Raw genomic sequence first — 72,089 nt, 5'->3', positions numbered from 1 at the left:
GAAACCGTTCCGATATGACAGAAACACAAGGAGGATGTTAAGAGACAAACGTGGGTGAATACAGAGCTTCTAGCATGCATTTACTTCAAACGCAGAAGGAAAGCACACAGGCAATGGAAGGATGGGTACATCAAAGAAAGATACCGGGACTTGCAGGGGGAAGGGAACAAACTGGGGGATGAGATAACAAAAGACAACAGGTTGGGGAGTGTGTCTGAATGAATTCAAGTCAGCAGGACCTGATAAACCTTACCCCGGGGTACTGAAGGAACTGGCAGAGATCTCAGAGCCCTCGGCAGTAACAGTTACAAAGTTGTGGGACCCGGCAAGGTACTAGAGGACTGGAAAAGGTCCAATGCCGTGTCGCTCCTACAATAAAGCAGAGGAGTAACCGGAGAGCTACAGACTGGTTAGCATCACAATACCCAGGAATTTAATGAAGCATATTATAAAAGGATGTTCATTTGCAAGCATCTGGATAAGGGAAAGCTGATCAAAAGCAGTTAACAGCGGATTTACCAAGAACAAATCATGCCAAACAATTTTGATCTTCTTTGATGAAGAAACTACTAGGGTGGATAAAGATAATGCTATGAACCTGGTGTATCTGGACTTTTGATGAAGTCCTTTTTCCAGTCTTTTAGTACCTTGCCTGTGTCCCACAACTTTGCCCTAAATAACCTTCTAACCTTCTCAAACAATCTGGAGAAAGGTGGGCTAGACAAACTACTGTAAGGTGGACAGACACGTGGCTCAATAGCCACAAGCAAAAAAGGTATGTATAATATGGATCCATGCCAGAATGGCAGAGGTTTCAAGTGGAGTCCTGCAGGGACCCGTCTTGGGCCCGGTGCTGTTCAACATGTTTCTTAAATTACTTGGATGCTGCAAGTTTGCAGATGACATGAAACTGGGAAGTACTGCAAACATGCTGGTGGACAGGAGTGCAGTTCAAAAGGATCTTAAAAAGACTGGAAAACTGGGCTGGAGCTAACAAGATGAAGTTCAGTGCTGACAAATGAAAGGCACTGCAACATGGGAAGAATAATTAAAAATACAAATACAAAAATATATAAAACTGGAACTACCTAGCTGGGTGGCAGCACTATGGAGAAGGATTTAAGAGTCTTTGTGGATCACAGACTCAGTAGAGGTCTGTAGCATGATGCAGTTGCACAAAAGGCCAATGCAGTTTTGGGCTGCAGCAATAGAAGCATTAGCTACCAGACACCGGAGGCGATAGCACTGAGCAGGGAAGCACTGGTTAGACCTCACCTAGATTATTCTGTGCAATTTTGCACTCTACATTTTAAAAATGACATAGAGAAGATAGAGAGTGTCCAGAGGTAGGCAACAAAAATGACAAAGGGGCTTGGAAGGCACGTCATACAAGAGATCAAAGGAAATTACATCTTTTCTGCAAGCTGAACAGGCGTAAGAGGGGATGTGACAGCAAGTCTTCAAATATCTGAAGGGCTGCCATAAAAGGTGGTTTCCCTCGTCTTTCTCTTCTAGTGCAGAACACAGACCTATGGCTTAAGGCTGCAGCAAAGTAGGTTTAGCTTGGCTGTCAAGGGTGGGGGGGACCCACAAAACCCCTCTCCACTGTTGTAAGAGGCAGCAGAATAGGCTGCCTAGGGAAGCATGGACTCTTCAACAGTGGAGGTGTTCAAGAAGGCTGTGCAAGCATCAGTCAGGGATGACCTGGCACAGCCTTGTTCATGTTCTCCCAGGAGCATTTCCCATGCTTCTGGGCTTCACTGCTGCCACATGGGGCTGGGAAGAAATTAGATCCCTGCCTCTCCCTCCCCCCAAATTGCTGCTACATGCTTAGGGGGGTTGTTCACCCCAACACCTACCTCAGAAGCACTGGATGGTGGCTGCAGGGGATTTTGACTGGGGCGTCCCAATGCTCCTGCTGGGACTGGCTCGAGGATCTTGCCCCTTTGCTCCAGGTCAGGCAAATTGCCATATTTGGCATCAGGAAGGCTTTTTATCCCAAAACTGGGAGGTTTTGCCAGGAGTGGGCATGGTCATCCGCTTTGGATCCCTCCAGTGTATTGTAACAACCCCTGCAGCAGCAGGGAATTGGCTACTGTTATTCCCCACCCCTGTTTTACTTGTGGCAGGTCTGGGTGTTATATGCCTTGTGGCCATGTCAGGGTTGCCTCTAGTTTTGCTAATAGGTTAGATTTGTATGGAAAGGTTTGGCTAGGGATGATCCTGCCTCTGGCGGGTGGGTTTATTTCCAGCTGTCCCTTCCAGCTCTACTTTTCTGTGATTCTGTGAACTTTGCATCTAACACTTTGCTATGCCTGATACTTTTCACTTCTCTCCAGACTCCCCAGACATCCCAAGCAATCTTCCCTGCCCCACTAAATTAAGTTTGAACTTTATTCTAACCAATTTTAAGCCAGGGAAGGGAGGAGAGGGAGAGAGAAATTCTTACGTAGGTTTTTTGTTGTTGTTGTTGCAGACTGATAAAGCCTGCCAACCAAAGGCCGTGTATGGGGGAAGATTTGTAAAGTACCCCAGGGAAAATCCTAACTTTCTTTCACTTAACAGTCATTCTGTACAGGTACTAACCTCCCCCTTTGGCTACTTCTGCGACTGTAGTGAGCTGACCAGGCCCCAAAGCAAAGGACAGCTCAATTTGTCTGTTTGCATAGACGTGGGCCCTCATTGCCAATGCGCAAAACTAACTGTAAGGAGTCAAGATATTCCAAAGCAGATGCCTAACAAAGCCACCCCCTCAGCTATAACCATGTAAATAAGATGCAGAGAAGCAGTCAGCTAATTGCATGTGCTCTCAACTGCCAAAAGGCAGGAAATTTAGAGTTAAAAGGTGGCTCTTCATCTTTAGGAGACACGTCGTTATATAAACAAGCTCAGGAGAATGGAAAAGGGAGGGAAGGAAAAGAAACTAAACTAAGAGGGACATTTTATCCTTGCGCTTCCTGTCTTCTTTTCTCGGCTGAAGTTTAATTTCCTTGTTTTAAAACGCTATTTTTGGAGCTCATAAAGAATTATTGACCTAAAAGATTAAGAGATTTGTCATCCGTCCACTCTTTCAGAGAGATAATTAGGTAGCTCTTTTCTCTCCTTTTTTTTAAAAAAAAGTGCAAATATGTAATTTAGACTTTTAAAGAGCAAGATACTATATGAATGAGTCACTTTATTGGGTCTATGTGTGTTTCGAAAAAGTCATATGAAGGCATCTTTCATAGATATTTGGGCTGGAAGGGACCTCGGGAGATCGTCAAGTCCAGCCCCCCGCCCCAGGGGCAGGACGTCAGCTGGGGTCAAAGGATCCCAGCAAGATATTCTAGGTGCGCTACGCTCGCATCTGTCCATTCATCTGCTTTAAAATTGACAGGAATCGATCCCCAACATGCGCTATCTGTAGCAAAGCATCTTAACATGCAATGATAAGACATGCACAGGGCAGCCGATGGGTTGGCTATCTGTTACTTACTCCCTCCCACTTCAAAAGCCAACCCCCCCCCCCACAAAAGTTGGCAGGCACTTAAGTTTCCAAATCCCTGTTTGCAGCAAAAAGGCTATTTGGAGTTGGGCTAGCTCGGTTTACCCCCTACCCCTCTCTCACCCGAAAGGATTCCCGAAACCGGCTCGGAGCGCGCTGTCCAGGCAAGGGGCGCTCTGGGCGCCGGGTCCAGCACGCAGAGCCCTTCCCTCGCTTGCCCACGCCGGGCACGCACCGGGCAACGCTATTCTTGCCACACCGCGCCTGCACACAGCCCCTGCCTGGGCGGGCGGGAGGGAAGCAGCGCCGCGGCACCGCTGCACGAGTCTCAGAAGTGATTCCTCCCACGGAGCCGCCGCCGCCGCCCGACACCTCGCCATCCCCGCCCCGGCCTCCCCGGGACGCGCGCGGGCAGCGGGCAGCGGCGCCCGCACACACCGAGGAGGCGAGAACAGCCCGGCGCCCCTCGCACCCGGCACCCGCCGGCTACTCACCGCCCGGCCCGGCCCGGCCCGGCCCCGCTCCCGCTCCCGCTCCCGGCCCCGCGCCGCGCTCCGCAGCGTCTGCCCGGGCAGCCCTGGCGGCCGCTCATAAAGAGCCGCGGAGCCACGTGGATGGAGCCGGGGGGAGGCAGGCAGGCAGGGAGGGAGGGAGGGAGGCGGCTCCTCCTCGGCCCCCGCCCGCCTGCCGCGCGGCGCCGCGCCGCTCCGCCAGCCCAGCCCAGCCCACCCGAACCGAGCCCAGCGTCCTGGGACCCGGCACCGCGCCCTGCCGCCAGCACCCCGCGGCCCCTTCCTGCCTCCAGCAGCACCCCATGTCCCCCTCACTGCCCTCCAGCAGCACCCCGCGGCCCCTTCCTGCCCCCAGCAGCACCCCATGTCCCCCTCACTGCCCTCCAGCAGCACCCCGCGGCCCCTTCCTGCCCCCAGCAGCACCCCATGTCCCCCTCACTGCCCTCCAGCAGCACCCCGCGGCCCCTTCCTGCCCCCAGCAGCACCCCACGTCCCCCCTCACTGCCCTCCAGCAGCACCCCGCGGCCCCTTCCTGCCCCCAGCAGCACCCCACGTCCCCCCTCACTGCCCTCCAGCAGCACCCCGTGGCCCCTTCCTGCCCCCAGCAGCACCCCGTGTCCCCCTCACTGCCCTCCAGCAGCACCCCGCGGCCCCTTCCTGCCCCCAGCAGCACCCCGTGTCCCCCTCACTACCCTCCAGCAGCACCCCGCGGCCCCTTCCTGCCCCCAGCAGCACCCCACGTCCCCCCTCACTGCCCTCCAGCAGCACCCCGTGGCCCCTTCCTGCCCCCAGCAGCACCCCGTGTCCCCCTCACTGCCCTCCAGCAGCACCCCGCGGCCCCTTCCTGCCCCCAGCAGCACCCCGTGTCCCCCTCACTACCCTCCAGCAGCACCCCGCGGCCCCTTCCTGCCCCCAGCAGCACCCCACGTCCCCCCTCACTGCCCTCCAGCAGCACCCCGCGGCCCCTTCCTGCCCCCAGCAGCACCCCGTGTCCCCCTCACTGCCCTCCAGCAGCACCCCGCGGCCCCTTCCTGCCCCCAGCAGCACCCCACGTCCCCCCTCACTGCCCTCCAGCAGCACCCCGTGGCCCCTTCCTGCCCCCAGCAGCACCCCGTGTCCCCCTCACTGCCCTCCAGCAGCACCCCGCGGCCCCTTCCTGCCCCCAGCAGCACCCCGTGTCCCCCTCACTACCCTCCAGCAGCACCCCGCGGCCCCTTCCTGCCCCCAGCAGCACCCCGTGTCCCCCTCACTACCCTCCAGCAGCACCCCGCGGCCCCTTCCTGCCCCCAGCAGCACCCCACGTCCCCCCTCACTGCCCTCCAGCAGCACCCCGCGGCCCCTTCCTGCCCCCAGCAGCACCCCGTGTCCCCCTCACTGCCCTCCAGCAGCACCCCGCGGCCCCTTCCTGCCCCCAGCAGCACCCCACGTCCCCCCTCACTGCCCTCCAGCAGCACCCCGCGGCCCCTTCCTGCCCCCAGCAGCACCCTATGTCCCCCTCACTACCCTCCAGCAGCACCCTGCGGCCCCTTCCTGCCCCCAGCAGCACCCCATGTCCCCCTCACTGCCCTCTAGCAGCACCCCACATCCCCCCTCACTGCTCCCAGCACCGCACAGCTCCACTCATCGCCCCCCAGTATCTTATATCCCCCTCTCTGCCCCCCAGCACCCCATGTTCCCTCTCCCTGCCCCCTAACACCCCACAGCTCCACTCGCTGCCCCTCAGCATCCTATATCTGCCCTCTACTCACCCTCTATAGCACCCCATAGCTGTACTCACTACCCCTCAGTATCCTATATCCCCCTCACTTCCCCCCCGGCAGCACCCCATGTCCCTCCCGACCCCCCATGTCCCCCCTCACTGCCCTCACATCCCCCGACACTGCCCCCCCCCCACTTATCTGTGGCTGTCTGTCCCCTGACAGCAGCCTGGAAAGGAGCAACCTGCCTCCCTGGCTAGAGCATTTCAATCAGTGCACTCCTTACTTATAGTAAATTCAGGGGAAAAAGACTAAATCTGGGCTTTTGTCTTTATTAAAAATCCACAAATGTATGAGTCTTCATTTACAGTGACTTGGGTTAGGTTTTTCCCAAGGGTTGAACCTCCAAGTCTGGGGAAATGCCAGATATCTGTGAGTCCCATTTGTCTAGTGATGTTTGGACGTGTGAAAAGAGAACGGACTGTTGATTTTTGGTCCAGCGTGATTTCTGCAGTATCAATTTGTTAACTGTACAACAAAAACGAGCGGTATCCAAATTGAAGCTATCAATCAGGAGGGAAAGACAGGAGTGCAGGCTATATATACACACATGCTGGAAGGGGTCAGTATATTTATATGTGACCCAATGAAAGCGGATGACAAACGCTAGATTCTTACAAACTGATTCTGAGATCAAGTGTCTCCTATACAAAGCTGTAGATAGGATGACCGGTAGATTATTGCCTGTGCAATGATCCACAAGGTTCAACCTGAAAAGAAAAGAAAAAACCATAACCTTTTAGAAAATCATTCAAATTTCACTTTGCTGACATAGAAATACAGTACATGTAAATCATACGCACTTTGATCCCTGGTGAAGATCATCAGACAGTTTTAAGATGGCTATAAAATACTGCCAGAATTAAATTAAAAAAATACTACACCATTAATGAAACTCCCAGACAAACGCATTCAACAGATGAAGCTGCTACTAAAATTATTTAACCACACAATGAATGCAGTGAGTGTGAAGTCTGAGACCCATCAATAGCCCCAGAATAGAAGTAAAGAAGTTATATCACTCCAGGCTGGCCTGGGGGCTAGCCAGTCTCCTATCCTGCCTCTGACTGTGGCCAGTACCATGTGTTTCACTGGAGGGAAAATGCTCCTATTCACAGACAATTTTGTTATACAATTACATGCCAACAGGATGTGTCTTCCTATTTCTGGACCATGAGTACATGACTTACATTGTGAAGCTGAGGGGTTTACAACCCTTACATGTTGTTAGACTGTTTCACTTAACTGCGAATATTTGTGTATTATTGCATTAAGGAGGACAGACTCTAAGGGAAACTGCATTCCCAGCTCTGCACATACTATGTATAAACAAGCGTATAAGCAAACTAGCAGTGGTTGCAAAGGAAAACATAGATGAGTGCCCCTGCTAATCGCTGTGCAAAGAAAATGAAGCAACTTCTGGTACCATCTCAAAAAAAAACCCCTAACACTAAGTTGCTCCAGCACCAAGCACTGTAGGTCTAGCTATCAGTATATGATAGACAATGGGTTAACCAGAAAGCAATACCTACAAAAGTTAAAGTATGACTTTAAATCAGAACTGTTCTTGCAGTATAACTCCTATTCTGCTAGAGTACCCTTTTTCTGCATAGCTGTTGTTCCACAAAAAGGAAGTGAATCCAGTCTTGGTCGGTGAATCCAGTCCTATTATTACAAATCTCATCCTTTGGTTAAAGCACAGAGATCTCCATAGCCAATGGCACACAAAGTGATGAACCTAACATCATGTCTAGCCACCTTTGACCCCACAGGCCACAGAATTGATTTAAACCATAGAAAAAAAAAATACTGTTATTCCAGGACAAGAGCCTCCACACAATATGCATAACTGTAAGGACTTTATTACACTAGTATAATCAGGTGTAGCAGGTTGCACTCTCCTTTCTAGGCAAACCCACTGGTGCCACTTCTTGCATGGCATCATTCTCTGATTTGCACTGCATCAACACCCAGTTCAGAGCACTAGGCACTGTGTGATTCACAGCCGGACCGTTCTCAAGACAGCATGCTCAAAAAAACACTATGCTCATTACTGCAGAAACCAGATCCAAACCCACAAATTTACAATACATATAAAAATATTAGTGCTGCTAATATTTTAAAGGGACTCCCACTAAAAATCTGTCCTCCCCTCTCCATGGCACAGGAAGGAGTTGCTGGCTGATACTAGAAATGATAAATCTATGAATCCATTTCCCCATTTTAAATAAAACTCTGCTTTCTCAGACCTGCAATCAAGGAAAGCCCCGATACCCAAAGACTTTACTCAGAGGTTTTGGTGGCTCTCTTTTTACTTTGTTCTCACACAGAACCTTTGTATATTGATAGCATAGCACAGCAGGTAACTTGTATATTATGAAGGATGAAAGCTCTTTGAGGATCTTTTGCAAGTGCCCTCTTGTGGGAAACATTTTTGAAAACATCTGGCAGCTGATACAACCTGGTATACTCCAAAAGTAGCAAGATGAAATTTAAATACATTCAGGTCCCCTAAAGAAAAATCACTGCCTATCAGGCAGTTTCCTTACAGTCCCTCTAGCTTTATGCAGTGAAAATATATTGCAAGATCTTTGGGGGAAGGGTCACCTTTGTGCTTTGTGTTTCTATTATGCCTGGCACAACAGAGGCCTAATGCATGACGAGGGCTTTTAGGCATTGTGGTGGTAACAACAACAACAATTAAGAATAGACTTAATAGTCTACAAAGAATGGAGGATGGGATCCACCTCCAAGGAGGAATATTCCGCATTGGTCCGGTCCTGCAGGGAGTGAACCAGGAAAGCCAAGGCTGTGACGGACATCCAGCTAGCGACAATAAAAAGTCCTTTTTCAAATATGTGGGGAGCCGGAGGAAAAGCAAGGGCAACATTGGACCCCTGCTAAACCAGATGGGACAACTGACAACCGACGCCCAAGAAAAAGCCAACCTATTAAATGGGTACTTTGTGTCGGTCTTTCACCAGTCCCACGGGACACCCATGCCCATTATGGGACAGGGAGGCCCAGGTGAGGGAGATCCCCTGCCCTCTGTCAATGCTGACCTCATGAAGGAACACCTTGAGAGGCTGGACACCTTCAAGTCAGCCTCCCTGACAATCTACACCCAGGGTACTCAAGGAGCTGGCAAACATCATAGCTCAGCCCCTGGCACGGATCTTCGAGAACTCCTGGCGCTCTGGTGAAGTGCCCGAAGACTGGAAGAAGGCCAATGTGGCATCTATCTTCAAGAAAGGGAGAAAAGTGGATCCGGCAAACTACAGGCCCATCAGCCTGACCTCTATCCTGGGCAAGGTCTTGGAAAAGATTATCAAGGAGGCCATCCTTAACAGACTAGCTGATGGCAATATCCTGAGGGATACCCAGCATGGGTTTTTTGCGGGTAGATCTTGCTTGACCAATCTCATTGCCTTCTACAACCGGGTGACCTGTCACCTGGACAAGGGAGAGGAGATTGATGTCATATATCTTGACTTCAAAAAAGCCTTCGATCTGGTACCCCATGATCACCTGTTGTCAAAACTGGCCAACTACAGTCTCGGGTCCACCATGATCCGCTGGCTGGGGAATTGGCTCCATAGTAGGGCCCAGAGGGTAGTGGTTGATGGAAGTCAATTGTTGTGGTGCCCTGTGACCAGTGGGGTCCGCCAAGGCTCTGTCCTTGGACCTGTATTGTTCAACATCTTCATTAATGATGTGGACATTGGAGTTGGAAGTGGACTGGCCAAGTTTGCCAATGATACCAAACTCTGGGATAAAGCATCCACACCTGAGGACAGGAGGGCGATCCAGGCTGACCTGGACAGGCTCAGGAAATGGGCGGACGAGAACCTGCTGGTGTTTAACACTGAAAAATGCAAGGTTCTCCACCTTGGGAGGAAAAACCCGCAGCATCCTTATAGGCTCGGCAGTGCTACACTGGCTAGCACTACAGAAGAAAGAGACTTGGGGGTCATGATTGACCACAAGATGAACATGAGCCTGCAATGTGATGCTGCGGCTAGTAAAGCGAGCATAATGCTGGCTTGCATCCATAGATGTTTCTCAAGTAAATCCCGGGATATCATTCTCCCATTGTACTCGGCCTTGGTGAGGCCACAGCTGGAGTACTGCGTCCAGTTCTGGGCTCCACAATTCAAAAAGGATGTGGAGAAGCTTGAGAGAGTGCAGAGAAGAGCCACGCGCATGATCAGAGGTCAGGGAAGCAGACCTTACGATGACAGGCTGAGAGCCCTGGGGCTCCTTAGCCTGGAAAAGCGCAGGCTCAGGGGCAATTTGGTGGCCACCTATAAATTAATCAGGGGTGTCCACCAGGATTGGGGGGAACAATTGCTCACCAGAGCCCCCCAAGGGATTACAGGGTTGAACAGTTATAAACTCCAGCAAGACCATTTCAGGCTGGACATAAGGAAGAATTTCTTTACTGTCTGAGCCCCCAAGGTCTGGAACAGCCTGCCATCGGAGATGGTTCAAGCACCTACATTGAATGCCTTCAAGAGAAATTTGGATGCCTATCCTGCTGGGATCCTATGACCCCAGCTGACTTCCTGCCCCTTGGGCAGGGGGCTGGACTCGATGATCTTCCGAGGTCCCTTCTAGCCTTAATGTCTATGAAATCTATGAAGTCAAAGCACACAAAAATCCTCCTAGCTTTCCTTTCGATTTGATATTGAAATAAGGGCCTTCTTCAAGACCCTTCACTGCAGTGATTTAATAGCAGTGTTTAATATATGCATTACAGTAGCAGGGGTCCAGTGACGAAAAGGTTAAGACATCTTGTTCTGGTTCCAGAAGTATGAAGTGTAGCCTGGGTCGAGACTTTTGCCAAAGGCCTCATCAGTTTAACTCAGCTGTAATTGGGGACCTGGCCATTTGGGCGGTGGAGTCAAAGGTGGCTGGACATGATGTTAGGCTCATCACTTTGCGTGCCACTGGCTACAGAGATTGCTGTGCTTTAACTATGACAGCCCAAGGGGCTGCTAGTTTTAGGAGGACCTTTGACATTTTAATTACAGTAGCAGGGCCTCCAACGGGGACCAGGTTCGCATTGCTGTTGACAGCGTCTGCACACATAAGAAAAAATGCTCCCTTCCCCCCAGAAGCCCACAATCTAAACAGATCATTTAGAGAGTGGGAAGCAGAAACAGCAGCACAGAAAGAAATGATGTGAGCTGTCCAAGAACATACAGCAGATCTGTGTTTGAGCTGGAAATAAAACCATTGGCATGGCTGTTTGAGCACTAGTGGTGCTCGGGTCAGGTCCCAGAGGACTGGAAAAGGGCCAACGTGGTCCTTATTTTCAAGATGGGGAGGAAGGAAGATCCAAATAATTATAGGCCAGTCAGTCTCACCTCCATCCTTGGAAAGGTCTTTGAAAAGATTATGAAGGATCATATTTCATAGTTTCATAGTTGGTAGGGTCGGGACCTGAGCAGATCATCAAGTCCGACCCCTGCCATGGCAGGAAAGAGTACTGGGGTCAAAGGATTCCTGGTAGTGCTTGGGGGAACAGGGACTCCCCCAATGCCTGCTGGGCCCCTCTGACCAGTTTGTAAACAGCCACTAGATCCCCCCCTCAGCCTTCTCTTGTGGAGGCTGAACAAGTTCAGGTCCCGTAGCCTCTCCTCGTAGGGCCTGCCCTGCTGCCCTCTGATCATGCAGGTGGCCTCCTCTGGACCCTCTCCATGCTGTCCACATCCCTCCTCAAGTGCGGCGCCCAGAACTGGACGCAGTACTCCAACTGCGGCCTGACCAGTGCCGCATAGAGGGGGAGGATCACCTCCTTGGACCGGCCTGAGATGCATTTGTGGATGCATGACAAGGTGTGGTTGGCCTTCCTGACCGCGTCCCCACACTGTTGGCCCATGTTCATCTTGGCATCAATAATGACCCCAAGATCCTTTTCTGCCTCTGCACTGACAAGAAGGGAGTTCCCCAGCCTGTAGGTCTGCTGCTGGTTCTTCCTCCCCAGGTGCAGCACCTTGCACTTGTCGGTGTTGAAACCCATCCTGTTCTCATTCGCCCACCCCTGTAACCTGTCTAGGTCCAATTGCAGCCTATTCCTCCCTTCTAGCGTGCCCACTTCCCCCCACATCTTAGTGTCATCTGCAGATTTGAACAGGGTGCTTTTTACCCCCTTGTCCAAGTCACTGATGAAGATGTTGAACAGTACAGGCCCGAGGACCGAGCCCTGGGGAAACCCACTGCCCACATCCCTCCAAGTCGAATAAGACCTGTCCATCACTACTCTCTGGGTGCAGCTCTCCAGCCAACTAGTGACCCATCTGACTGTGTAGGTGTCAACACCACAGTCTCATAGTTTTTTAAAGAGAATGGGGTGAGACACAGTGTTGAAGGCCTTCCTGAAGTCCAGATAGACTACGTCCACTGCTACCCCTGCATCTAAGGATTTTGTGACCCGGTCATAGAAGGCCACCAGGTTGTGGGAGTACAGGAGGAAAAATAATTCAGCAGGGACACCAGCATGGATTCGTAGCAGGTAGATCATGCCTGACCAGTCTGGTTTCGTTTTATGACAGGGTCACAATATGCTTAGATGCAGGAGTAGAGGTGGATGTCATTTTCTTGAGCTTTAGCAAGGTCTTTGATATGATATCGCATTCTATTCTCATAAATAAATTAAGAGACTGTGACAGATGTTTACCAAATCCGGTGGTTGGCAAAATGGCTTAGCTGTTGCACCCAGAGAGCGGTAGTAGACGGGTTGATATCAACCTGGGAGGATGTGGGTAGTGGGGTCCTGCAGGGCTCGGTCCTTGGACCTGTACACTTCAATATCTTCATCAGTGACTTGGATGTGGGTGTGAAGTGTACTCTGTCCAATTTTTGGGACAGATCTTTGACCCATTTGAATCATCAACGTAGTGTAGAAAGTTGGATTTTGGTAGGTTTTCCCTTAAGAGTACAGATTCCCTTCAGTGTCTCCAGGGGAAATAAACTGGACTGATTTAGCTGAGCTGGAAGGTGTAGTTGGTGCATGCACCGTGTTTGTTTAGCAATGCAAATGCTTTGTAATAAAGACTGGTCAAGGTACTGTTGTACATGTACTGTTGTACATGTACTGTTGTACATGAACGTCTTTCAAGCACATGTGACAGTCCCTTTCACCTCAATTGTTATTACTTCCTACAGATTAGCTCTTCCTGATGGGCCTGTTTCTTGGTGGGTTGTTTTTCTTACCTTGGCCGCATCTGGTGCTGGCCACTAAGGGAGGGGAGACTCACCCTCGCTCATAAGCCTTCTTCTTTCATGTGACAAAAACAGTGTCCATATCTCTACCTTTGTGCGCTTTGGCGTTTTTGTCAATTGGGGAGCTCTTGGCCATTAGAGATGTTGCCAGGGATCACTACGTGGAAGTGGCTCACATCAATCCCCGCTCATAGGCCTGCTCCATTCTGCTAATTCCTAGGTTCCTCTTACATTTTTCCATCTAAGCCACAAGAAAAAAAAAAGCATGATTTGTTTCTTGTATGTTTAATTTGTTCATCTCTTGATGGCTGTGGGTGAGTGAGTGGGTGTGTGCAATATGAGCGTGTGCATTTATGAAGGAATTATTGAGGGAAAGCTAATCAGAAGAAATGAGCTTTGCTTGTGCAGCTTTACATGCTATAATTGTGTTTCTTACAGCAGAGAAGCCCACAGCTTATGTCCGCAAGTGTAAAGGGGATCCATCTCCCACACTCACAAGTGTCTTGCTTCCTCCCCTGCTGCTGATCGTGGTGCATGGCTCCTGCAGTCACGGCAAGAGAGATATTTCTATTTGCTGAAGTATCCACGAAGGCTTGGAATATCAGGATTGAAACCTTGGACTCTTTCTTCAATTCAAAGACAAAAGGACTGGGAGGATGAGTGACCTGAGCCTACATCCTTAAATGCAGTAATTCCTGTCACAGGCCAGCTGGGCACTGTGAGTGTATCAATTTTATCACAGGCCAACTGGGCTGTTTGATTCAGTTTCAGATTGAGGAGGCAAAGTTGGGAGTGGAATAAAGGCAAATTTATTATAGCTTACACACACACACACACACACACACACACAACGGTTAACAGAAAGATAAATGCGATAAGCAGATAAGGCAGTATAAAAGAGCTAATAGTAAATAATAACAGATAATAACAACAGATAGATAGTTCAATCTGTCACAGGCCAACTGGGCACTGCAAGGGTATTGGCCACTGGGCTGTTCAAAACAACAAATAGACAGACATGGGTTGGCAACTTATCGATAGTCCCTCAATGCCAGGTACGCGCCAAGTGATTCCAGCGAATTCAGGCATCCCTGATGATCAATGCTCTCAGAGGGATTACCGGGGAAGGTCCCTTGCTCAGGATCCAGTCCTCACTCACACTGGGAGTCTGGGGTCCGGGTGTAGGACAGAAATGACCGTTCTGTTCCCTCCTTCCTGCTGGTTACCTGATGCATGTGTTTTTTATACCTAGTCTTATGCTAATCTGTTGGCCCTGGGCCACTCACAATGTTGCCCTATAGCTGTTACCCTATGGGATTGAAAGGTGTTAAAATTATCATAAAAGGTTACTACCTAGACTCGGGTTTATCCAATAAGCAAATTATGATGCAGTACCTTTAGGTGTAAAATTGACATCGCTCCACCTAAGTTCCAACCCCTTCTAGGCTTCATTTGAATATGCTTTCTTGGGATATGTTTTCCTGCAGTGTGTTGGGTGTGCCAAGCAGTTAGATCCAGTTTTTATCGCTAAGGCTGAACCCTGAGCAAAAAACTGTTAGGCCAGCTAATCTCACAGCTACAGCTTTGCCTCTGGGGCCCAGTCAGTTCCACGAACAGTTAATTTATCATTTTGGTTAAACTTATGACAGACAAGTTACATTTGCAGTTTACAAACTTACAAGCTTATATTAACTAATATTACCCGTGTAGGCAAAATACCAAATGCCTCCAAGAAGCACATATTATTGCTTATTAATCCCTCTGGTTCTGGCTGTCACAAATTCCCGACTATCACATATTTCTGTGCAACCCAAACGTTCTCACTAGCCCGCATTTTGTCATAAATCAGTGATTACATTTTGGAAGAGGAAAGGAGGAGACAAAAAGCCTTTTAAGAACCCAAAGAGCAGCAACTCTGTAGAAGAGGAGATACAACAGCAGGTGAAAGACCGCTCTTTATTTATTGCTTGTTGAGGAGTCAACATGGTCCCAGCTCCACACGCTTTAAAATCACACTAGGAAATGATTTCCCACTGAGAAGCAGAAGGGTGGTGATTTGCTGTCAAAAGGCCTGATTAGAAACCATTTCCACTTTGAAAACCTAACCGGTGCATTTTACTCCTATGTATGCTAGCGTAGCACAGGTTTTGTCACACGTGACTTTTGAGTTTCTTCCGATTCACACCACTGTGACAGAGAGGAAAAGCAGGCTTTATGTCCGCTGTGGGACCTGTTAATTTTGTAGCACTCATATTCTTTCTTGTAGTGATAAAGCTGATATGGAGAATGGGAGGGAGAGCAATACAGATGGAAAGTGACAGAAAAAGAATAGAAAGTGCCTGATTTCACTCATTTACACTGAATTTGTACTGGCGGAGAGAAGGGCTGTTCTGGGGCGACTGGCCAGTAGGTCAGACAAACTTCCGGAGTGACAAGACCGTTCAGCTGGTTTGTGGGGAATAACCAGGGTTTGTGGGGAAAAACCAGGGTTTGTCCCACAGGCAGCCGTTGGTAGTTTAAGACACCTGTGCAAGTTCTGATTGTTTCTTTTATGTGGAGGAGCTATGGTCTCTTCATAACTGCGGGCCAGATTTTTTGACAGAGCAAACATTTGACTTCAATAGCGCTATATCCATTTACACCAGCTGGGCTCTGGCCCCTTGCTTCCTATTTTAAATTCACAGGTGGTGTGTGAATGAAGCACTTGCTCTATATATATTTAAGTAGCCAGTATTTTATTTTATATCAATTCCCACTGTGGCAGGATTGTTTCTCAGTAGTCAATGTTTTAAAGGACCCTCAAGGCTGAAGGAATTAAAAATGAATAATTTAAAGCTTGTCTATGATGCAGAATCTTTAACGTGTGCCTAACAGGCCAGGGAAGAGTGCTGTTAGCTTTTTTTCTTTTGTTTTATTCTCAGATATTTTAGATGAATTTTGTAATAGGGATAAAGCTCTGATCATTTAGGACTGAGTCTTGAGCCTTCCATAAGGCCAATGGAGGGGAGCAGTGGGGTCCGAAGAGTGAATCCCCCTGGGTGAAGGGGGAGGTATGAACCTGACTGTGACTCCAGGCTTACTGGTTCCCACGCTGTCCCTTACACTGGCTGGATTGTCCAGCCCTTTCTTTCATAGATTTCATAGACGTTAGGGCTGGAAGGGACCTTGAAGACTATCCAGTCCAGCCCCCTGCCCCAGGGGCAGGAAGTCAGCTAGGGTCAAAGGATCCCAGCAAGATAAGCATCCAAATATTTCTTGAACGAGTCCAAAGTAGGTGCCTGGACCACTTCTGGAGGGAGTCTATTCCAGACCTTGGGGGCTCAGACAGTAAAGAAGACATTTTCCTTATGTCCAGCCTAAAGCAGCCATGGAGGAGTTCATGACAGTTGGTCCTTGTTATTCCTTGGGGCACTCTGGTGAACAGACGTTTCCCCAGATCCTCATGCGCACCCCTTACGAACTAATAGGCAGCCACTTTATATTTGCTGCTTCCAAGTTGCAGTTCAGAAGGGCCCATACTGGTTATTTGAAGAGTTTGCTAAGGCTGAAAGCAATTTGGTGAAGGATTGTCAGCAAGACTTCCGGTGGTGTGCCACATGGGGAGTATGAAACCATTAGGGTACCATACCATACTATGTCCTCCTTTTTGGCCCCCTGTACTGCATTTGGTTGGGTTTTTTAAATAAGAGCAAATATCTGGGTTTTTGCTCTTCCTCTGCTCTCCCAGGCTGGCTGCTTGGGGTGGGAGCAGTGGGCAAGGTGATTGGCTGTCAGGGGTCACGTGCTCCCTGCAGAGGCCCCAGCAAGCCAGGTAAAGAGACAGCGTGTGTGTGTGTGTGTGTGTGTGTGTGTGTGTGTGTGTGTGTGTGTGTGTGTGTGTGTGTGCGCGCGCGCGCGCGCTCATGTGCAATGTGGGCAGCATAGTTGAGGGGGTCAGGGATCTGTGAGTCGGGAGTGAGGGGCACCAGCAGGACTGGGGGGCAGGGGGGCTGGCAGGGCTGGGGGGTAGGAGCTTAGGAGTGAGGGGCAGAGGAAGGGCACAAGCATATCACTGCTCCCCCACAATCATATGCCCCTCCCCTCTCTCTTTCCTCTCTCCGGTGTCCTCTTTTTTGATGCTGGAAATATGGTAACTCTAGACTGTGCTTTCCTTTGTGCTCCTTGCATTTCCTTGGCAGGTCACCCATCATAACTGAAACACATCGGTTGCCATTAAACCTGAGCCGAAAGGGTGCAGCATGAAGAGGGTGCACTGTTACCCACAAGCCTCCTTCCCTTGCTTATGTAAATTGTATATCAGAGATAGCTGTCTAAATCCTACCAAAGAACAAACTGGATCACAGTGAAGTTTTTAGAACTTCCTGTTTCTTTGCAGACTGTCCATTTTCAGGGGATAAAAATCTTTGTATTTGATGAACTGATACTGAATAATGACAGCAATATTTGAAATTGGATGCAACTGCTTTCCACAGAGCTGCACAATCCTAATCTGAATTTCCTGCAGGTAAACCCCTGTCAAAGCCAACAGCCTTACTGATCCATTGTTACCGTTAAGTTATTCTTTAGACCCGTGGTTTTCAACCTTCTTTCATTTTCATAGATTGTTATGGGTTGGAAGGGACCTTGGAAGGGCATTGGATCCAGCCCCTGCTCCAGGTAGGAAGTGACAGGTGGGGTCAGGTGACCCCAGCAAGATAGGTATCCAGTCTCGTCTTGAAGATTTCCAGGGTAGGTGATTGCACCATCTCTGGAGGGAGCTTATTCCACAGTCTGGACACCCTGCCTGTGAAGAAGCTCTTCCTAATGTTGAGCCTGAATCGGTCTTCCAGGCGTTTGTGGCCATTACTCCTGGTTCTCCCCAAGGATGCCCTTGTGAACAGTTGTTCACTGACCCCTTGATGTACTCCTCTGATGTAGTGGTAAGCTGCTACCAAGTCCCCTTTCAGCCTTCTCTTTTTCAGGCTGAAGAGTCCCAGGTCCCTCAGCTTTTCCTCGTATGGCTTGCCACGCAAGCCTCTAATCATACAGGTGGCCCTTTGTAGACCCCTAAAAAATTTCAAATGGAGGTATAGACCCCTTTAGAAATTTGAATGATAAGGTCTGAGAAAGTACATGTTTAAATTGATCAGAAACTAGCTGAAGCCTGTAACAAAACAGAAGCTGAGTTTCAAAACAGCTGAAACTGGTTTACGATAAATCTGATGGAATGTACTACCAAACTTAACTGGTTTGGGTCAAATCAGTTTATGAAACTTCTGTCCCAGACCCCTTCCTGGTTCAAGTTAAATCACAGTTCCCCAGCATCCCAGCATGCTTTCCAGCCAAACCCCGGCTGGGGCCTGGGGCCAGGGAGGGAAGTTACACTTCCCCTCTCCCAAACATGAACACCATGTGCCCCTGGAGACTGGGGGGTGGCACAGTGAGCTCCTGCAGGCGGTGGCAGTGCTGGCAGCAGCAGGAGAGTGGCAGTGACAAGTGGAGAGCTCCTGCAGGCAGTCACATTGCTGGGACTGGCAAGTGCTGACCAGTGGTCAGCGACCACCCACAGGCACCTGCTGGCAGCGTCAGCAGTGGCCAACAGACTGCCCGTAGACACCGCCGGCAGTGCCGGGGCGGGTGGCAAGTGGCAACCGCCCACAGGCACCACCGGCAGTGTCAGCGGTGCCTTTTTACAGCTGGTACACCATCAAGCTCAGAGGGTGCATGTGCACCCTCATGCATATACATATCACCAATGCCCCCAAGTACAGAGCTACCCTGCCCTACTAAAAATTTACTGCTAGCTTTGACTGTGGATTACAAATCCCAGAGGCACCTGGAAGCAGGAAGAGGAAGTGATGAGCAACCTGCAGAGTCCTGCTGCTGTAATTGCAGCCTGCAAATCCCAGAGACCTCAGGGGCAGCAGGAAGAGAAAATGAACACAGCCAGAGAGCTGTGCTGTAGCTCCCCCCGACTTCTGGCCTGAGCCACTGCAGGCATGTGGCTGCATTTCCTGAGTCAAAGGTAAAGATCTGTTTCCTTCTGTTTCAATTTAATCTGTGCATTTTAGACTAACCCACAAAGACTGAATCGATTCAGCCTGGGGCTTTTTGACTGTCTGTACTTAGCCTTAGGGTTCAAGTGGCTGGAAGCTGGAAAAATGCTCTGGGTATTGACCTATGACCATCACCCCAAGCATCTGCTCCAGACTGCTTCTATGCTAGACTACATTGCATATAACTTTGAAATCCAAGTAGCTGTTCCTATAGGACAAACTACTGCACAGGCATAGGTTCTGACCTGTTACAGCTTGTATAGTGTATATAACATTAGCTTGCTCTGATGTAACTGAAGGTTGAGGTACAGCAAAACTAGTCCCTCAGTAAGTATCTGTGGCTGAAAGTCAGAAAAGCTCTTCAGTGCTGGGTCTCAAACCCTGTGTGATAAAGCCACATTGTCAGAGCACTCAAAAATATAGGTCTGACATCGTGCCCCCAGCACATCTACATAAAAGCAATCTGGGTTATAAAAAACGGCTTTGCTTTTACAGTCTTAGAAAAAGCAAGTTTTGCTTGGAGAACAAAATAAAATCTAAGAGGAATAATAAACACTAGAGAAGAATAAAACACTACAGGGATATTAAAATAGATAAAGGCAGGGTACCACTGTTGAGATACAGGAAGCAAAATTCATGTAAAACCATACATCTGCAATCAATAGCCACCCCCCCCCCCCAATAATCAGCATAAGCATTCACAGCATAAAAGGCATATAAAGATAAGTAAGTAGACAGCAAGGAGGAGCAGGAGTGCTATGAGTTTTTCACTGTTTCATGACGGGAATCATTTACTAAACATAAATACCCTCCCCCCCCAGGCCTTTTTTTTTTTTTTTTTTTTTTTTGGCAGTGCAGACATTACTCATAGAAGTCATAACAGAAATATTAGGTTCGCCTTTGTGTATTGTGATCTTGCAATGTTTGCAGTGCCACGGATTCCCATCCGTTTCAGCTGGAAGTGCCTGACTTTTCACAGGCCGAGGCTCAAAACCCATGTGCATTGATTTGGACTGTACGGCCCTGTCGGCGTCATTTAATTTTATTCTGCTTGTAGCTGTCCTCCAGGAGGGTCGGGAATAAACTGAAGGCAAGATCAGACTCAGCATCAGAAAAGAAATATTGTTGGCTAGGTCAAGTGTCCATTAGGCTTCCTTATGAGAAGCATAACTCCAGCCCACACAAAGTATGGCAAGCAAAGCCTGTTAAAGAAACATTTTGACAATTTTCTGTGGATCAAACAAAACCAATATAGCAACACAGAAGATTCCTTTCAAAATCAGCCCTATTTGCTCATCCGACCAGCTAAACGCTTCATTTTCTTGAATCTCAGCTAAGTACCAAAACTGTGCCACTGAGCAGGTTTTAGAGATATTTTTTTTCTTCTTTAAAGGATGCTGTGGAGTTCACAAAAGACTGTTTGTATTTAAAAAACCCAACATGTTAGCAAAACAAAACGCGCTGCTGCATACACAATTCTTCCCCTGGGGAGAGGCTGAGAAAGAGGGAGCCACACCTGACAGATGTTAATCACATTATTTAGTGAGCTAGCAGAAGGCGCTGGGAGGCTAAAAACAGACCTCACATTTGAGGCAGTTCTGCCTGATCCCAGTCAAAACCTGAGACAATAGGAGAGCCCAACACACACACACACACACACACACACACACACACACACACACACCCCCCCCCCAGCTTGTCCCTGGAATGAATGGCAATGAACTGGATTGAACCAGGATTGTCCTGGGGAAAAGTGTAATCTTATCCTGCATATTTCACAAGTGCTTAAAGTGGGACAATAGACTTGCAGGATCCCAAGACAAAAAGCTCCCCAGAGAATGTGATAGGAGTGCACACCAACTGCAGAGACTTCCTCTGCCCGATGAAGGGTTTTTAAACCCAAAAGCTTGCTGATTTTTTTTTTCCTCCAACAATTTAAGTTGGTCTAATAAAAGATATCAGATTCACCCAAAGAACCTTGTCTGCCTATGTCTATTTTTAGATGCATACTATAAGGCTGAACTGATGCAAGTGTAGCCCCAGTACACCCAGGGGGTTGTGCCCCGTTCTCCGATGACAATGGTGGTAGTCAGGCAGGGGGCTGAGGAAGGGGTCAGCTACTAGAGTGGCTTCCTCCCCAAAACCAAATACTTAGCTATGTACAGTGTATTACAAGAATAAATACAGACACTTAATATAAAACATAGAATATTTGCAAGGCTTAACATATACTACTATATATAAATATTCCACAATTCACATATAATACTAAATATGAACCAAATAACTTACAACCTATACAACACAATTGACACATAGGGATATTAACCTATATAACCCAAGTAAATTAACAATAATATTTCTTTAAAGCTTCACAAGTAACAATACCAATATACCCACTGAGACATTAAAACACATAAACCATATAACCCCCCTTAAAGAATATCCCTAGCCATATAGCCCTTAACATGACAACCTCAAAATAGGGGGTGCATTCAGCACCTCCCAGAGGTGTTTCCCTAAAGCCCCTGCCCTTTAGGGCCCTGCAATGGAGGGTGGAGGCAGCAGACCCTCCTCACCCATGTCAGCCTCCCCTGCGGGCCCACTTCCCCAGCAACTCACACTTCCTCTCTGGAGAAGTCAAGGCTCGTCCCCGGTGGCCGGTCCCACAAGACCCTCTCGCCATCGGCACCTTCTGCTCTCCTCGATGACCTGGCACCTTGCACTGGGCACCCAGGGCTCTCTCTCTCTCTTGCGGGAGCCAAACCCTTGCAGGCTCCGACTCCCCGGTCTCACACCAGGGGTTCTCCCCTTTCCTGGGCCCTGCTTTGGGCACCAGAGCTCTTTAAGTTAAAAGTGGAGCCGCACTGCGGGGCTCCGGTCACTCGGCCTAGGGCTGGGGCTAACGTGAGCACCCACGAGCTGCTTCCAAAGTGGTTCTCCATGCGCCAACCTGCACACCAGGTGAGGCCTGTCCAGCCATCAGCTGCTCCCAGGGCCAGCTCTCTGTGTGTGCCGATCCTGCTACTCAAGAACCTACATGTAACAGAAGCATACAGATTTTGCTTTGCTGTACAGACAAGGGAAAGTGTGATCAGACACTAAATTTGCAGTAGCAATTTCGCATGTGCAACCAGCTGTGCATAAAAAAAACCCCAGCCTGAAACTCACAGGTGGGGATTTACATGCAGAACTGAGCAAACACAAAGCGTTTGGGTCAAACCCATCAAAGGCTGGTAAAAGAGGCTTTAGTGTGGCAGTGCTGGGAGTCTGCCATAGCTAGTAGAATTAGTTAGTGAAGTCAACTGAAGACATGAGGGACTGGAACATGCAGAAAGCTTGGAATTTGTTTAAGTCAAAGGTGCAAACTTATCAGGAATTGGCATCTGAAGCATGGGAGAGGGCTCCAGGACTAATGGGATGGGTACCACCCAAGGGTGCTGTTGCAGGTTACCTTTAAAATATTTTAATTCTGTGAAATGTTATGCTGTCATAGTGTAATAACAGTTTCAGAGAAGTCACAGGGTAAGGCTTAATGCAGTCTCAGATCTGCCCAGCTGTGACTTGCCATTACAGAGGGCCTGGCAAGCAGGGGGGTGGACAGGAGTCAGAACCCTATCCCTTCTCCGGGATGAGAGAGGAGAGGGAAGGTGGCATGTAGCTTGGAGGTAGAGAAACCAGCAAGGGGGCTGTGGCTTTTCTCAGGAGCCAACAGGAACCAGGAGGCCATGGGTAGGAGGGGGAAAGGCTTGAAAAAAACCCCTGCTTGAAGTGAAGGGGCAGGGGAGAGAAGTAAAGAGAAAGGAGTGAAAAAGAATAAACAAAACAAGAGGGACCGAGATTTTGCATGCGTTTCACTGAATTAGGATTGGGTCAGTAGAGAGTTGGGCTACTACTTACACTAGGGCAGAGCTGAGACCCAGCAGGCTCGCTGCATGCCACATCAGGGCTTGCTGTAGTGAGGACTCCTGACAAAGCCATTTCAAATGAACAGCAGTTCAGCTCAAATGAATACCATGGGGGAGCGGAAGCTGAGCCATGGGGCAGTGGGCAGCAGAGGTGAGGACAGGCAGGGTGACTAAGGAGGGAGATGGTTGCCAGGCCCTAAAAGCCCATAATCATTAGCAGTTCCTTGGCTTTTTAACCTCTCTCCTTGATCAACAGCCAGCCAGCCACGTGCACATGGGTGCTAGAGCAAGCCACAAACTGGTGAGCTACACCTGGGTGCTCAGAGTGGTCAGGGTGTGCTGGGGTCACAACTCCTGGGGCGAGACGGGGTGCTGGTTTGGGGCCAGGACCACCGCCCTGGGAAGTAGAGTTCAAGGGGTTGAAGGTTTGTCCAGACAGCAAAGAAGGCAAAGAGCCAGGAGTGGTGCATCCTGGGATGCTGGAGGAATGAAAATAGAGCATTTTATCTTGTCTGAGCAGACTGACAATTACCCTGGAATGACCTGGGTAAAATGGATCGAGGATAGCCCTCACTTGAATTGGCATACCTTTAAAATGTTTAGAGGCTATTTAGCACAGACCTTGCCAAGGATGTTAAAACAGCAAAATGTTTTTCAGCCATCTAAGTAAAACAAAAAACACATAATGAAGAACTGGGGTCAGGATGCAATTAAGCTGGGACTCACATTGAAACTAATCTAGGTGTGGCCTAAACTAAATGAATATGAATGATTTTGTCTTTGTTTTCACTAAGGACAGTAATATTAACCAGTCATTGGAACAAGGGTGTTTGTGCCCGAAAGCTTGTAATTAAACAATTTTTTTGTAAACATCTAGTTGGTCTAATAAAAGAGATCACCTCTACCATGAGTCCCGATTCCTTTTGCCACTAGACCAATACAGCTGCAACCTGGATACCTGACAGAGTTGTTTAATGCACGTGAGTGGGTGATTTGGATAATCTTCCTTCCAGAATTTTGAAAGAACTGAGATAAAGTGGCAGGCCTGGTAACAAGGATTTTCAACAAATCTATGAATTTGGGATGGGTAACATGTAATTTGAGATCAGTAAATGTACTATCTACATCTTTAAGAAGAGGAAAAAAGTTAGTTTTTCCTCAATAGGATGCAAGGCTTTACAGCAAATTCCAAAGGAAAGAATAGATATATATTCAGAAATAAATGGTAAATGGGATAAAATGCAACATGGGTTTTCCAAAGGTAGATCATGCAATACTACCCTGATTTATTTGATGAGATAACTGATTTTCTAGACAAAAGGACTGCACTAGATCTAATTTATTTGGAGGCACTGTCAATACAAAGGAGATTGGGAATAACATACTAAAAGAACCAGATGACTTTGACAGCTGGACTAACAGAAATGGGATGAAATGCAATAAGAGGAAAGGCAGCAGAAGGGCTGGCAAGCCCTCCCAGCTTAATAGAGACATTGTAGTCCTCTTAAAAAAGAAAAAAAAGAGGTGTATGCGCAGTGGAAGCTAGGGATGGTTCTCAAGGAGGACTATACAACAGTGGCCAGCACTTGTAGGGAAATGATCAGGAAAGCCAAGGCAGTGACAGAGTTTAGGTTAGCTATGGGAGTCAAGGACAATAAGAAGTCCTTCTTTAGGTATGTAGGCAGTAGAAGGAAAACAAATGGAAGTGTGGGGCCCTGCTTAAACACCTTGGGACAGCTGGTAAAAAAAAAACAAAAAAAACTCCTGAATGCCCACTTTGCTTCAATATTTCACCAGACCAAGGGGAAGGTAAAGCAAGATAAGACTCATAGAGGACATGCCGGGACTGACAGCTTCCCCACTGTGGATGCTGAGTGGCTGCAATACCGATTAGAAAAGCTAGACATTTATAAGCCAGCAGGACCGGATGGACTTCACCTGAGAGTGCTGAAGGAGCTGGCTGAGGTCATTGCAGAGCCCCTGGCAAAGCGCTTTCAGAAATCGTGGTGCACAGGGGAGATCCCTGAGGGTTGGAAGAGGGCCAACATTGTGCCCATCTTCAAGAAGGGGAAGAGGGAGGACCTGGGCAACTATAGGTCAGTCATCCTAAACTTGATCCCAGGGAAAATCCTGGAAAAGCTCATTAAAGAATTTATGTGTGATACCCTTGTTGAGGGTAAGATTCGGAACGACAGCCAGCATGGCTTCATTGCAGGTGGGTCTTGTCTTACCAATCTCATATCTTTCTAGGACCAGGTCTCTTGCCACCTGGACACAGGAGATGTGGTAGACGTTATATACCTCGACTTCCAAAAGGCTTTTAGTATCCCATGATGATATCCTGGTGGGAAAACTGGCAGATTGTGGGCTCAGCTGCTCAACAGTTCAGTGGGTGGGAAACTGGCTGCATGGTAGAATCCAGAGAGCTCTCATGAATGGATGTGTGTCATCCTGGCGAGAAGTGGCCAGTGGTGTCCCTCAGGGGTCTGTGCTTGGACTAGTGCTTTTCAACATCTTTATCAATGATTTGGATGGGGGAGTGAAAGGTTCGCTGACCAAGTTCATGGACAGGACCAAGTTATGGGGCAGTGTGGTCACGTCAGAAGATACGTTGCAGATACAAGAGGACCTGGACAGGCTGGAGAGTTGGGCAGACCAGAACCAGATGAAGTTTAACACTTGTAAGTGTAAGGTGCTCCATCTGGGCACAAACAACCCTCAACATACATACAGGCTGGGTGGTGATAGCTTGACTTGCATCATGGCCAAAAGGGACTTAGGGGTAATGATCAACCATTGTATGAATGTGAGCCGTCAGTGCAAGGCAGTGGTCAGCAGGTCAAACAACATGCTGGCACGCATCAACTGATAGATCTCATGTAAATCTAAGGAAGTGATACTCCCGCTGTACTCAGCGCTGGTGAGACCGCAGTTGGAGTACTGCATCCAGTTCTGAGTGCCGCACTTCAGAAAGGACATAGAAAAAACTTGAGGGTCCAGAAAAGAGCTACCCATATGATCAAGGAATTGCAAGACAAGCTGTACAAGGAAAGGCTGAAGGACCTGGGCCTCTTTAGCCTAAAGAAGAGAAGGGTGAGAGGGGACTTGATAATGGCTTACCACTATATCAGAGGAGTGCATCAGGAGCTCAGTGAACAACTGTTCACTAGGGCACACCTGAGGAAGACCAGGACCAATGGATATAAACTCCTGGAAGGCCACTTCAGGCTTAATACCAGAAAAACCTCCTTCACAGTCAGGGTGTCCAGACTGTGGAATAAACTCCCTCCACAGGTGGTGCAGTCACCTACCCTGGAGGTTTTCAAGAGGACAGTCACCTTGCTGGGGTCACCTAACCCCAGTTGTCTTCCTGCGTAGAGTGGTGATGCTGGACCTGATGATCTCCAAGGTCCCTTCCAGCCCCTAACATCTATGAATCTAAGACAACGTAACAGGAGGGCAGTCAAGGTCGCCGTGCTCTCCCCTGCCACCTCCTTTACCGTGTCAAGCTGCCGATTAGCACCCTCCAATTCTCGCCTGCCACAACTTTGATTTTATATATTTTTATGGGGAGGCTGCCTTCCGTCTTCTTGGCCACGATTCTCCTGTCTCAGGTGTTCCGTACACCCCAGCCTTATGGGCTGTGCATGGCTCCTACCACCCCAATACCACACCCCAAGCCTTGCAGATGTCATGGATGTTGTTCTGTCTCTCTTTCTACGCCCTCTCTGACTCATGGGCTCTCCACAGTCCTGTCTCTCTCTCCACGCCCTCCTCTCCAGGGCCTTCTCAGTAATGCCGCCCTCCTCTCCAGGGGCTCACCACAATGCTGCCCCCTTCTCTGCGGCTCACCACGCCTGCACTGGGACTTCTCAGCAACACTCCTCCTCTGGGGCTTCTCAACTGCCCCTCTCTGAGGCTGGGGTCTGTGCACCCTGAATGCTGCACCCTCACACTAGTGTGAGTCCCCTATGAGGCCTCCTCCAACCCCTAATAGCCTCACCCAAACCACCGGTGTAACAAATAGCAACACAAACACAAGCCCCTGGGCTATAACACAAACTGCATCTGCCCGGCTATAACCACGCCCAAGCCTACCGGGGGATCTTCATCCCGCAGCAGTGCCAGACGTTGCTTCTGCATCAGGCTTGGCTTCTCTTCTCTTTCCTGGCAGGGAGCTCCTTCCTCCTTGGCTGCTGGTAGAGAACTGCTGGCTGGCCTCCTGCCTGTGGTTTATATAGGAGCCAGGCCCTCCCCTTCTTGTCAGCTGGCTAGGCAGGTGCAGATCATTAGCTCCCTCTAGTTGCCTCAGCAGCAGCACCTGAGGAGTCTTCCCGGCTCTCTCAGTAGCAGGCACCTTAGTGCCCTGCTACAGACAAAATACAGAATCTTTTTCTTGGGGATAAAAACAAGAACTTCTGTTATACACTGGGATTGCATCCCTATGTGCAAAGGCGTGCATTTCCAGGGGCACAAAGCGCAGCTGCACATATTTGTGTCTCAGGGCACATGGCTGCACGTGCATCCTGATGCATGCCAAATAGTCCCAGGAGAGGTAGGAAAGGCTGGGGCCAGCATATTTCTGGTTCCAAAAAAGAGGACACCTGTCAGGGGAACACCTCACTCCCAACCCATCCCTGGTGCTGCCCTTCACTCCTGAACTGCAGGCCCCTGGCCCTGCCGGTGCCCCTGTCTCCCCACCCACAGTTTCCCACTCCCCTGGGCCAAACTAGTGCCCCTCACTCCTGACCCTCAGCCCTCTGGCACTGCCAGTGCCCTGCACTCTCAGCCCACAGCTTCAGTGCCCCTCATTCCCCACCCATAGCCCCCCCACCCCTGCCAGTGCCCCTCACTCATGAACTGCATCCCCCCTACTCCCTCCAGCCCTGCCGTAGGGAGCCTCTCACTGCCCCTGTCCTGACCGGGCCAGAACGCAGTAGTTGCGGCTTGTGCAGGTGGCAACAGAGCAAGACCCCAGCACGGACTGAAGAGAGGAGGATGAGTACACAGTGCTAAAGTGATGCAGCCATGAAAAAGCATGTGCCATGTTAAAATATATTAAGATATTTCCAGTAGGAAAAGGTATTTCCAGTAGAAATAGGGAATTATTCATGCCACCATACAATGCCCTGGTGAGGCCTCACTGGAATACTGTGTCCAGTTCTGGCTGCCCATATCCGAGTAAGATGCATTCAACAAGAAAACATGTAGAGAAGGCCCCCTCTGATGATCAGGGGCATGCCAAGCCTGTCTCCCAAGAAGAGCCTAGACGTGCTTGTCTTATTAACTTACAATTACCATCTAAATAAATCAGGAAGTAAACACCAGGGAGGGAGCAGAGGTGTTTAATCTACAGAATAATGCTAACACAAGAAAAGTGGGTATAAATTGGACCTGAATACATTTAAAATGGAAACTGGAAAGAGGTTTCCAGCCATCAGAAGGCAGAGATCCTTGGGCAGCCGTGCTGTCAGAGCAATGGGGCCGAACTGGAACTACTTGTAAACCGGGGCTCCATGAATATCTGAACGGGACTACGTGAGATGGTTGCTTGTGAGAGTAGGATCTGGATTCATTGACCCAGGAGGCCCGCTCCAGTTCCGTGTTCTTGTGTTTCTGCATTATTGCATTCAGTAATTGATTTATACTTCTGATTCACATGTGCAAAAATAGGCTTGTTTTTCATAGGCACAAATTTAGAGGCCTGGTTTGAAATTTGGAACGCAGTATATCAGCATATATCATATGACAGGCTGTATGTCATAAAACCGGTTGTATATCATATGACACTGAAACCATTACGGACTGAAGATATTATGTGATACGATGTGACTACAGGCTGCAGGACAGGACTTTGATCTAGCAAATGGTTAAATCAAAATGTTTTCCTGCAGTACTGCCTTCTTTGATTGGTACGATGATGCAGAAGGGCTGATGTTATCATTGAACAGAGGCCATCTCTAGGGCATCAGGCGATATCTGGAATGAACAGTGCAATGTAAGAGCTAGAGTTTATTATTACAACATTCATGCAATCTGTCACGTTATGCAATAACATTTTCTTGAGATGAATGTTCCAAAAATGTAGGTTTTTAGGGAAGCTCCTTTTTTGTTTTTTGAGAAATTCCATTTTAAAAAGGAGGAATAGCTGTGTTTCCACAACAGAACATGAGCTGCAATCCAGTTTAATCTATTAACACTTAGTCAAATTAAACTTAACGTTATGGGGAACTAACCAGGGAGCAGTGTCTGCAGCCCAGCCTGCCATCTCGCCCTGGGGTGAAGGGGGCAGGTAGATAGCCTACTTATAAAACTATTTCCAGCAATTATTTACAGCAAAGCTTGCTCCTTCTGACCTCCCCAGATTGCTCCCCACCAGAACTGTGGACCAGAACTCTTCCTGCTTAGCCTTTTTTGTCGCATCATGTAAAGAATAATTGGAATAGCTTTGAGTTCCTTGCAATCTCCCTATCCCTAAAAGGGGGCCCAAATTGTGTGGTTAGAACAGCAAAGCTAGGTCTATCATTATAATTAGGCACCTGTGGCCAGATGCTTAACTGTATATATCTGCAGAGCTCCATTGACTGCATTAGAACCAAGCTGGTCTGCATTGGCATAGGATTGAGCCCCACTATATTTTATGTGTGACATTTTGTATGCCTCGAATTGGTATTTCCCCCTTTCCTTTCCCCCTTATATATCTAAAATAATGACTGTGCAGAGTCCTAATGAATTCTCTTGTTCTGACTACAGAAATTGGGGGCTTGGGGTGGAAGATCCTTTGGGTGGGGATGCTCCTGTGTATGATGCCAAAAATCAGGATGCTACCACAGTAGACTACACAAGTACTAGCCGTCACGTATAACACTATACATACAGATACAGCAAGCAATGGGAAAGCAATTAAAAAGCAAATGTTTCAGAGAAACAAATCCCCAAGTTGATACCGCCCTTTGCTTACATAGCACCTCTCTAGAGACCCCTCACTCGCACATCCTTGTATCTCATCCCCGTACCTCACTGCATTAGGCGCTCTGTACTCTGGACAGTATTATTATCATTTGTATTCATGGGCAGATCTAGGGTTTTGAAAAGGAGAGTGAAGATGGCATGGCACTTGTCACATATAACACAACATATTTTTTTCTCCAGAAACTTTATTAATATGGTAGCACTATATTACTCAGTTTAAGATCAAAGGAAAAAGAAATATAACTATTGGAATATGCACTAATTTGCTAGATTATATATAAAGTTGAAAAGAACACAACCAACTAGACAAAAAAGACTTAAAGGATATTCTATCATTAGTCCTGTAGTCATAGAATCATAGAGAAACAGGGCTGGAAGGGACTTCCAGAGGTCTACTCCAACCCTCAACCAACCATTATAGTTAAGATGTATATCTCTCATTCAGATTCATAAAATAAAATCTAGCCTTCTTGAGTGCCTTGACAGTGGCTCCATGACTTCATTGTCAGTCATTTCTACACCTGAGTTAATATTACCCCACCTGAGTCAAAGTTTCTAGCTAGAGCTAAAGCCAGTCTGCAGGGCTGTAAAATAGAACAAAGAGGTTACCAGGAATGGCTAACAGACAGCAACATTGCAGAAGAAAGGATAGAAGATAATGAAACATCAAGACTATTAAAAAGGATAGAGGGTCATTAACACCTGCGGGGTACAGATTAACAGGAATCAGGAGAAAAATAAGGAACTATGAATTCAACTGACTGTGTCAGCACTGCCTGAATAGAAATGCTACTTTCCTGCCCAGGCAACTGGTTTTCAAGTTTAGGTGGGGCAAAAATCAAAGGAGGGGTACAACTGGATCAGTGCACTCCCTTGGATCCACCCCTGCTTGTATTTGGGGGGGGGGGAAGGCTTTGATGCTTGGAGATATACAAACAGCAGAACAGAGACAGTTGCTGCCCACAAGAGCTTAGACTCTACCCATTCCTGCCCATCAGTCAGGTGTGCTAAATCCACAATATTCTTAGGGGACACTCTCAATTCACTAATGTGATTGTTACACTTTCCATGGAAAAAGAACAAACCTGCACTTTCAATCTAAAAGGCTTTTTATTTGACTTTACTTCAGAATAAGGAAAACAACAAAGCAAGAAAGAACAGAAGTACATTCTCTTTGAGAGAGCACAGCGTGTGCATCTCCTTCATAGACTCTACCACGCTGTGTGAACCCTGCCAGACAAAGGGCAAACTCTGCCAGACATCACCTACTGAAGTCAATGGGAATCTTTTCCGTGACTTAACAGAGCTCTGGATCAAGCCCGAACTGTAGATGGGCTGTTAGATAATCTAAAAAGCCATATACAGAACACAGGGTAATAGTTGGAGAGCTATGGGCATTGGTGCACCTACTGCCCCCTGACAGGTTCCAGGGATATTTTAATCTCACTGACTGTATCCCTGACAGTCTTCAGAAATTCATGGCAGTACATGTTGAAAGTAATGGGCGCTATACATGATCAGGTCATCGCTGTGATCAAAACTATTTTGATATTATTTAAGATTCATGCAAACAAAATCCTTGTGCTTGCTACCGCTACTGGAGCTCTATAAAACAGAATTCTGTTTATTGTGTACAAAGAGCATAAAATTCTCCTTTTCCTGGTGATTGGGGGTGGGGTGCAGGGGGTGGGGGGGGAGATTGATGAAACCTGGTCGAAGAGGTAATTTGCTTTTTTCAATAAACCTACATTCACATTCTATCAATCATTAAAATTGGTAGGGATGCCAAAAATGGTGCCCTGCTTTGATTTATTTTCTGTATGCAAGTCTTAGAATATATTAAGGGCAGTAAAAGGTCTCGACGCAACATCTACTCTCACCTCTAATATGACACAGACCACAGAATTTCACCTGCAACCTCTGTATACATGTTCCACATCTACTCTGGATGGAGAAGTTGAGAGATGGAGAACTCCCCCCCCTCCCCCCAGATTTCTTGGTAGCCCATTACAAGGGTTAATCACCCACCGTGATAAAATCCTGTGCTTTATATCTAATTGGAATTTATCTGGCTTCAGCCTCCAGCCATTGGTTTCTGTCTTTGTCTCTTAGATTAAAGTACCCTTTGGTACTGGGTATTTTCTTTTTGTGTAAGTACTTCTACACTGTAATCAAATTGTCTCTTGATCTACTTTCTGATAAACTGAAGAGAGCGAGCTGCTTCAGTCTCTCACTGTTCTTGGTTTTTTCCTCTCCTGAATATGATAATCTCCAAGGCTTTGAACTTGCAAAATCTCAAGCATATGCATAACTTTAAAGACTATATTAAAACATTGTCCTTTATGCACTGTGGGTGCATTTACATGAGATACTTTACTGTGCATTAGACTAATCTAATGCGCAGTAAAGCATCAGAGTTTACACATGCACGGGATTTAGCGCACAGTAAATTAGGCTAATATGCCATTTGCTAGTACAGATACAGGTACAGTACAACAGATACAGATATTAGATTAACAGCACATTAGCTACTACACAGTAGTGCACCTATAGATACTGAGCAGGGGCAAGTTGCTTCCAGTCAGGAGGCCACAAGGGGCACGGAGAGCTTTCCTGCCTCAGACACTGTCTGCCAGCCACGGAGGGATTGGGACCCTCCCGATCCCCATGTGGCTGGGAGAGCTGTCCCTGCTGGATGGGAATGCTGCCTGTCCGCCATGTGGGGATTGGGAAGATCCCAATCCCCACATGGCCAAGAGAGCCATCCCAGCAGGGATGGCTCTCTTGGCCATGTGGGGATTGGGACTGGTCCCTGTGTCCCCTGCCAACCCTGGGGCTGGCACCCAGGGGTGTCTGAAGCTTCCCTTGGCTGCTGCAGTGGATGAGGTGAAGTTTGCTCCCAACGAGGGTACACATGTAGACATGTTCCCTGGAGTACTTTAATGAGCCTTATTTTGTGCAAAAAATTCAGGCACATGAATTGCATGTGGAGACATGCCCAGAGAGTAGACAATGGGACTATATTAGATTAGCATGTGTGTAAGCATGATGGTCAACAGTGGAATTTGAATACGTGCGCTATAGTAAGTCCTTGCTATTTATATCACCTTCTTAATGAGAGACACATGGCATTAGCAGGAGAGCTTCTTACTATTCATGCTGCTGCTGGAGACTGACCAGATTATGCAACCATTAATCTTATACTTTTGTTTCCTGCCACAAATCCATAGTTAAGATCCCCTCCATATTTCTGTTCTCAACTCCCTTCCTTTTACTTGGTTTCCTATGGTTCACAAGTCAGCTGTTTCTAATCATATTGGGATGAAACACCAGCCCAGCCAGTGAACAGTCCAGATGTTTTATTTTTAAATAAATGCTTGCATCTGTTAGGTTATATAGCAAAGAACAATGGATACATTCTTGAGGATTTTGAGGTCCTTTACCCCTGGAGAAGACAGGTTAAACATTAAATGGTGTCAGTAACAGAGAGAAAGGCTTCATGACAGTTTTATTTTAAATAAACCTGTGTAACTCTCCTCTCCCTGACCCCCGTCTCACCTCCCCGCCAACATTATCTGATTGGAAGAAAACATTCACAATGAAAAGATCACATGCAACTCTCCCCTTGTCATAAAACAATCCAACCCTTTTAGACCCTGGCTATAGCCAAAGCTCTCCAGTACCTGAGTAGTTTCACCATCACTTGGTCATGTCATCCTGGATCGGCCATGTCAAGAGAATAGGAGGAAACCGTATCCCCAAGAATATTTTGTATAGTGAGATTTGAGATGGTTTGAGAAAGCAGGGTTGCTCTCTACCCTGGTACCACAATATGCGCAAAAATGATATGAAGTTGTTCAATATCAACACGGAAAGCCGGGTGCAGAATCCTGTCCGATCTGGAGGGAACATCGGGGACTGGGTGCAGCTCAACATGAAGCAGCTTTGATCTAGAGGATGGAGACAAATCAAGAAAGAAGAAAGCAGTGCACTATAAACTTGGACTCCTACTCAGACAACACATAGATCCATGAAACTTGTAACAAGCTGTGTTGCTCTCCAATTGGGCTTGTCAGCCACAAATGGAGTCAACTAGCATCTGAATAGACTACACCATGATCCAGAGGGTTGACAGTTGCCTACTCACCAGCGCTTATTCTTCTGGCCCCGAACAGAGGTTGATATCTGTTACGCAGAAGGATTTCCCTCTGATGCTGCTGGCTGGAAAAAGGGGAAGGAAGGAAGCTTCAGAGTTGCATTTTACCCTGGTTGCGTCTGCTGTTATCAGCTAGGGAGGGGGATAGGAACTGCTCAAGGGATAACCTTGCTCCACACTCCTACCCATTGTCTCGCTCTCACTTTTGCTCCTTCCTTTCCTGCCATCTTTTCATCTCTTCCTTTCCCCCTTGCTTCCAAGGTTAAGTCTTTGTGGTCGTGCCACCCTGACAGAAAATGAAAGGGAACATCTGGCCCAGCCTAGCTATTACTTCCACTTGCATGGCTGCAATAAAACCCCTGTCCTAAGTGTATTTGCAAGCCTTGCTTCAGCCATGCTATATACTGGGGTTGTAGTAAGGCATTTTCACATGGTTCCATATGCTGTTTTCTATCCAGGAAAGCAAGAGGTATTGAATGCTGTAATATGATAATGTGCACAAATACAGACTGGGGAATGATTGGTTGGGCTGCAGTACTGCAGAGAATGACTTGAGGATTACAGTAGACCATAAGCTGAATATAAGCCAACAGTGTGCTCTTGTTGCAAAAAAAGAGAGAAGCCAACAGCATCCTGTCCTGGGTTGGATGAACAGGAGTGCCATTTGCAAATCAAGGGAAGTAATTTTTCTATTCTATCCCAAACTGGTGAGACTTCACCTAGAGCACTATCTCCAGTTTTGGGCCTCACAGTTCAAGAAGGATGTGGACAGATTGGAAAGAGTCAAGTGCAGACAAACAAAACTATTAGTGGACAGGGAAGCATGATTTATGACAGGGGTGGGCAAAATGCAGCCTGGGGGCCAGATATGGCCCACCAGGCCATTCTATCTGGCCCATGGGACCCCTAAAAAATTTAGAAAATTAATATTTATCTGCCCCTGGCTGCCTATCACATGGCCCTTGATGGCTTGCCAAAACTCAGTAAGCGACCCTCCGCCCAAAATAATTGCCTGCCCCTGATTTATGAGAAAAGACTGAAAGAGCTAGGGTTATTTAGTTTGGAGAAGAGAAGACTGGGGGAGGGATTTGATAATAATCTTCAAATATCCGGGGGGCAATTATAGAGAGGATGCAGATGGGTTTCTCTCTGTGGCTGTAGGGAACAGGACTAAGAGCAATAGCCACAAGCTGCAGCAGAGGGAAGTTAAGTTGGCGATTAGGAGGAACTTTCTGTCTATGCGGGTGGTCAAACATTGAAACAGGCTACCCAGAGAAATTGTGGAATCTCCATCCTTGGAAATGTTTAAAAGCAGGTTCAACAGATATTTGGCCAGGATGGGCTGGACTAGATGACTTTGCCTCATCTCTTCCAGGCTTACTTTCCTGTGGATCCTCATTATTCTCCTCCAGAGAGCCTGCTCCTCCTGATCCACAGGCTTCACAAATACTGAAGCCCATGCAGGGGAAGGCTGGAGACTACGCAGACTTGGTGGAGTCGATACTTAAAAATACAAACTAGTAAAGCATAGCCACCGTTCCACCGACTATGCATTAGCTGGTTGGCTTCTTGCAGGCAGCATGAAAAGAAACTCAGTCTTTCTGTTTGAATCCGCTGTGTAATGTTGCTGCTGACAAACTGACTTGATTCAGTTAAGCTAGTAAAAACTCTTCTTGAATTGCTATAAAACAGACTTTTACCAATTTACCTTTCATCGGTAAGGGATCAGCCAAAGCTAAATCAATATCAAGCAAGTTTAAATTGATTTAAAAGGGTCCCAGGCAGGGGTTTTCACTGGTTAAAAGAAATCAATTTAAAAATACACCTTTGGTTAAAAGAATCACAACTCGGCAAATCCGCATTCTACAGACAGCCTGGCCTTTTCAATAGGGTACATAGCAACAGGAGTACGCACGGTACAAAGGAACTCCTGTGGGATAAATGTACAAGTGCTAGAAGCACCACGCAATTCAATAAGAATTCAAACATTTTCCAATATTTTGATATTCATCTTTTCTTAGCCAAGATAATCCTGCATTTCACAAAATATATAAAACTCCGAGTCTTCATTCCCCCACTTTTCCTGCTTATTATTTATACTAAAAAGATTATTATAATCATCTGTTTGCAACATCCTGCAAACATCCCCGTGACAATTGAAATAATGTTTCACAGAGGATTAGGGGAATTTGCAGAAAGAATAGTCATTTCATGTGGGAACAATCAAACATTCAATGCAGGCATCTTGCTTCTTTAATCTTAATTTATTTGTGCCTGTACCTTTGATTTGTTTTACAAATTTAGCAGAGAAGGCAGGAAAGCCACTAAAAATCTAAAATTACATTGTAGCCATATGGAAATATTAAGTTTAGAAAAGTCTGAGTTCTCAAACCAACTGTTCTGGGTATTTCTCCAGTAACGTGCTTACTTAAATCATATTAGTCTTTATGAGCATTATTTTTCAAAATTACAGATTTTTGGAACCATTTTTATTGCAAAATGTGGCACAGACTGAGAACCGGCACACATCTACGTGTCAGACTCCAAAGTTCAAATTTCAGCAATGACTCTGGCATGGACAACTGAGCTGTGGCCAAAGTGTTAGCATTTATCTAGTCAGTCTGTTGTTTCAGATATACAGCGCACTTACAACTCCAGCTAGAACAGTCTTGCCGTCTCTCTTGCGAGTCCCAGGAGATTGTGGGTGTTCTCTTAAAGCCCTGCTTTTTGTAGGCAAGTGAATATGTGAGAATCTGTAGAAGAAAAAGTAAATTTGCAGCATTTACAAGAGAGGAGAATCTCCTGAAAGCATGAATTGAACACACCCTAAAGACTCAAATACAACCTCCCCTCCCCCAACATTTATTATATCACTGGATTTTATCATTTTTAGATACTCCTTTGAGTTTTGAGGCTGTATTTAATAGTTTCATAGTTTGTAGGGTCGGAAGGGACCTTGACAGATCATCAAGTCCAACCCCTTGCCATGGGGCACTTGGGTTGGTGATATGGTTAAAACCAATGAGAGGTACATTGAGCATTGGCCAACTCAGTCTCAAGCTTAGGGGCTGGACGATTTATGCCACACAGAAGCAGGGATGAAAGGCTTGGCTTCTCTGGGCTTGTCTATACCTCTGCAGCAGTGGATCCCAGTGAAGATGGAGCCGAGCCTGCTCTGCCCATACCCACGGCCCGAGTCTGCAGACACAGAAGTTCCCCAGGCATGGCGTTCCAGGCTTGTTCACAGCGCCTGCTCTCGGGGCTCCCTGAAAACCAAATGCTCACGATCCATCCCAGGGAGACAAGCCTGGAGAGTCTCCCTCGTGGCCATTGAGGTCTGAAGTGTGCCTTTGGACTCGGGTGCGAGGCGCTGGGATGGAGTATGCTCTGCTCTGCCATTTTCAAGGGCAGCTGCTGCTGCCGTGTGGTCAAGCTCTCTGCAAGAACCAGGATAATTTAACCTGGAGGAGAGAAGACTGAGCGGGGATTTGATAACAGTCTTCAATATCTGAAGGGTGATTATAGAGAGGACGGAGATGGGCTTTTCTTTGAGTCTGTAGGGGACAGGACTAGGAGCAATGTCCTCAATCTCCAGCAGAGGAAATTTAGGTTGGCGATTAGGAGGAACTTTCTGACTATGAGTGTGGTGAAGCACTGGAACAGGAGCACCCAGTGAAGATGTGAAATATCCATCCCTGGAAATGTTCAAAAGCAGGTTGGACAGATACTTGACAGGGAGGGTTTAACAAAGGGCGATCCTACCTCAAGCTGGGGTCTGGACTAGATGACCTTATGAGGTACCTTCCAGCCCTACTTTCCTATGATAATGCAACACAACGCAACCAATGCAACATCCCTATAACACCTGCATGATGAAATACTTGTTAGCAGATATATGCTCCTGGAACCTGACCTTTTTTAGCCGCTACATCTGCACAATCCTCTTAGCACTGGCAGCAGTCTCTGGTTTCCTGGATCAGGGTTTAATGGTCTTGTTTGCTCAGGTGGGTGTGGTTCCTGCACTTCAATGGATGCCGTTAGATTTAAACTCAGATTATCTTGCCTGTGATGTGCTTCGAAGTTTCCAGTGAGGATGAATCTATCAAAACACTCAGCTGAATCTACTTCTGCCCTTACTGTGAGTGCACTTGGATAGGGGGTCAGTACAGGCTGAAGGAGGTAACCAACTGTGTGAGCAATGTGAGCTCTTCCTTTGGTATTTGCGCACAGCCAATGTAGATACTTACTGAGAGATTAAGCAGGCTCGGGAGGGATGTGAAGTGCTCATTGGGGGGGTTCACTTCATCTCCACTTCGCTTCCTCTCTAATCCTTAGGAGTTCTCCTTCGCACTGAGTGTCTGATGCAGTTAAAGCAGCCGATTCTGGCTGTTTATTAAAGCAGCCGATTCTGGCCTGTAGTGTTGGGACCGGACAGTTGTTTGTTGAACCCAGAGGTCACTTCATAGAACATTTTCCTTGGCAAAGATAAAGGTATTTCCTTTCAGCCCATGCAGCAAGACAAAAGTGACAGCTGTGCATCAGGAAGCAAGATGAGATGAGACGGCGTCCTGTCCTCTCCAGTTCCTATGGCAGTTTGCACTCTGTTCTGGGGACGTCCTGTCCAATTTATTGTTTAGAATAACCATCTCAGGCATGTTTGCTCCCGAGTCTTATCTCTATGGCATTTATTTACTTTGACTATCTCTGGGGATTTTTTTGGAGGGGGATAGCCATTTCTATACACCAGGAGAAGGGAGCAACTTTCTAAGCAGCATTCCTTTTTTTTAAACTTAGATTAAGGGAAAAATAGAACAAAGAAGGACCAAAATGAAAGATTTAATGGAGTGTATGTGTATATCAGTCCATTAACCTGCTGCACTTATTTTGCCCCCCATTAATGGACACCCTCACAGCAGAGACTCCCTCAGAATTTAAAGGTATCTGTAACCAGCCTTCCTCTCCAGGGGTGGTTGCGAAGCCCCCAGAGGCACCTCTTTTTTAAAAAAAACCTTTTTCTACCCTGCTTTTCTCTCTCTACCCTGCTCTTCTTTCTATCTCTCCTGCCATGCCTTGATGTAAATGGTTATTTATATAAAGGAGGCTGCCCGAGGGCTTCCCAAACCTGACTTCTGGCACATGACCACCATGTATCTGTGATGATCACTGCCTTAAGGGCCAATTGCGTGGCTCCATCCTCCCCTCCACCATGCCCCCTGCCTTGCAGGTGTTATCACTGGATGTCACTTGTTCTCAGTCTAACACACTTGGCCCTTCATCCAGGACTCTGGATCCCATGTCCCATTCTCAGCCCCTCTCTGGGCTTCTGGACCCTTCAGGTCCCACTTTCTGCCCTCTCTGGGCCTGCATCCTCTGGTCTCACCCACATTGTGCCCCTCTCCATGCTTCTGGACCCTGCTGGTCCCACTCTCTCTCAACTCCTCTTGTCCTCAGGCCTATTCTTCCCAAAGTCTGTTCATCTTCAGCTCTGGCCCTGCTCGTAGGCTTCTAACTGTGTTTTCCCTGTCCCAGGCTCTGGCCTTGCTCTCAGGTCTCAGGCCCTAATCCTGGGCTTTAATCTTGCTCCTAGGACTCTAACCATGTTTGCCCTGTCCTGGGATCTGGCCTGGCCCCCGCGCCTCCAGCTCAGTCTCACCCTTCCTGGGCTACCCTGGGCTCTCGCTGGTCCCACCATCAGCCTCTCTCTAGGCTCTTAGGCTCAGCCCCTCTCTCTGGGCTCCAGATACCTCACTAGGTCCTACACACTCAGCCTTTCTCCAGGTTTCCTGGACCCCTCACTAGGTCCCTCATCCTTGGCCTTTCTCCGTTGGCTCACTTGGACCACTTAACAGGTCCCTACACTCAGCCCCTCTCTCTGAGCTCACCTGGACCCCTCCCTATACTCAGCCTTGCTTTGTGGACTCCAAACCCCTCACTGGGTCCCCAGGAACATCCTCTACCCCTTACTTCCTTCCCAAATCTCCAGCCTGCTACAAGTGCTACTTTCTGTGCTAGCCTTCAGGAGCTGCAGCCATCCTGCGCCCCCAGGATCTTAATGCTGGCTTCACTCAGTGTCCCATCTAAACCTAGCCCTCTTCCTGGGTCAGCTGACTCCACAATTGGTCCTGGCCTCCCCTAATAGCTTTTCTACCACACTTGCAGCCTGCCCCTAATTGCTTTTCTACCACACTTGCAGCCTGCCCCAGCCACAGCCTGCCTGCCCTTAAAGTAGCAGGAGCCTGAAGCCTTCTGCTACAGTGTTGCAGGACCCTAAAGTGCCTGCTCCTTTAAGAGCAGAAACTGCCTAGGGAGATGGCTCTAGGCAGAAACCCCACAGGTGCAGGTTATTCTGGCAGCAGGTTAACCAGGGAATTAGCCTGCACCAGCTGACCAGAAGAAGGAAGGGCCCTGGGCACATATAAACCCCAAGGCTGAGGCCGGCAGGGGTTAGTTCTCTAGCAGCAGCCAGGGGAAGGAGCCTGCAGAGAAGAATTGCCTGGAGATGCTGTGGCTGCCTGATATGCTGCCTATAGGACTAATGGGGCTCCAGGAGCTCACCGGGTACCCTGGGCTACAAGGCACTTAATGCTGCAGGGGAAGTTTGACTCTTTTAAAACGGACAGAGCACACCCTGAACTGCTTGTATTATGTTATAGCCCAGGGGCTTATATTTTGGTTGTTTTTTTATAATCCGGTGGACCGGACCGAGGCTACTGGGGAGGAGGAGGTCTCATTGAGGCCACACTACAATGTGGAGACCCCACCGTCAGCAGGTACAGCACCAGTGTGGGTGCAGAGACAGGACTGCGGAGAGCCCAGTGATGAAGGAGAGGCTGAGCTATAGCAAGGCCTCAGAGGGACAATGTTGAAATACCATCTGCGAGGCTTGGGTTGTGGTAAAGGGGCAGTTTTGGAATTATGCATCTAGCCCATTAGGCTGAGGGTGTCCTGTGAGGCATCCATTTTCAACAAGACCCAAAGAGGGGTCCGAGAACCCACAGGGTTCAGTGGGGTCCATCAGGACTGTGTCCAAACATAATTACCAGCAAGACATGACAGGCAAGGAAAAGGGCGCCTGTTGGGGCAAGATTAGCATGTCACAGAGCCCTAGGGGCATCATGGCCATCCCTGGTGACCCCACGCCATGACATACAAATATAATGCAGAGAAAAGCAGCATGCATGCAAATATATTCCATAGCTTTCCCATACATTTGAGCTTTCCTATGCAGAGTTAAAAAAAAAAAATCAGTGAGATTGGTGGCTATTAAAGATGCATTAAAGATGCTGGCCTAATGGCATCACAGAATACAACTAGATACGTCATTTGTGGTACACAACCTGTCTCCCCAGACCAGGTATAGCCTGGCTTTCCTGGGAACCCATTTGGATAGTCTGTATGTCCCTTCCTCTGTGCTTGTGGTGGTCTTTTTGTCATATGCACAGGTTCTCCATTATGAGGCTTGAGCATATGACCAGGACACCTATCCCCAAGTCATTTCATAGGCACCACCAGACTGGTGGCAGACGGCAGTAACTGTGGCAGTACTATAGTACATTTGAAGAAGTATCTGAAGATAAAAGACTTTACAGATACTTTTCACAATAGCACTTAAGTGACTCAGCAGACTATGGGATGGATTTGTTTAAAGATGTGGAAAAGCATCTAGTGGGATTCTGAAAAGAGCCTGAACGGATTAGACACCAAACACCCACTGATTTCCCAAGTTTTTTTTTAAAACCCTGCAAGGGCTTTTCTGCATATTTAGGTATCTAAATAACCTTGCTGGTCTGGCCCCAAGTGCCATTTTCCAAATGATTCAATCCATTTCAGCGGCCCAGCCACTAGGCACCCAGTCAGATGTTGGTACGGTGCCTTTAAGAACCAAGTGCCAAAATGAGCAGTCAAGAGTAATAAGGTCCTATTAGTGGGAAGTCTACAGACAATCCCTAATCTCTGAACAGAGCAGACTTCTTCACTCCACTGTTACTGGCTTAAACAAAGGTTCCTTTGTCATATGATATAAAGTGAGTGAGCTCAGTCTTGCTTTTCATAGGCTGCTAAAGCCCAACTTTCCACATGGTGCAGCATGCCGTACAGGCAAGTAACAGTGACTGCAAGACGTTCACAGACGCTAGGTTTTATTGCCACAGAAGAAGTTTAGTTCCACAGAGATCACCACAGCAATAGACAGTTTCCAGCTGTGTCCGAGGTTATGAACAAGGTGGCTGGGGGATTAGAAATGGCCTCAACCCCGAGCTGAGCGAGGATTTGGCAGCGACGTGCTGGTCTGATGAATTTGACCCTCTTTTTTTCCTTTCTGACCGCAAACAAACCACAATCATTCTTGCATTTCCTCACTATTTGTGATAACTGCTGTGACTCTTCTGCAAATGACTGCGGATCCTCACGATGGGCAAAACCTGTCCTTTATATGTACGGGCCAATGCAAAGTATCTGTTAAATTCAAACTAAGCTGGAGAAGTTCAGGCAGCACTTGGGGTCCCTCAGGCTTTGTGCTGGCTCCGTTCACAGGATTGAGTTTCATCCATTCTGGGGAGCCAGAGTTTACAGGCAAGTAGACGGCTCCGGAGGGAATTCTGAGCTCATGCCTGGAAAAATGAAGGCAGGATACACTGCTCTGAATCAGCTGCTAGACTCGCATAATGCTCATTGATTTCTTTGTGAAGATGGCAAGTCGTTCATGGGCCCAGGCCCAGGTGAGGCTGGCACTGGAAACCGAAAACCCATCTTGCTGTGGGGATCCCCAACTGCTCTGCAGCAATGGAAGCGATGGCACTAGTACCATGCCTGCATGGCACAGCACCCTGCTGTGCAGAGATCAGCGGGCTAGCTTTCAGTCAGCTGTCTCAGGAATCGGGAGCAGTCCAGCCTCATTAACGCGCTGCTCTGCCTAGGCCCTGAGAAGCAGTATGCTAACAGTAGCAATATAGCCTCAATATCAGAGCTAGCTCTCTACAAGGCTCTGCATCATGATATATATGCAAACACAGCTAAACTCACTAGCCAAGATGCATAAAGGGCCCTGACAACTTGAGCTTCTGGGGGCCTGTTTTGCTAATGGAATTAATAAGCCTGGAGAGTCAAAGAGGTACAGCAGCAGGCTTCTTTGTTAACAGCACTAAACATTTAAACAAGGATTGGGATTTTGAGACTGGAGACCTCAACCTTTGCATTCCCATGGCAATTGCCACTATTAAAACTTTTAATCTTCTTTTATTAAAGATACAGAAAAAGAAGGAAAAAATGGTTAAATCATTGGAAACGTTTGATACCGGGTAAGGCCTTCATTTTAACAATATGCCTTATTCCCTTCCTTTCTAGATAGGGAGTGTTTAAAAGGAACCCCTTGTTTGACAGTTTGTTGGACAGTATCAAAGTTGGGATTGATAATCTCTTCAGGGTAAAAAGCAGACGTTGGTTGAAATGGGCTGAGACCACTGGAGTTGCTGCAGCTGTAAAAGTCCAACTCTGTTTTCCTGAAGATGAACATACACAAAAGGAGGGGAAAAAGTGGGGAAAATGCAGCTTCTGGCTCTGACTTTTGCCGTAGGGGAAAGCACAGGTCCAGCAAATGGTTTTATCAGACATGCTAAGACCAGGTAAGTTCAAACCAACTTCAAGCTATTTAGGGCACCATTTGAACGTCACAGATTCACTGTGGTATGGTGAAAGGAAGAGTCCTGGCTGGCTAAGCCACACTCCAGAAAAACAACAGGTGAAAGGAGGCAGATAAAAAAAGAGATGAAATAAGGTGAAAAAGACACGTGAAGTGGGGAGAGACAAGAGAAATATCTCACACAGCAGGTGCTGTTTAGGACCAAGTTGAAATCCGAAGAAATTGTGCTGCCCTTGCCCAGTCTGATAAGGATTAGAGCTGGTCATAACATTTTCCAATAGAATATCCTTCTACCGGAAAACGCTGATTCCTGGAATCACGTGATTGTATAAATTTGGATGAAACCTTCATCCAGAAAAGTTTATCAGCATGGGATTTCTGTTCATAATTAGAGAAACCTGTCCCAGAAGAGCTGGTGGGTTGGTGGTTAGAGCAGTCGGTGAGGATGTGGGAGACTGAGGTTGAGCATGGCAGGTTAGCATGCTGAGAAGGTAAGTGATTTGCTGGAGGGCAAATCTGCAGCAGACATGAGCCCCTGGATCACCACTCTTTGGCCCCAACCACTGGAGCATCCTTTCTTCATAGGCAATTCCTTGGCTGAGTTGCCAGCATGGCTTCTGGCCACATGGAGATGCAACCATGAGTTGGGTTTAACAACCAAGAATGATTCATTGCCATACTACGATCTGGGGGTCAAGTTCTGCTCTTAAGGGCACATCGCTCCATTATGTGCTATGGATGAGCTGAGGGCATGAATGGCAGTGCACCAGATCCTGGTTGTGGGTGATAAAAGAAAAGGGACGGAGCATATTGTGTGACTTAGGCCTATTGCTTCCTCTCAGCTGAAACGTGACAAAAAGGGAGAACACAAGACACGGCTTTGTACAAGAGACAACACTGCTTCTCCCTCCCTTGGAAGACATGGGGCCAGTTCTCTGCAGAATGGGCAGAGCCTCCAAACTTGAGTTGGGTCCACACCCCTGGGAAAATAGACAGGAGACCTAAACCATCTCAGGTCTAATATCTGTGTTTCTTTGACACTGGTGCACTCTGAGCACAGTGACTGGTGTTGCTGTTGCTGGCTGTACCACAGCTGCTTGGAGTCAGGAGCCACAGAGGGTGCAATGAGAGTACTTTAGGCATCGGTGGTTGTTGAGAAGAACATGCCACATACCACAGCTGCTCCTTGGCTCTGCATCTGTGACAGGATGGGCCCCAAGGGCATCCATGGAGCCCTGCTTGGGACCACACTAATCCTGCCCTTACTCCAGGTCAGCGTTCCCTCTAAGCTATGCAGTATGTACAGCCGCACAGGTGCGCCTGGCAGCGTGGCACCTGCACAGCAGTACACGCTGCACAGCTTAGAGGGAACGCTGCTCCGGGTCTTCCATATACCCCTCTTCCTATCCCACTTGTCACATCTAGATGTTCTTTAGATACCATTTGGGAGGCTGCCCCTGTGTTCTGGAGGGCTTTCACCTGTATCTAACCAATCTCACCAAACTCTCCTGGTCTCTGGGCCCTCTGCCCACTCACCAAAACTTCACGGCTCTCCACAGGTGTCTCTCATGGCCAGGTGGGCCTACCTGTGCCTGGCTGGCACTACAGTGGGCCAGTGGTCACCACCTGCAGCCCTACTGGTCCTAATTACACCTTAGGGCTCTTTATCATGGTCTCCAGCCTCCTGCGTAGCCATACCTATACCTTGCAGGTGTCATTTTGTTATCATCTGCCCTCCTATGGGACTCAGCCCTCTTGGCCTTAGCCCACCAGTTACTCTGGCTGTAGGTCTCTAGCCTAGGTCCACTTACTCTGGCCCAGCTTCTCAGCCTCTCCTGTGTTGGGGCTCAGGCTCTGGCCCTCCCAGTTGCAGCCTGCCCCATCTCCTTCACTCTTGCACCCCTGCTCCTGGCAAGGCTCACAACCTGGCATGCCCCTCATATACCCCTTTGTGGCCTCCTTACCACCCATACAGACACCACCCCATCCTCCAGTTTTAAATCTAACACAGAAATACAAGCAACTGCTTCAAGCCAAGACCCTCAAAGCTGCTCTCTGGGTTACCAGATAGCTGCTGAAGTCATCTCCCCACTCACTGGCTTTCTGACCCCAGAGAGTGCCTGACCTCGCCTACAGCATTTGTTCCTTGCCAGCCTGAGCTGCCCACAGCTTTTCTTGCAAAGTTCAGGGCTGCTCTGGCCCCTATGCCTCAGGAATTCAGGATTATATCCCCTGAGCTCCTCCTTTTTTGGTCTGGTGATCTCCTGACCAACCCCAGGTATGTTCTCTCAGCTTCAAGATCACCTATTGCTGCTTCTCCAGCTAAGCTGCAGTTGTTCCCTTGCTGCTTTCCCAAGGCTACTGTCCTATTGCTAGGTAGCTAGCCATGCAGTGAACACTTCCATCCTATAGATCCCTGTCTACCTACTCTCCTGCAGCTAGCTCAGGTTCAGCTGCCTTCACCCACCTGTGGACATACCTGCTGTGGATTTTCTTAAACTAACAGGCACCTTTGGATCCCTGTTAGCACATCCCTCTAGCATTGTATGTTTGTAATGATGGCATCCTTCATGGATCTTCAGTGGGGATTGAACTAGAGACTTTCAGTGCCCCAGAAATGGGTTCCTAGTACTCGAGCTCAAAGAGTGGCCTTATAAGCTGGTGGTCATAGTAAACTCTTCTTGCCTACATGCATCACCCCCAGGAGGGAGAAGGCAGGCATAAAGCCCATCCCCTAATCAAACAGATAGAAATGTAGATGGTGTATGTGTGTGTCGGGGCAGTTTTGATTTGACCTGATGTGACTGGGTATCCCAAGGTGTGGTGGTTGGTGTGGTTCTTCCTATTATCAATTGCAGGCAGCAGATGCAATTACAAGGCCTTGCCTCTCGGTGCCATGGAAGCAAATAATGGCCTGCTTGCCCAGTCCAAGCTGTGGATGCACTGCAGCGGTGTTACACCCGTGTAGTTCTACCCCTGCTTTTTCCTGGGGTTGTTCTTCACAGTGTACCCATAATTTACATCAGCATAGAGCTTCATATGCATTCCTCCCTTGCTGCTTCAGTTTAAAGGCTGATTACACTAGTGTAAATTTGCTGTAGATCCAGGCCCCGAGCTCAGAACTTCGCCTAGTTGTTAAACCCCCCCCGTCTGTGCCTTCTCTTTTCCATTCATTTTACTTTCCCCCATTGTCATACTTCCCTGATTTAACCTTATCCAGTCTCTCATTAAAATGGCATGGCCATTCCCTCTCATGGCACAGCAGACAATTTTTGAAACATCACCATGTTATCCCTAATTAGGGGTTCGTTAGAGCATACCGGTTCTTATGGTATCCAATACTTTGTTCTCTGCCTTCAAAATGCTGCAGCAGCTGCCCTTTAGCAAACTTCTTTTCCAGCTCCATGTTGCTTGTTTAGTCTACAGTTGAGCAGCTGGTGAAGGATTCAAGGAGCAGAAGGTGATGAATGAGCCATAGCAATTTACAGGGATATAATTCCATCTCGGTGTTCGAAGTATATCACGTGGTGCTTGAGTGATCACTTTGTGTTTTCATTCTCTTTCTTTCTCTCTTCACGTGAACGCTAGGAAACAATATAAAGTATTAAGAGCACAAATTGTGGACTTCTGTAAGTGGTTAATGAGTGAGTTCAAGTATGTCACAGTATTCCCTTATATACACATTACCCATGTAAGAGTGAGAAGAGAATTATGAGTTTCATCATGGTTGATTCATGTTTCCAGTCTAATTCCATTCATGTCCTACTCTGCAATTTAAAGCCAGCACCAAACAGAGTCAGAGAGTCACAGAGAAGTCCTCCAGAGGTCATGGAGTCCAACCCCCTGCATGAGGCAGGATCATCCCTACCCAAACCATCCCATACAAACCATAATCTAAACGCTATATAAGGCTAATGCCAAACCTAACACAACATAGACCTAACCCCTAACCTGCCACAGGTAAAGCAGGGGAACCATGGTGGCCAATGTCCAGCTTCTATAAAATGTTGCCAATATATGTTCAAGAGATCCTAGGTAGAGGACCATGTCCCCCACTACAGATGAAGGCAAAACCCCCCATGGGACCATGAGATAAAATTATTTCCTGACCCCAAATATGGTGATCAGTCTGACTCTTTGTGGAGGGGCAAGACCCTCTATTCAGGAACCTCCAGCTTTGCTCCCAGCAGGAGCATTGACACGCTGTAGTCAAAGTCCCCAGCTTTGGCTGCAGCTAACACCCAATGCCTCTGGGAATACTTAAAAACACCCTGACACATGTACCTGGGGGGAGGAGGGGGAAGGGAAGATGGGTCAGCAGGCGCAACCAGCAAAGCTCAGGAGTACTGGAAATAACCATGGTATTTCCATAGGTGCAGCTATGCCTAGATAATCCCTGAAGAGTGGCTGTCCATCATCTTCTTGAACAGTTTCAGTGATGGAGAGTCCACGACTACCCTAGGCAGTGTATTCTACTGCCTCGCTATTATAACAGTGAAGACATTTTTCCAGATATCCAATCTAAACTTACTTTGCTGCAACTTCAGGCCATTGGTCCGTGTCCTCCTCTCTGCAGTGAGAGAGCAAAGGTGCTTTCCCTCTTCTTTATGGCAGCCTTTCAAGTATTGGAGCACCTTTGCCACATGCTGAGCATGCCTAGCTCCTTCAGCCTCTCCTCATATGACTTGCCTTCCAAGCCCTTGATCATCTTTGTTGCCGGTCTCTGGACCCTCTAACTTCTCCACGTGCTTTTTTTAAATGTGGAGCCCAGAACTGTACACTATACTTCAGATGAGGCCTAACCAGTGCCGAGTAGAGAGGCACTATCACCTCCTATGTCTTGCACCTAATGCTTCTATAGATGCATCTCAAAACTGCATTTGCCTTTTGGGCAGCTGCATCACACTGCAGACTTAAGCTGAGTCTGTGATCTACCAAGACTCCCAAGTCCTTTTCATGAAACTGTCACCCAGCCACGTGTCACTCACTTTATATTTGTGGTTTGGATTATTCCTCCCGAGGTGCAGCACCTTGCATTCATCCACACTGAACTTTAATTTGTCTGCATTAAACTTCCATTGCAAGGGACCAGCCAAACTCCAACAAGGCAGAAATGGACACACAAGATACAACCAACAGCAGCTGACTTGAATCCACATCTTCTACCTCCTTGGAGAACACTCGCACAAGTTATGGGGCATTCTTGGGTGCGTTATCCTTATTCTTTTCTTTTAAAGATATTATATTGGCATGGAACAATCAATATCCATTGAGCCAGATTGTAGCAGGTTTGGGGTTCTTGTTTAGTGCAAATAGTCCATAAATACAGTTCAGAAAGGGGAGACTCACAGTCCTAGGGTCTCTTCCCAGCCCCTGAGAAGCTGCTGCTGGCTTTGTGCTGCTCCCTTAGCACAGCAGTGGTCTTCCTTCTCTCATGTGAGTTTCCTGTTGTGGTCTCCAGGCTGCTTCCTCCAGTCCTGCAGCCCTGGATCTTTTGCCAGACCCTAGGAGAGTCCTTGGCCCAGTGTTGCAGCCATCAGCCAAATACCCTCACACTCTCTCTGTCTGACCCAAACTCCTTTCTCTAGGAGCTTTTGGCTTCCTGTGGCCAGCCACTAATCTGCGTCAGCTGCTCAGTCCTCCAAGACAGCCTGCAATCAGGCTTTACTGCTCACAGCTGGACTGTAGTCCCTGCCAACCTGCAGGATCCTACAGCCAGGAGTGTGCAGGCTGCGGCAGGCTTCTGCCAGCCAGCCTGCTACACAGGGAGAAAGAGAGGGAAAGTGAGATTATGATAAGGATAAGAAAGAATCATGTTATACCTAGTGTTCCACATTCTCAGTTTTTACCTATTTTCACTGATAAATTCCCTGATTTTGTTTTTGAAGTCATTTGGTTTTTACTGATTGTGACAGGGTGGCCAAGACACCCTGCCATAGTAAAGTAAAGAAATTAAACTTACTGGAGGATGCTGAAGAAACTGTGCCGAGCCATGGAGGGAAAGACGCCGTGCCCCGACTAGTTAAAAGAACCAGCTGGGGCCATGGCAGTTCAAAAGCTGCCGTGGGAAGCCCAACTGCTGGAGTTTGAGGCTGGATGAAGACAAATGGCACACAGACAGAAAAGAGAAAAACTGCACTGAAAAAGAAAAAGGAGAACAGCTGTGTCTAGAACACAACAAATCCGACACTGCCACGAGGGACACCGTGGGGAAGAAAGGGAATTTAAAGGGATGCCAAGGGAACTGCCAAGGGTCAGCCCAGAGAAAAGGAGAGCAAGGTGCAGATAGAGAAAGGACGGAGAGAAGACAAGAAGAGGAACCGACCCCGGTCTTAGATGAAAGCTGACTTACCTGAGGAGAGCCGGTGAAGTGATGGAGAAGGCCACTCTACAAGTGGGCCCAGTCCCGAGGGGTGAAGAGAACTGCTTTGGGACCCTAGATGGAAGATGAGATGCGGACAAGATTACACCTCCAGGAGGGGTGAGTCCATCCCGACCCTGAAGGTAAGGGCGGGGTTAGAACTGAGAGGTGGCTGTCTTGGGACCCATGCAGGGAAGAATGGGGCAAGCAGCCTACTTAGCAGGAGACCCCAACTAAGGGGTTCACAGGACTAAGACCACACTCTCCATCTAGTAGGCAAACAACAACAAGCCTGGAACATCTGGTATGGTTACGGCAGGGTATGGGGATGTCAGAGCCCTGCAAAGATAAGTAGATCTCCTGAACCTTTAACTGAGTTTTTGTCTCAAAAGTGTTTGGTACCTCTGTAACCAGCAAAGGAGTGGCAGAAGAATTTTAAAGGACAGAGCATGACTGTTACAACAGAGACACAACTTGGCTCCAAGTGGAACAACTCTGCACCCTAACACCAATTTACGCCCATATTTCAGTTCAAATCCCTGTTAACTGGCATGAGTGGGGAATGCCCTGCCCCAGGTGCTGGGAGCTGCAAGCCCTGCTGTGGGGGGGGGTTAGAGAGCCTGGCCCCACTCCCTGCACTGGGGGCTGCACCCAGCTGCTCCGCACAGGCCCATGAGGCTGGAGCTGCTGCCTGGGGGTTCGGGGCTCCCAGCTCTGACCCTGGGTGGGGTGGGAGGTGCCAGTGCTGGGGTCGGGCCCCGCCCTGCCACATCCGGCCGTGTGCCATTACCCCCTCACCTCAAACATCAGGGCAGCCTGGCAGCAGGCTGCTGCAGCAGGGGGAAGGGGCGCGAATGCAGCCAAGGAAGAAAGGCAGGGCGCAGCACCGTGTGCTTCCTGCTGCTTATCCAGGGGCACGAGCCCTCCAGGAAGAGCCTGGCACAGGCCCCCCAGTCCACAAGCCTCCCGGGGAATGTGTAGCAACAAGAGCCTCACCCCACCACCCTGCACCCCATACTCACTGACAGCTCCCCCCACTTTGCTCCCTGCTGCAGCCCCAGGAGCGACTGGCAGGCTACGCCGTGTCCGTCTCCCCACCACCTCCCCTAGTTCCAGCCTTACTCCCTCCCTCCCTCACTGCCGATTTTCCCCTGATTTAAACTGATTTTTTTCCTTTTCTTCCTTTTATGCTGATTTCATCCCAGTTTATGTTTCAAAGATAAACCTAAAAAAATTCACATATTTTATTTTTTTTAATAAGAACTGAGAATGCAGAACACTAGTTACACCCTAGTAATTTGGGCACTCACCTGGGAGCAAGGACACCTGGCTTCCTGTTCTTTCTTTTTATGTATTTGACACAAAGTAGAACAACTTCAACAGCGAAGTCTGTGTGCACCTAATGCCCTATTCCACAGTAGATAGGCCATTCTCTGGGGATGTGGGTTGAAGCCCCCACAGACGGAGAATGGAATCGAACCCGACCCTCCAACCCCTTGCATGAGTGTGCTGCCTGCCCAGTGGGCTAACAGGTGAACAAAAACCTCCTTTCTAACTTTGTGACTCTACCAATACATTTTTGTTGATTTGGACTCTTTGGTCAAGTTGACCAGAATCTGACAATGGTTTGGAGACAAGTGGAACTGTATTTTGCAGCAAATAAATTACTCTCTAGTCAAAAAGAAAAAAAGTCCAGCTGAATTTCCATCCTCGCTACGGGAGTTCATTTATTTTCTGTGCATATGCATTTCACACTGTTTTTTGGCTCAAGTTTTTGATGTTAGTTCAAGAACTGGAGTTTAATAGGAAAAAATAAGTAAAAGAAAGTGACGAGTGACACCGGAGCACTTGAGCCAGACAGGGGGCTTTGGCTAAGAACAGGCGCTAACTCAGGGGAGAGGGTGGCCCCACTTTGCAGAGCAGAGAGGGTGTTGGGAATTGGTGCCTGAGATCTTTCCACATCTTGGGTCATATTTTCCAAAGCACCTAAGTCATTCAGGAGGCAATGGCCCTTTTTTAGACCCTTAAGTGTTCACCCCTTCTGAAGATAGGACATAGGCTTTTAAATCACATGGAGCAGTGGCGGGCAACCTTTTTGGCAGGCATGCCACAAAATAAGCTCCATGCTCTCCCCGGGTGCCACTCTGATCCCCTTCCCCTGCCTGATCCACTGCTCTGCTTTCTGTTCCCTGCCTTGGGCTCCCTGCCCAATCTGATGCTCTGCTTTCTGCTGTATTTACCACTGTGCTGCCTGTCCCCTCCCTGGTCTGCCGCATGCTACACACAGAGGCTGCCTCTGCTACTTGTGACACCTGTTCTGCACGTTGGTCACACCTGATCTAGAGCAAAATTTTTATAGGTAGTCGGACATATATTTCCTGGTGAAGTAGCCCTGGTTTCACTGATCTACAGGACCTTTATTGTGTAACCCTTATTACAGTTAGGCAGAGCTATCAGCCCTGGTGGAAATAACCCCAGTAGTGAGCATGAGTAAAATTCACAGGTGCACACTGCAGCCTATGGAAGCATTAATTCCATCTAGAGTAGAGATTTGCATTGGGGGAGTCACGCCAGCTCCTATCTATTAGTCTGTGAGATCAGGGCTAATCCCCATCCTCGACAAAGACTCTAAGTATACTAACCTTGAAGAATCAAAACCAGGCACTGAAGGGAAAGAAAACAGGTGACAGCCAAACAGACTCAGACTTCAAAGCTGTGTGATGAAACCTGCCAAAACCCACAGAAGGAGAGTGTTTTGTATAGCCCCAAAATAATTCCCCTGTGGAAATCAGTCAAAATGCAAGAAGAGTCAACAAGAGCATCTGCAAAGAGGAACAAAGAAAACTTACTCTGATATTTCTTTAAAGAAGAACATCACAGGAGAACTTCTGACGCTTGTTAAAGTCGCAGAGTCCTATCGGCATGCCAATTTACAGAGGCACAGTGACATAAATGTTACAGGAGAGATACAGCCAAACCTTTGAGTTTTAATGGCTACATTCATCAGAGAAACGAGAAGGAGAGCGGTCCCCTTCCCCACCAAAAGCCCCTCTTTATTTGTATATACTTAACAGTGCTGAAGGGATGAGAAATGTTGACTTTCAAGCTTGGATGCATACAAATAAGGATTAAGTTTGTATTTTGTTAGGGCTATTTTTTTTTTTTTTTTGAAAATTATTTTGCACTGCATGTGTTTTTCACTTGGGCTTTATCAAAGGATATTACAGCCCTGAAAATCAAAAGCTTAAAAAAAGCCCCTGAGAAACCAAACTCAACATTTCCAGGCTCCCATCAGTTACAAAACCTGTTTGGAGCAACACTTTGCTGCAACTTTCTTGGGCTCGTTTGGACTGACTTTAGCTTTGAGATCCCGCCTGCCGGTGGGTTTCTGCTGCGGTCTAAATTCCACTTGCCTGGACTCCAAAGTTTCAAGACTTTTAATTCCTGTCTTGCCCTCAGTTGCTTTGGTTACATGGAGAGATAAGGGGCCAGATCTTCAGGAGCACCCAGAGCATGTGGGAGACGGGCAAGGATGCTGTATGCCACCTTCCTGGCCTCAGTCCTGCCTTAGCTAACCTGGGGCAAGTGACCTCAGAGCATCTATGGCCAGGTCTACACTGTAGCCACTGGCTTCCCCTACTGAGACATTCCCAAGCATGCCCTGCCCACCTGTCCCCTGCCGTTGCTCTCAAGACCTCAGTCTCCAATGTGTTTGACTGTGGCAGCTGGGGCAGCCCCTGTGCAGCCTTGCTGTTGTATGTCTGGATTTGGAGCATGTTTGTAAGAGTAATGTGCTGGGGAGCAGAGCTGCTGCCATGGTGCAAATGTGCCCTTAGAGCAGCCTCTACATTGCAGGTGTCTCCAAAAAGCTGTTTGAGTGGCATGGACCCATCCCTGACCCATGCCCTGCACTGGGGACTGGAATAGGGATGATGGGATCCTGGCTGCTTGCTGTTGAAGGATTCCCATCACCTTAGCGCGCTGGTTCTCAACCTGTTTGCCATAGCGGGCTGCACTTGCAGCTCTCAGCGTGTTATGTGGACCTCACCCACACAACTTACTTCCTGTGTATCCATTGCTATGAAACTATGAAATTTAAAAAATGTTTTAACAGGCTGTCACAGTGTGCTGATTGGGGTGCATGCAACCCGTGAGTCTTGGACTGAGGACCACTGCCCTAGTGGCACTCCCAAGGAGCGGGGGTGCCTGACTTCACCTTCCCTGACTCCTTTGCACCGTATGGCCAAGGCAGGGTTGTTTATCTGAGGACAGGCATGGCCCAGGACCTTTTCAGCATGTTGGAGCAAAGAATGACGTTTGCTACTATGAATTTGTAAGCAACAGCATGGCAGTGACTCATCGGGGAGTTGGATGGCTCCGTCTCTTAGGCTTAGCTACCTAGCACTAGCTGCTTGGTAAAATCCTATCTTGTACTCTCTCTTCTCTTTTGATCTGAGGTTCTTTCTGCTTCCCACCCCGCTTCATAGCAACCCACTTGTTTACAGCATCTTAAAGCCAATGGATCTGCATGCAAGATAAGCCATTTTCCGATCTGGGCAGGCACACATGACATTCTAACAAGCATTAATCAAAGACAACGCAATAAGATTTTGTACCCTAATTAAACGTAGCATTACACTAATAGACGCTTTCCAGTGTCTTTACTTGCTTCAGAGCTGAGTCATCAGTTGATTCATTGGTTACTGTTGCTTCTTGCTGCTTCTCCCTGATTTGGGGCCAGATCATCTCCTGAGTATGGGAGCTGCTTTTCTGAATGCCTCCTCAGTAGGGGTCCTACACAGAGGATGGGGAACCCGAGTCAATTAGGAGAAAGACGGTTCTTACAGGCTATGTTGACCTCTCCACAACAGGACACAGGAGATGATGAGAAGCCTGTTCCCCAGCCAGACTTACTGTGCAAAGGTTAAAGTGCAAACCCTCCATGGACTGTCTTGTGGTGCAGTACTTACAGGGAAGGAAGGGACACAGCAGGAAGGGAAGGCCCCCTGTCCAGTCTACGGACATTACAGCAGCATTTGGGCTGCTCCAAGCTGGCACCAGGGAGCAACTGAATTAGCTGCAGAAGCTGGTGCGTGCAAGGAGGGAAATTTAAGCCACATGGACCAGCCCCCATGACCTGTAACACGCATGGGCCGGTTGCACCCGATGACCTGGCCTGGAGTCACGGAGTGAGCTGTTGTCCGCTTCTGGGAGCTCACACACAAAAGCTGGTGTTGTGTGCTGGTGTTTTAAGGAATCACAACCCCCCACCACGTGATTCTCCTTTCCAGGCCAAGCCCTGTGCTTTTAAATCATGCTGCTGGCTGTCGCAGGTGAAATCCAGGTCACAAATCACAGGCCTTGCCACAATCAGCCTCTCGCTGCTAATGGATGCGGTGGCTGTGTACTTCCTCAATTCTTCACACCTTCAGCAGTGCAGTGGATTTGCATTTTGCTTATTGATACAGCTCCAGAAGAGACAAAATTGCTAGCTCACCAATCCTCCTCCTCTGTAGGGCAGCCTTTAATGCTGCTGTGGCATCTTGGAGTAAACATGGAGCCCTAAACATTTGCTGGCTTAGTACAGGTTGGGAAGAGTAAAGAAAGAGCCACATAGCAAAGGGTGTCCCTGGAAGCAGGGTGATATAGCTAGGAGTTGTGCTGGGGCTGCATTAGGCCGCACTGCCACCAGAAAAGCAGCACCATCCCACATATGCCCTATATACCATAAAATAATAGAGAACCATAGAAACATAGAGGAGTAGGGGTGGAAGGGACCTCCAGAGGTCATCTAATCCAACCCCCTGCCTAAGGAGGATCCTCCCTATCCAAACCACTCTGTTCAAATTCAGAATCTAAACTCTTTGTAAAACTACCATTAACCCGGACACAACACAAGACCTAATACCCTAACCAGCCACAGGTAAAGCAGGGGAACCATGGCAGTGAACGTCCTCCTTCTATAAAAGGTCGTTAATATATGCTCGTGAGATCCCAGGTGGAGGGCCATGTCCCCTGCTTCAGAGGAAAGCAAAACTCCCCACAGTATGGCGACCGAGTCTGCAGGCACAAACCGCGATGCCAATGATACTACGCGGTGGGGTTGGAAATGACCTGCGCACCGCTGAGACTGCAACAATGGTAGTTACTGCTCAGTTATTTAGTACTTGAGTTATTTAGTAAATGCTAAAGCAAGTACTTAATGACTGCGCAGTAACAACTGTACCAATTCTGTGCCAATCTGATCATGGGGTAAAAATCCCTTCCTGACCCCAAATATGGTGATCGGTCTGACCCTGAGCAGAGCAGCAATATCCTCTAGCCAGGAACCTAGACCCCAGTCAAAGTCCCCAGCCGTGGCTGCAGCTAACACCCTTGCCTCTGACGAAGGCTTAAAAACACCTTGACACGTAGCAGAAAGAGAGGGAGGGAGCAACCGGCAAAGCCCAGAAGCCTGAGAAATACCCATAGTAGAACATAGGCATAGCTACACCTAGCCCACCCCGACCAGTGGCTGTCCAACCTCTTCTTGTCCATCTCCAGTGATGGAGAGTCCACGACGTCCCTTGGTGTCTATTCCACTGCCTCGCTGTTCTCACAGTGAAGAAGATTTACCCATAGGTGTCATGCTTAGAAAGCACAGGGCTTATGGCTGGCCTTTGGGTGCAGTTACAAGGTGCGAGAAGCTGCCCTGTTTCACAAAAACTGGCTCATAAGCCAAATCTAGATCCTCATGTAGATTCACCAGGCTGTTTTTCTCTTCCACAGTGGAATTTCGGTCAGAACCAGCATGCCCAATAGGTTTATGAAAGGGTTCAAACAAAAAAATAACCAGACCAAGACAATTAGAAATAATTGAAGCAATGAGAGAGCCCTCCACAGCCCATTGGTTTTAGTAGTTACAAGTAACTTTGAGGAACCAAGGTCACAAGTAGGTCCTTACAGAGTCACATGCTGCTGTCAGCTGAACCTCTATAAAACAACTGGGTCTTCACAGATTTCAGTGGGCGCCTGTGCACCATGTTGGCTTTTTCTAGCTAAAGATAATCTCTGGGTTTATTTCACTCTCACAAGATGCCACGATGATTCCCATTACTATTGTGCACGTAATGCTTTTAACACTCATAATTGGTTAATGTGTGCTATTCCTAGTAAAAAAACGCTAGAGGGCACCTGATTGACAAATCGTATCAGAACGGGGAAAAATGGCAATTTTGGCTGTGTGCACCAGTGGTTAGGGTGGTATGATTTCTACACCAACGGCGAGGCATGGGGCTGCAGCACAGCTGGATGCAATGCCTGGCAGCAGTGAGGGTGGTGGTGGTGTGGGGTTATACACCTCACAAGTGGTGGTGTAGAGCAGAGGTTCCCAACTCTCGGGCCGTGGCCCCAAAGGGTTGGCTGCCGGATCAGAAGTCCAGAAGAGACTGACATACTGTGGACTGTCTTGTTGCGGACCATCAGCCAACCTTTTTTTATATGGAGTCTTTTATACTGAGTATACAAAGGGTTGGCTGCCAGTCCGCAGTATGCCGGTCACTTCCTGAATGCAGTATGCTGGTCCACAGTTTGCTGGTCCGCGGTCACTTCCAGTCCGCAGTTTGCTGGTCCATGATCTATAAAGGTTGGGAACCGCCGGCATAGAGTTGTGCCCCCCCCACTGTCAGCACTTACACGTCACCTGTGAAACCAGCTATGAACAGGATGAAATGAAAGGACTGAGGTCACTGGCATAATGCTGATTTATACCGGGTAAGGAATGGACTCCATGTGTCGTGAAACTTCCAGATCTCTTGGGACTCCCCATGACTTCTGAGGAGATTGCATTTTCTATTTGAGGATAGGTTAACGATCAAGATAGCTTCTGCCACAACATTTTAGCCTGCCAGCTGTTGATGGGAGTTGTTATGTGGAAGCACCCAAGTGCTCCATGAAGACTGAAAATATGATATAACCAAATGCTTTTGAATTTTGCGGTGATTTTGTTTCCCTTCCATCCTATATGAAGACCATCCTGGAACACAAGCAATTTAGCTAATATTCAAGGTGCTTTACTTTGACACACGGTCCTGAATGTTGCCTTCTCACCTACATAATACATTTGTAGTTAAACATCACTGTGCTTTGGAAACGTTCTGGATTTCATGACTTAGGAGTGTCTTTCATTATAGCAGATCAGACTATTAATGGTGAGTTCTCAGCTAGTCCAAACACCTCCTCTCTGATGCATTTCATCAAGAGCACAGGACACTTGAGTGGTTATCCCTGATAAAAGCCCTGCCAATAACAGTAAGAATATTGTGTGTGGTACCGAGAGACTTGTACTTGTTCAGGTAGACTCCCAGGGCCATCACTAGGAGTTTTGTCCAAAGAAAACATGGCAAGAAATACAAGCTGCAGCCCAAAGTCAATAGAGTAAGTAACATGAGAGGGTGCACCAACACATGCGCTTTACTTGCAGGGTAGACTAATTAGCTCCGCAGTAAAGCATCACCATTTACACGCACGCTGGTATTAGGGCACAGAAAATTAAATAACTCTGCCATAAGATAGTACTGTTGGGGACAGTACTATCTTAGTGCGGAGTACTTATGTGTGTTGAAACACACACGTAGAGGGTGCCAAGGGCTAGCTGGGTTGCAAGAGCGCTACAGTGCAGTCCCACACTTTAGCACCTTCGTGCCCCAGCCAGCTCCTCCGCCACCCAGTGCCACCACCTGAAGCCCAGTGCAAATTGCTCCAGAGTTTATTGTTCCACCTTAATTACACATGTAGACACACCCAGAAAGAACTTGTTCCACTAAGAATACTTAAGGCAGTGTGGCCAACAAGCAGGTCACTGGACTAGGACCTGAAAGGCCTGACTTCTGCTCCACTAATTGCCTGCTACATGACCTTACACAAGTCTTTTCATCTTTCTTCTTGCTTCTATTCCTTCATCTATACCGTGCTATTTAGAGTTACAAGTTATAGTCTTTAGGAGGCACAAGTCAAAAAGCAACATCTGCAAGTGGAAATCCCAGCGGGAGCTGAGGCAGCAGTCACACTAAAGAAGGGAAGCAATGAACCCCGGCTATACATCTCTGTGTGCCACAGCCCAAGGTCAGGCATATGTGGCCGGCTGTGCTAACTGAACACTGGAGTCAGGTTGAAAAGTATTTAAGACTGTAGAGACTCATATGTGCTCTTTCAGAAAACAAATCCAGCTTGAGCTCAAAGCATTTATTTTTAAATCTAAGCATTCTGCATTTGAAAAGACCTCGACACGCTTCCAAGTGAGCAGTTTGTAATTACAGTGCGGTGGAGTATAATGCCTCTGTTGCAAATTTATTTCCTCCCATATTTCTTGCAAGTGTTGCTGATGCAAAATGAATGGAGCAAATCATTCATATGAAAACAAATGGAATGGAAAACCCAGCGGTAATAAGGCTGCAATGAGGTGTTCTGTGTCTCTTTTTTTTTTTTTTTTTTAACTCTGTTGGCATTTAAAGGCTAATTTCTAAAAGATCACGGTTCTATTATATGCTGCAGCAAGCCAAAGTTAGCACTTGTACTGACAGGCCAATTTGTCCCTCCCTGGAGTAATATACTTAGCGCCAGATTTTTAAAGGTATTTAGGAACAAAACTCCCATTGAAATCTCTTTAAAAACCTGGCCCTTGTCTCTATTCAGGGACTAAAGAGAATTTTGGCCATCAGACTTATTCTGCAGCATCATCCCAGTGCAAGATTTCTTTTATTAGCTGCAAGCACTATGGGCAATGTACACAGAATTGCATTGTCAAGACAGCAAGGGTTTTGATGAGAGAATAAGGGGTCAGTATGAAACCACACAAAGACAAGTCACAGTGTAAGGCAGGGGAAGGCAAAATCCAGCCTGCAAGCCAAATCCGGCCTGCCAGGCCATTCTTACCAGCCAGTGGGGCCTCTCTGAAATTTAGAAAATTCTTACCGGACAGTGGCTGCCTGTCTAAAATCTGATGAGGCACCAGCAGCAAGAGGACCCAGCAGCAGGACCCAGCAGCGGCAGCAGCAAGACCTGCCCCACCCCAGCCCCTCTATCCCCAGCCACCAGCTAGAAGCTTCAGCCTACCAGAGGCTTCTGGCCTGGGCCCTTGTGGCTGTTCCCTGCCTCCCTCCATCCAAAAGTGGAAACTCAGACAAGAACAGGTGGAGGGGGAGGAGGGGGAGGACCGCCGATGATCACCCTACTCCATTCTGTCTCTGTGCCTCCATGTGCCACTCCCAGCTAGATTGCCAGGAGCATCACATGGAGGCACAGAGCTGGCCCAGCCTGATGGCGTGGGATTTCTTGTGGCTCCTGGCACTGTAATGTGACATAAGGCCAGGCTGGCTCTGTGCCCTGTGGGTCCCAGCCATGCAGCCGGGAAGCGTGTGCTGCTGGAGCCAGCCTGGTCTGTCCCAGACCAGCCCGGCAGCACATGGTTAACAGCTGCATGGCCAGGACTGCAGGATGCAGCAGGAGCCTGCCAGGCAGAAACTGTGGGGGCTGAGCCAGGCTGGCTCCATGCCACACCATGTGGTCCCAGCTATGCAGCCAGGAACCACAGGGACCAGGCGGGGCTAGGCTGGCACACGGTTTCTGGCTCCATGGCCGAGACTGCAGGATGCAGCAGGAGCCAACCCAGCTCAGTCCGGCTGCAGCAATTCCCAGCTGCCTCCTGCTCCGCCCTGCAGTCCTGACCACACAGCCAAGGACTGCACGGAACAGCACAGAGCCAGCCTGGCCCATCCTGTTCCCATACTGCAGCTGGAACCGTGTTGTGCTGGGGCAGCTTGGGCTGGTCCTGTGCCGCGCCTTATGGGTCTCAACTTTGCAGCTGGGAACTGTGTGCTGCAGCTGAGATGGGATGGGCAGGGCTGGCTACCCACATTCTCCCACCATATCACCAACACACACCCACACTTCCCATAGCCCCCACACATACTCCTACCCCCCACCCCTACCATACCCACACCCACATTCTCCCATATACCCCCACCCCAACCACATACTCCACACCCACCTCCACCATCCCCCACACACTCCATTCACCATACACACACCCCACATATACCCTCCATACCCCACCACACCCACTCCCCAACCACACAGTCCCCACATACACCATCTTACTCCCTCCCTGCTCCCACACACAATATACAAGACTAAGACTGTATTTTCAGCTATTATGCAATTGTCTCTAGGTACACTATGGAAACGCACCTAACTCAAGACAAAGATATTCTTTTAAATACAATTAAAATAAGTTATAATAGATGTTTGGTTTTTTTAGTGTATGATTTGTTTTTTTCTCCAATTTCAAGATGGCAACTCCCCCTACCCTTCCAAAAGGAGTACTTCTGGGGTAAGGGGGGTTGGGGACATGACTTCTGGTGGTAAAGGTTAGGGGTTAGGGGTGGGACTTCAGGCCCCAAGATAGTGGCTGGGGGCAGAGTAACTGTGAGGGGGGCAGGGCTACCCAAGCAGCCCTCGACACCTCACCAAAACTCATTAGGTGGCCCTCCAGCCAAAATAATTGTCCACCATGGGTGTAAGGGAAGTTTTAGAGGTATGAGCACCAGGCCACAACTGAAATGTGTCAGATTTCAAGCATTTCTGTCTTTTCACAGATTAAGTTTATTGATTTAAGGTCAGATCCTGCAAGTACGGCACCCATTATTATGTAAGTAATTAATAATAATAATAATAATAATAATACTGAGCTGACTCAGCTCCCACAGGCTTTCATTCTGACATCACCAATTTCCTTGTAATTAAATAGAAAATATTTTTTTTTGGCTTCAGGGAAATCACGCCAGTGAAAAACTGGCATACATAAGATCGAGACTACAGCTAGCATACACAGAAATGTCTGCTCCGTGAGAAATTTTAATATTTTGAAGTGGGGTTTTGCTCCAATTTAGAACAAAACATTCAAAAAAATATTCCAACAAAACACAAATTCTGAAAAAAAGAAATATTTCTAAAACTTTAACAAGTGGTGCTTCAGAAACACAATATCCACTGAGGTGAAACTGTCAAGAATGTCAATTATGGTCTGCTGCTGTGGCTGGCTCTGAGTCCTCTCTGCCAACTGACTGCCTTGAGCCTGGGGACCTCATGGCCTCAGATTCTGAGGTCAGCTGGCTTCCAGGGCTGCCTGCCTGGGTGTCTGACCAGTTAAGTTTGGTGTCATTAACTTAGTGCACTGTGGGTAGAAAGTCTACTCCTGGAGCTGCAAACCCTGGAAGCCTGAAAGACCCAGCTCAAATGAGTTTTCATGGCTTCCACATACTCCATAGTGCAGCTGGCAACTGAGCCCATGTTTCAGGTGGGATGCTTAGGGCTTCCGGTCTCCTAGCTGTGAATCTGGGAGTTGAGGCCTGGTTACAGCCAAGGTCCCCCGTGACAGTTCTGAACTGAGGATGTCTGTGTGGTTACAGACCAGTTCAACCTAGCCAGGTTAGACTGACCTGCAAAGCTTGAATCAATTCAGACTTTCTGAATGTTTGTCCCTAGCCTGGAAGTCCAGAGATACCAGGATAAAGCCAGCATGGTTCCCCAGACATGCAGACCCCTTGCTGGATGGCTGGAAGTTTGGGAGCCATCAGGCTTCTCCAGGCTTCTCTCTGGACTGAGAAAATGCAGGCACATGCCTGAAGTGGCTCATGGTAGAAGATGGGGCATGCTAGAGCAGCCCTCCCTTCCACAGAGCTGAGCTGGGCATGGCCAGGCCCAAGCAGGACGTCCTGATTAGGGAGGTCTGCCTGCACTTGCCCAGGCTTTTCCCAGCTTTCTGATCAAGGAGTGGAAGTGTTGCAGACCCCAGCCCTGGGCTAGCACTCTGAGCCAAAGCAGGTGGGGTGTGTGCAGTGCATGCATCTGCTGATGATATGGAGCTTTTCAATCTCCCTCTCCCTGCTTGTTTATACTGTTTGCAGCAAACTGACAGGGAGCAAGCCAGCAGAGGGCTGATAACATTGTTTATCACTCCACCAGCAAAACAAGAGCCTCTCTCATTAGTTCAAGCTCTTCTAAAACAGCTTTTTCCAAGGAAGGAAGGAGGTACCTTGCCAGCTAACCTGCTGATTAGCTCCAAAAAACCCTAAGTGGAAACTGTCCTGTCTGCCTGTCCCAGTGAAATTGGAGACACACACAGACACTTCTCAGCATTAGCTAGTATACCACAGGCCTAGAGTTCATGAGGCTGGGGTCCGTGCTATGGGAGATGGGCAGGAGGGAGGGGGGGATTCCTGCTTGAGTAGTGAGCAGTGAAGGGTGGTGGTGCAGGGGGAAGCCAGGCAGCCCTTGCTGTGCCTGCAGTCTTCCTCTGAGCTCCAGCCAGGAAGCAGGGGGGAATGGGGGGCGGGGGATACAGCAGCCTTTTTGTAGAGCAGAGAGCTCTGCCCAGCCTAGAGAGCATGCCAGGATGCTGGGGAAGTCTGGTTTAACTTAAACCAGCAAGGGGTCTGGGACAGACATTGCATCAACCAGTTGGAGCCAAATTGGTTGAGTCTGATACTGCATTCAGCCAGGTTTATCTCAAACCAGTTTCAGCCATTTTCAAACTGGTTTATGTGCACTAAACATCTGTTCTGTTACAGGTTTAAACCAGTTTCTGATCAATTGAGTTGGTTTATGTGTAATATCTGTCCCTAGGCTCCCTTGTAGGGACCCAGGAGCCTATACTGCAGAAACCACCCTGAGTTTCAGAGACTGCAGTTTCACAGCAAGCAGGAAGCCTCAAATCACTGAGAGCCCTGGCTCAAGATCTTGGGAGTTTCTTCTGTGAAACCAGGGATCCTAGCTGGAGCCTGAGTTCCTGGGGCTTTCTGTCTCGCGACTCCATAGCTTTAGAAACCTTATCATGTTATAGCTGACCCAGAGCTAAAGATGCTAAAAAGCCTGGAGTCCATGATGTGAGAGCATCCATATGGCAGAGTGGCGCAGAGTCAAGGACCCTGGAAGCCCAAGTTCACAGGCAGCCCTCCTCCAGGAAATTAGGCAGATTTTCCCTTTGAGAAAGACTGAAAATGAGATGTCTGCATTAAACATTTGGGGTTCAACGAGTTAACATTCCCTGACAATGTTCTGTTCTACCGACCACACACTTCCTTGTTGCTCCTTTCCCTATGCAGTTTACACGGCCTGGCCATTTCTGCCTTTGCCCTCTAAAATTTGCAACACTATGTGGAAAGGTCAAAATGACAAATGACTAGGAGATTAGGAAATCTTACTCTGACTCTCCCAGGGACAAATGGATTGTCCATGGCAGACCTGGAATCCATCTGGTCTGTTATTGTGTCTGACAGTGGCCAGCCCCAAATATCTGTTCATTCATTTCTCTCCCATCCCAGAAAATACGCCTCTGTAAAAATACTGCTGGACTGCTTGGGAGTCTGGACAGTGTTTGGCCTTTTGCCAACATCCCAGGGCTGCATGACATTATGAGATCAAAAGCCAGTGTTATCTCTCTTTCCCCCTCCCTAGCATACCTTACCCTGCTGCCTGCAAATCCACAATTTCCATTCATTTACTATTTAAACAAGCAGTTGGAGTCTTCAGTGGAAAATGCAATGGGAGCCAGGCTTGCTGTAAAAAAATGAATGAGTTAAAATGGTCCTCAGCTGGGGAAAAAATTATTCATTTAAAGCCAGCTGTTTTTCCTCCCTTGGAAAAAGATCCCCAAGGAAGTTCTCTGGTGGCTGACTGTGTTCAATATGGTAAGTATGCACCTAAGCACCAAGGCAAGGCAATTAGTTGAGGAGCAGAAGAAATGGAGGCAGAAAAGCTGCATAAATTGTTGGTGTGTAAACAAGGATTTTCTTGTTTCCAATGATGGATTCAGAGATGCAAGAAGCTAATATATCAGATCAAGGGAAGAGTTTCTTCCCCTCTATCTGGCACTGGCGAGGCCACACCTGGAGTACTGTCTTCAGTCTTGAGCCCCCCACTACAGAAAGCATGCGGACAATTTGGAGAGTCCAGCGGAGGACAACGGAAATGGTTCAGGGGCTGGGGCACATGACTTCTGAGGAGATGCTGAGGGAACTGGGCTTTTTAGTTTGGAGAAGAGAAGTCAGAGAGGATTGAATACCAACCTTCAACTACCTGAAGGTTGGCTCCAAAGAGGATGGAGCTGGACTGTTCTCAGTGGTGGCAGATGACAGAACAAGGAGCAATGGGCTCAAGTTGCAGCAAAAGAAGTTTAGGTTAGATATTAGGAAAAAATTTCCAACTAGGAGAGCAGTGAAGCACTGGAATGGGTTACTCGGAGAGGTGGTGGAATCTCCCTCCTTGGAGGTTTTTATGACCCGCTTAGGCAAAGCCTTGGTTGGGATGATCTAGTTGGGGTTGGCCCTGCTTTGAGCAGGGGGTTGGACTAGATGACCTCCAGAGGTCCCTTCCAACCCTAATTTTCTATGATTCTATGGTATTTCATAGACTGGCTGAAGGGTACTATAGAAAGAGGGGAAAAGAAAAGAGAGCCGGGAAGTGGTAAAGATAGGGAAGGTCTTACCACCTTGTTCTGGGGCTTGTTTTACTTTTCTTGTGTTTGCAGAGCTTGCTTCAGCCTGACTAGCACGTGGAGCAAAAATTATTCATTTATTTTATCTGCCTCAATTACAGGTGCAAGGCAGAAAGACGGATGAAGAGCAATAAAACCAAATGAGACAAACAAAGCCACATTGCTTGTTTTTAAAGGCGAGATGGGCTTCAAAGGCATTATCCCATGCAAATATCCTCAAATTCAGCAGAATTCAGAACTAGTTTACAATTCTGTCTCTTGGGAGTGAAGGGAAGCCCTGTGTCCCCATATTGGGACTTACTTTGTCAGCTGAGGCCCTGGAATAAAGTGGGAGTGCACCTTTCTCTTCTCAAGAGAATCGCTTCATTGGAAAGCTAAACATAAGTTTAAGTAGCATTCAGATCAGGCAATGGAAATGCAAAAACATAATCGTGCCTGGCAAAATGAGTGTAGGCCAGATCCCAGGAAGTCTGAGCTTTTGTTCAGTTCTTCCGACAGCTCAGATCCATGATATGATTCCCTGCTTCCCCCCAGGTTTACAATACAATCACTGATGACAACCTGAGTGGGTATGTGTTATTGAAAGGGGGTAGTCATGATGACCTTTGGTTTATGAAGGTCTTCAGATAAATGAAGAATTTATGATAAATACTTAAAAACTGTTTAATGACGATGGCCTCAGTTAATTTTTAAATCTTGATAATGAGTGCTATTTATGGTAGGTTTTCATTGCTTTGTTTGTCTGACTATGACAGACCCTTAAAACAGTGTTTTATTGCTTACATAAGCAAAAACATGGTATCTGGCTTTGCAAACCTGTCTCCATACAGTTACACAGGGTTTGCTCCAACCTTTATATAATGGAGGATGTATACAGGATGGAGGCACTTAAGCCAAGGCCTCTAATACGTTCCTCACAGGGAGCAGCAGGGCTCCGTCCATCAGTCTATGCACAAGACATATCCTCTCCCCAAAACCAAAACTACTCTGCTAGATTTCTGGCTGTTGTCAATTGGTGTAGGGCCAGTAATAATAAGGAGCTGGATCACTATCTCCTGAGAGGCAGCTAAATAGAGTTGGCTGAAAATCAAGGTCTCTGATTTGTAGGAAACTGTGAGCTCTTCTCCCCTCCCCATTTGTTTTTGGTCCCGTTTGGACAAAACCTGACATTTTTCAAAATTTTTGTCCAAGGCAGAAGTTCTCTGGACTTTTCAGCTGCCCAGTGAAATTTACGTGCTTGTTAGTTTCACCATTAATACCAGTAAACATGTCAATTTCACTGAACAGTTGCAAGGGATCCCAGGGCCCCGAGGCAAGGGCAAACTGTGCAGGCTTGGAGCCCTGTTTTGGCCTCGATGAAAGTTTGTTGAACCTCAGCTGATTATATTGAAAACTTTTGGGATCAATGACCAGGCATTTTTTGACCATACTTTGGTTGAAAAAGTTTCCTCCAGCTCTGCTATTACAGGGTATGAACAAAAGGAAAGAAACAGTTTACAATATTTTGACTGAAGCTTTTATCAGGACTGTGTATGCTATATAACTTTCCATGGAAAAAGTTATAGCCAAAATGTTTCCCTCATCCTGCTTATCCAAACACATCTACTTGAGATGATTTTATTTGTATGGACTTGAAGACATGGATATGTAGTAGCATATACCTGGATTTTTCCATCCTGGGCACAATCATCATTTTGTTGTGGGATGAACAGCAGGGTGGGTCCCTATTGGTATTCCCTTTTTAAATTCAGAGTGAAATTCTTTTCTGCAGTTCAAGGGAAAATACAGCACAAAGAAAGAGAAATATTTTCATTCTCCTTAGGATTTTCCATGTCCATTTTGCAGGCAATTTGTTTTACTTTGCTCAAAACATTGCCCTTCTCACTATGCTGATATATGCAAACCTGCTGAAAAGCCCTGAATTAACCATTCTGAAACGTGCTTCATGCATTGCAAATCCTAATGTAGGTAAATCCTGCTCCCGAGTAAATAGCTCTGCAAGAAAATGTGCTGCCTTTTAATGAACCAAGCTCCCCCATGAAGTCCACGAATGGATCCTGATGATATTCCTCCTAAGCATCATGAGCTTGAACTTGCCTAGTTCTGTGCAGCACCCAAAGGGGCTCAGGGCAACTGAAGTCAGCAGGAGCTGATGGTCCCTAGCACCCTCCACAAATTGCTCAGGATATTGTAGAATTGAACCTCAGGTCTTTCTTGTCTTGCAATGCTTACACTGCATCCGGTTATTTCAACAAACAGCTGGAGACAGCACATGACCTCCGGATATTATCGGTCATCAAATGATGTAATACTCCAAGGTTGTTTTCACTAGCTGACCACCCTGTCACTTGATATTGTAACAAATTCAGATTTCCTCTAGGAATGCATGGCCACAGCACATTGTGGTCACTTGGGACTGTATAATGAAAGTGAGGGGTCATTCCAAGATCTCCTCACTCCAGAAACACATACAACTCTCCCAATCGATCCCTAACAGACACTACTGATACTTTAAGCAGGCTGTCACCTATAAAAGCTTATCAGTTAGTCTCTAAGATGACGCCCTGCCCTCTCTTCATTTATAGTGAAGCAAGGGCATAGTCCTAGTACGGGACTTAACACCCACCTGAACAAACCAACCAGTATCCAGTTCATTACTGCAGCAGGCAGTATGGAGCTAGGAGGGAGGCGCTCAGGCTGTAGGACAAAAGCCTTTGTAGGGGCACCAGGCGGGCAGCCTGAGCACATGTGCCTAAGCTGCTATTTTCCCACTGCAACAACTCCATGCATAGTTCTCTGAATGAAGAGCCTGACAAGCAGAGTCATAGATACATAGATTGTAGAGTCGGAAGGGACCACAATGGATCATCGTGTCCGATCCCCTGCCCCTGGCAGGAAAGAGAACCAAGGTTACGTGACCCCAGCCAGGTGAGTATCTAGCCTCCTCTTGAAGACCACCAAGTTAGGTGATAGCACCACCTCTCTTGGAAGCCCATTCCAGATCCTGGCCACCCTTACTGTGAAAAATTTCTAATGTCTAACCTAAATCCACTCTCAACTAGTTTACACCCGTTATTCCTAGTCACTCCCTGGGGTGCCTTAGTAAACAGTGCGTCCCCTATTCCCCACTGACCTCCCCTAATAAATTTATAGGCGGCCACAAGATCTCCCCTCAGCCGTCTCTTGTGAAGGCTGAAGAGATTCAGCTCTCATCCTCCCCCCATAGGGTCTGTCATGAAGGCCACTAATCATGCGAATGGCCCTCCTCTGGACCCTCTCGAGATTCCCTATGTCCCTCTTGAAGTGCGGCGCCCAAAACTGGATCCAGTTCTCCAACTGTGGCCTGACCAGCGCTGCATAGAGGTGGAGCATCACGTCCTTTGACGTGAGTCCTTTCACGTTTTTACCCAGCACAAAATACATTAAACAATTCATATAAGCTTGATTTTTAAAGGTATCCAGCATCTGCAAGGTCAGTAGAAACCAGTGTCCGGAGCCTCTTTGGAAGCTTTTCCAGAACTTTTTGAAGAACGGCGGGGTCAGAGGGCTCGGGGAGGGGGGGAGGGGGCGGGGGGGAGCAGAGGTTCTTTGGACATCCAAATCTTTCATTATCATGTATTTCAATGTCATTGAAGTCAGTTGGGGCCTTCCCAAAGCCTTTTGAAATTAATGAGTCAGTTCTTTTGGCTCTTATTCATTTTTTCTAATTTATTATGATTTATTTGTATTATGATTATGCTTAGGGGCACACAAACCATGCATTTGAATCCCTTTGTGTAAGGCAATAGAGCAAAGACGTGGCCTATATCCTAAGGTAATGGTCTCTATTTCTGTTTGTCTTGACACACTATGGCAGAAGGAAAAGTAGAGCTGCACCTTATAGTTGGATGGGTAAAAAACTGGCTGATGGGGTGCACCCAGAGAGTAGTGGTGGATGGGTCGTACTCAGCCTGGTGAGATGTGAGCAGTGGGATCCCCCAGGGCTCAGTCTTTGGACCTGCACTGTTTAACATCTGTCAGTGACTTGGATGAGGGGATGGAAAGCATGTTGTCCAAGTTTGTTGATGACACTAAGAGGTGGGGCAAGGTGGACACACTTGAAGGGAGAGAGAGAGGCTGCAACTAGATTTAGACAGACTACAAAAGTGGGCAGACGAGAATAGGATGGGGTTCAACGTAGACAAATGCAGGGTGCTGCACCTTGGGAGAAGGAATCCACAGCACACATACAGGCTGGGGAGTTCTCCTCTTGAAAGCACAGAGGCGGGAAGGGATCTCGGAGTCATTATTGACTCCAAGATGAACATGAGCCGCCAATGCCAGACCGCAGCCAGCAAGGCCAGCCAGACCTTGTCGTGCATCCAAAGGTGCATCTCAAGCCGGTCCAGAGAGGTGATCCTTCCCCTCTATGCGACTTTGGTCAGGCCGCAGCTGGAGTACTGCGTCCAGTACTGGGTGCCGCACTTCAAAAGGGATGTGGCCAGCCTGGAGAGGGTTCAGAGGAGGGCCACCCACTTGGTGAGAGGGCAGCAGGACAGGCCCTACGAGGAGAGGCTGAGGGACCTGAACCTGTTCAGCCTCAGCAAGAGGAGGTTGAGGGGGGACCTGGTGGCTGCCTACAAGCTCATCAGGGGAGATCAGCAGCAAATAGGCAGAGCCCTTTTCTCCCCAGGACCACCTGGGGTGACCAGGAACAATAGTAATAAGCTGATGGAGAATAGGTTTAGGTTAGAGATCAGATTGCAATATTTTACAGCTAGGGTGGCCAAAATCTGGAACCAACTTCCCAGGGAAGTGGTCCTCGCCCCTACCTTGGGCAAATTCAAGAGGAGGTTGGATGATCACCTGTCTGGGGTCTTGTGAACCCAGCATTAATTCCTACCTGTGGCAGGGGGTCAGGCTAGATGATCTGTTCAGGTCCCTCCTGACCCTAGCTACTATGAAACTATGAGATAGGGACCTAACTAATTCGAGGTGGCTGTCTGCCAGTTTCATGGGCAGCATGCAGGGCCCATTTGCTATTTTGTGGGCAAAACACAGTGGGTCCCCACCCCCATGCCTCTGATTGGGCGAGGGACCTTGGTGGCTCTGCGCCTCACCATTGATTAGCTGCAAACGCTGTCCATCATGCAACCCCATCCCTTGCCACCGATGACAGGCAACCCTCGCAGTCAATCAATGGCAAGGGTCTGGGTCAGCAGCCACTTTGCTGGCAGCCCTTCAGATGGGCAGTCCCCCTCCCCAGTTCCCTACCCGCATGGGCTGCTGCAGCACCCTGAGGACTGCTGGCTTCCTCTGCTTTTACAGGCAATGCCAGATTTCATGACATCTGCAAAATCACGATTTCAGTACGTCCCTACTTATAGACTAATTAAATCAGAGATGCATAAACTTTCATAAGCAGCAACTTATTTCATCAGATGCTGAGATAAGACTGTGACCAAAAACTTATGCGTCTCTTATTTAATTAGTCTACAAGGTGCCGATCTACAATGCCTTCTGCCTGACTACAGGCTAATATGACTAACTTCCCGCCTCTCTTTGAAACACTGTGGTCAGCATAGGGGTTCTCCGCTGACTTAATTCTATGCACAAACATGCCCTGAGTCATGCATAAGCATTTCCAAATACTCAAAAAGCTCTAAGCACTAAGACCTGTGTTATTACAGTTTTCAACGGTTTATTTTCAGAGCTAGTAGCATGGAAAAAAATTCCCTTCTACCTAAGCACCACATGACCTTTTGCTTTCTATAAAAAAAGCATTTCATCTGTGTGATCTTTAAGATGCAAAATGTCGTTCAATTAAACCTAATCTCCCATATCAAACTGTTGCTAGTGTTGCTTTTTTCTGCTTCAGACGTTGTTCTGTGCCCTGCTGATTTTCCTTGGGTTTAAGCTCCCATAAGACAATTGAGCACATAGACGGACAGCTGAGTAACAGCAGGAAGTTTAGCACTAAGGTGACATTTCAGGAGGTTTGCAAAACACCTCTGTATCTTTGGTGTAGGGAGTGATTCAATACCCACTAAATTTAATGGTAAGACTTCCCTTGTCCTCTGAGCTGTGATCAGACTCACTGGTAGAAGCCAAGCAGATGCACTCTAAGTTACACTTCTCTCCCATACTTTTTCTGCAAAATGCAGTGCAGGTAGCATTTTAATCTTTGGATATGGACAAAAACAATAAATTACAGACGCAAAAGAGGGGCTTTACTGAATGTCAGGTGTCCAGGGTACCAGCCTGCATGATCGTGCCTACCTCCGGGAAAGTGGATGATAAGCCATAGTAGATTTGCCCCGGTGAAAGAAGGGTAGTTTGCCATGGATTAGTTTCCACGTTTCAAGAGATAAGAATGTGCACAGAAGCGGTTACTGCAGAGACATTCATATAAAAGGGAAAGCCTTGCCTCTTCTCTTCTCCAGTGAATTATTTCTGTGTCCATAATCCCAGCCAGATACACGGATGGACTGAGAATGTGAAAGACAGAGAAATGTATAAACTCAGGAAA

At 47.8% G+C, this 72,089-nt stretch overlaps 1 protein-coding gene and 1 long non-coding RNA gene across 4 annotated transcripts in view; both read right to left on the bottom strand.

Moving 5' to 3' along the window:
* ST3GAL1 (ST3 beta-galactoside alpha-2,3-sialyltransferase 1) overlaps nt 1–4,075 on the bottom strand; it is a 118,120-nt gene extending 114,045 nt beyond the window's left edge. Inside the window, exon 1 of one of the 2 annotated variants that reach the window (XM_059723721.1) lies at nt 3,979–4,075. The gene's annotated coding sequence lies outside the window, so the exon portion shown is untranslated. Of the gene's footprint in view, nt 1–253; nt 368–3,978 lie in introns of those variants that run through there. The other variant, XM_019481782.2, reaches the window with a different exon arrangement.
* Nucleotides 4,076–28,279: 24,204 nt separating this feature from the next.
* Nucleotides 28,280–49,279, bottom strand: LOC106740513 (uncharacterized). 2 transcript variants are annotated; one of them, XR_009460615.1, is made up of 6 exons: nt 49,038–49,279; nt 47,009–47,272; nt 36,702–36,804; nt 34,043–34,116; nt 33,579–33,845; nt 28,280–28,902 (listed from the first exon to the last, which is right to left on the bottom strand). It is a non-coding gene; the product is annotated as an uncharacterized LOC106740513 (long non-coding RNA). The 2 variants fall into 2 exon arrangements; XR_009460614.1 differs by lacking the exon at nt 28,280–28,902 and having other exon boundaries at nt 33,240–33,845.
* Nucleotides 49,280–72,089: the final 22,810 nt, after the last annotated feature.

The sequence above is a fragment of the Alligator mississippiensis genome, chromosome 3, assembly GCF_030867095.1.
Source record: "Alligator mississippiensis isolate rAllMis1 chromosome 3, rAllMis1, whole genome shotgun sequence".
In the NCBI taxonomy this organism is placed as follows: domain Eukaryota; kingdom Metazoa; phylum Chordata; order Crocodylia; family Alligatoridae; genus Alligator; species Alligator mississippiensis.
Note: the sequence above shows the minus strand (reverse complement) of the source record. Positions and strands in the feature narration are given on the sequence as shown.